General features: G+C 36.6%; 1 long non-coding RNA gene across 3 annotated transcripts; it reads right to left on the bottom strand.

Moving 5' to 3' along the window:
- Positions 1-25,528: 25,528 nt before the first annotated feature.
- Positions 25,529-54,704, bottom strand: LOC112653803 (uncharacterized). Of its 3 annotated transcripts, XR_004814687.2 has the most exons (4): positions 53,894-54,704; positions 40,323-40,387; positions 38,081-38,251; positions 25,529-30,457 (listed from the first exon to the last, which is right to left on the bottom strand). It is a non-coding gene; the product is annotated as an uncharacterized LOC112653803 (long non-coding RNA). The 3 variants fall into 3 exon arrangements; XR_004814686.2 differs by lacking the exon at positions 38,081-38,251 and having other exon boundaries at positions 54,045-54,704; XR_003132543.3 differs by lacking the exon at positions 38,081-38,251.
- Between the last annotated feature and the right edge of the window lie 7,860 nt (positions 54,705-62,564).

Here is a 62,564-nt window from a genome sequence, read left to right on the forward strand (position 1 = left end):
AAGTCACATAACTTTCTGCTTCCTTGGAGAACCCAGCTCCAAGCTTTGGTCCAAGTGAGGAGCATACATTATCTGTTTCTGGGCTCCATTCTTGGGCTCTTATTTTCTCCTGGCCCATTTTTCTTAAAAGAAGTTCAACTTCTTTCCATTCATACCCAAACCACACCACTATGGAAAGTCTCTCAAGTATAACACGTTTGGGACCCCTGGGTGGCTCAGTGGTTGAGTGTCTACCTTTTTGGCTCAGGGCATGATCCTGGAGTCTGGGGACTGAGTCCCACATCGGGCTCCCTGCATGGAGCCTGCTTCTCCCTCTGCCTATGTCTCTGCCTCTCTCTCTCTCTCTCTCTCTCTCTCTCTGTATCTCTCATGAATAAATAAATAAAATCTTTAATACATTTTTTTAAGTATAACATGCTTTACTGAAGGTCAAAAAAAATGACAGAGGAATATTTTGGCAGAATACAGACTGAAAAACAACTTCAATTTGCATATTAGATATCTTCAGGTTTTCCAAGGCATTTGCTGCTCAGGAATTGTGTATCAGTTGGTTATTTCCTCCCTAGATTTTTGCCTACAGTGCTTGGCCCTGTAGAAACTGTAGAAACTCCTCTTGCTCTACCTTCAAGTCACTACTATCATGCTCCAAATTTCTCTAGCCTTAATACAAGAGTAGTTTTAACTCAACTTTTAAACCAGGCTAGGCATATTTCAAAAGGCTAAATTCAGTAGTTTATATTTCTCATATTACATTTTTTACCTCCCATTAGAAAAGCTTTAATTTTTTTTTTTTTTTTTTTTTTTTTAGAAAAGCTTTCATTAATGGCAGTTCTCAGATGGGCTTATGCAGCTACATTAAGGGACAAATCAGATATTTATCCTTTAAAAGAATATAGATTATAGTCCATTTTCAATTGCCCAAGACAAGACCACAAATTATATTTGTTCCATAAATATCTATGCAACACTTATTTTAAGGTATTCTTCCATTTTTTTTCTTTCTCAAATGCAACTTGGTGAACTTAGTCCAGGAATTGTAATTTTTTTTTTTTAGATTTTTTAAAAAATTATTTATTCATGAGAGACACAGAGAGGGAGAGAGAGGCAGAGACACAGGCCAAGGGAGAAGCAGGCTCCATGCAGGGAGCCTGACATGGGACTTGATCTTGGGACTCCAGGATCACGCCTTGGGCTGAAGGCAGTGCCAAACCGCTGAGCCACTTGGGCTGCCCTAGGCCAGGAATTGTAAGTACATTTGTTAATAGGAGTCGGGCAGGTAACAGATCTGAATATGGTGAAATGAGTAGACATGTCTTTTTCAGACTGATTCAATTCTCTGTAGGTCCACTATGTGTTAGCTCTCATGCCAATTGTTGCCACAGATACTGAATTCCTTAAGAAAAAGCTGAAATCATTTTCATGTGAAATATTCTATTTTTTTAAATTATATTATACAAGGGAGGACAAAATAAATCAGTTTGGAGACTGGCTTCAGCCAAAGGCTGCCTCTTTGCAAGCCTTGGCTCAAGCACCCCACAGGTACCATTGTTTCATGAAATTCTGAGATCCTGATTGGTCGCCATTTGCGGAAGATCTCATGGGTCTCTCATGTCTGCAGTAGACTTAATTTGAGGTTAAATCCTATGGCAAGCTGGAGTTTGAAGATAAAGGAGATCTAATCTTTGAGCTTCTTCAAATATTTGGAGGATTGGATGAGTTGCTGAAGGTCCCAGAGAGCCTCCATTAAGCCTGAGGACCGTTGACAAACTTTCACATTTTGTCTGCTATGAGAAACAAGCCTTATCCAACCTTTCTTCCTGTGATGCCTTGTTCATTAGTATGTTTAAACTTCTATCTCCTATTGTTTCACACAGAGAAATGTTCTGCATTGTGGGGTTTTGTTCTTGCTGATCATACACATATCTTTAACTCTGAAATTGCTAAATATTAAACCTTATCTGTTGATTAAACATATCATACCACCTGTTAGGAGAGGACACTATCACAGTCTCTTTCCAGAATAAAAGTGTAAAGGTTTGAAGATTCTATGTATCTTTAATTAAGAATATAGATATTTATGCACTTCACACTTGACTTCATTGATACCAGTTATATGAGACAGAGCTCAAAATGTATTTCATATAAAATATACTATAATAGATATATTATATGTTTAAAATGTAGTTATCAGTTATCTAGTGCACAACACAGAACATATTAAATATGCCTGGTTAGATAATATTTATTTTGTTATACATTGATATTTATGTCAAAAGCATATGTAACACATATGTTAAATAAATAAGAGAAAACATGTTTTCTATCAGATCAAAGCTATGCCTGGTAATGAAACATGCTTTCATTTTAATAAGGATGTTTTATTAGATTTCAGAAATGAGTAAATGATTCATAATTCTTGAACCCTGAGACATTTCCTTGTGAACAGTGGCTTGATTTCACTTTTCCTTTTGTCTCTGCAAATTCCATGTGTGCGCTGCATGGTTTTATTTGAGATAAAATGCTTCGGAGAGTCTTTTCTCAACACGTTGCATTAATGAGACCATAAGATTTTTTTTTTTTTAACCAAGTTTTCAAATGACTGCTTACTAATTTTAAATTGCCTTTTGCATTGCCCATTTTTCTCATTTGTGGTTCTGCTGAAGATTTCACAGAATAAGAAGAGTAGTAAGAACTGCAAGAAGAATTTTAATGGCCCAGTGGTAGCTTCAGTCAATTCTATCAGGTATTCAGGCAATTTTAAATATAATCAACAGGCTAAAATGGGAGAAATCATTTATTCAGAAATCAAATTATTTGTATTCATTATTCAATCAACATGAACTGATGTTTCCAGGACAGTTTGCTATATTTTCAACAGTTAAATACCTTTTATGTGTTAACAGCAGACAGTTATTCCAATAAGTATATTAACCCTAACATCCATTTTCATGACACAAGTGACAAAGGTTAAGAAAGTATATTGATTTTATTACTGAAACACTTTATAAAGATACAATTTGTGAAATTTTTGAAAGCAAGTTTACCAATTGAAATATGGTTGAGACACCAGATAGTAATAAAAGATGAGCACAATTGTTTATAACAAATACTTGACTGTGGATTCTTTATTAGTAACTCTAGTGCTTCAAGTTGTTTTTCCTTTTGCCCTTTTAACTAACATTTTCTTTGGACAGAGACACTTTGCTCAAGTGTAAAGAATCACTTAGAATGACATTTCCTAAAATAAGTTCTCTAAAGAAGGAAAAGATTTTGAAATCCATTAAGTGACAGTAAATACATATACTCACACACTTGGAGTATCGCAGTGATTATTAGCATGTTAAGAGAAGGGGAGAAAGTGGTTTAATATCTCTTAACTCAGAGTATCCCAAATATTTGGTCAAGGAAATCCAATTTTAAGTAAGAATTGTTAGGCAGGAAAAGGTTATCAAATCCTGAATATTCCTGAGAAAGACTTTTCTTTAGGACTAGCCTTTGGCTGGTTCATGGGAGATAAGCTCAAGTCCTTGGAATATTCTATATGATAAAAGGATAGACCCAAGGACTTGGACCATACTGCACCAGTCTGATCACGTATATTTATCCTATCAATGTGATTTATGATGAAGGCCTATTTTGCCCTGATGAGGCTATAAATTGAGTACCAAGGATCTCAATAAAATCCCTGGACTTCAAGGCTTGAGTGACGCTCCCTGATTGGCAACACTTCACATGTGTTGTCATGCATCATTGCTGAAAGAATTAAGCATATCTGACTCTGTTGGGAGGGAACATCTGGAACTTTGCATTTGGTTTCTCCTGGACTCTGTCCTATGTGCCAGCTGTAGGCTGAATGTTTTGTATTCCTTACAAATTTACATGTTGAAATCCTAATGCCCAATGTGATGGGGGAAATGATAAAGTCATGAGGGAAGAGCCCTTATAAAGGAGGCCCTAGAGAGATTCCTTACTCTTTCTTCCATATGGGGATACAACAAGAGTTTGCACTTGGAAGAGGTCCCTTATTCCACCATGCTGGTTTCTAGATCTTGGACTTCTATTCTCCATAACCATGAGAAATAAATTTCTGTTTTTATAAGCCACCTAGTCTGTGATACTTTGCTATAGCAACCCAAATAGACTATGATAGTGTCTTTTCCCTTTGCTGATTTTAATCTTTATCCTTTTGCTGTAATACATTATAACCATAGGTATAATAACTTTTCTTAGTCCTTTGAGTTCTTTCAGAAATTTGTCAAGCCTCAGGCTGGTCTTCAGGATCTCTGACACACTTACTCATTCATACTGAGCAGAAAAGAATTTGGGCTGGGGGTGGGGGAATGCTGAAGCCATTTGCAACCGATGGAACTTATAAAACAATTTTTTTAAAGATTGATGATCACAGTAATATTGAGTTCCCTCTGAAGCAAATTAGGAGAAAAAAAGAAAATAAAAATAAAGAAAATAAAAAACTACCAGACAGCATTGATGAGCAAGCTGTTTTTGGTAACTTTGATGCTGGCCTGTGGATATTTTATTCATCAAATTAAAAGTTAGAGATACCTGACTTTGAACGGGCATTCATGCACATGCGACACAGACTCTCACTTACAGACAAATATTATTTTCACATGTTTTCCACCAGTTGGTGAAATACATAGACCCAAATTAAGCCTTTAATGATTGATATCTGAATTACTACTTACTACTCTGGTTTGTGCTGACTGGTAAGGTGGCAAATCATTCTTCTCCTTTAGAATCTGACCTGAAGACAAATTGAGTAAAAAACACAAGGCCAGAGATACGTCCTCTATGTTTGATATATACCAGTAAAACATAACTCAGGTATGTCAGATTTGTTACAAACCAAAAGGTAAGTCAATTTTTTTTTATTTTTTATTTTTTTACTGTTCATATAGTGGTTGAACAATCAGGAAAAATGTATATCCCTCAAATGTGGAACAGGGAGGCACCTCAACTGGATTAACTCTCTTATTGGCCATTCTCTGGGATAAAAAGAGCATTGGTGATGAAACCAGATAAGGACTAAGAGAGTTAAATACAATGGAATGTTAGACCATTATGGGGATTGAGCGAATTGCATAGAAGAATAAAAAATGGAAAAGGAAATTAGACTTTTCACTAGTGGAAAAAAATGACTAAGCAATTCTGAGATATGTTACAACAAGCTCCTGAATAAAATAAATAGGAAGTATTTTTCAGGCTGTGGGGGATTGAATGAATGCAATCAATCTTCCTTGTGTGGGAACTACATCACTCCTACCCATAAGCTCCCTCTAGTGAATTAAAATCTCACAGCAACTCAACCGATAAACAGTAGGCTTGAGCAATGGCCACTTAACTAGGACAATCTCCCCACACATAACCACTCAGCCACACAGTAACGCTGCATTTTGTTGCGAGCTTCTCCTGCAGTAAAGCATTTTATAGTCACATTTTCTCCCTTTCTTATACTAATTATATTAGACATATATATGCAGAACCACCCTTACTTTGACAATGAGATAATTGCATTATTTTCAATGTAAAAAACCTGACCTCATTTTGGGTTTGTTTAATATAATTCTGTGTCTTTGGAAAATTGTTCTTAGTTAAGAATGGTATAACTATTATGACATTTATTTAAAGACCCAATATAGCTAGTCAGCATTTTGGATACCTCTGCATCCTTTCCATTTAACAAACATCTATCAACCATCCAGTACATAAAAGGTCATCCACTAGGCCAGTAAAATGAGATATTAATTCCATTGGCTCCTGATAAATTAGTAATCCTGGCATGAAGGAATTAATGCATATTATTAGAATAAAAGGCAAAATGTATAAGGAAATCATAGGCAAAAAATTGTATTTCTGGAAACAATTGTATAAGCATTAAGAATAGCCCATGTTCCTGCTACTGAAAAGAACACCTCTTATATCTGAACTGATGGCCTATAGACTTTGAGCTGAGCAGTACACTGGAAACATTTGCTCAATGGGAGAAACCAGAGAGGTGAAGTTGATTAATGAGGAAGAGAAGAAGACATCTAGACAGAAAAGTAAAGAAGGAAGAGGAAGACAAGGGTAATTAGTTGACAGACACAGGAAGTAAGAATGCATGAAAAAATATGGAGAAAAAATGGAGAAGTGACAATAAGTTGAGTATTTGTTGTTAAATAAGGAATTAGAAAAAGTATTTTTAAAATGGTTTATTGTAAGACTATGCTATGAACTGTATCCATATCCCAAATAAATATTCGCTAAACATCTATATTACCCTTCAGTAGAGCTGCTGTGTATTTAAAAATTCTTTTTGTTGTATTTACTATGCCATAAATAATATGTACTCAACCATTTGCTGAATTGAAGCTAGGTATTCAACTTGGTGGAGAATAGTTCAATTTTTTAAAATATTTTATTTATTTATTTGACATAATGAAAGAGCACAAGCAGAGGGAGGAGGAGAGGGAGAGGGAGAAGCAGGATCCCCTCTGAACAGGGAGCCAGATATGGGGCTCAATCTCAGGACCCTGGGAACATGACCTGAGCAAAAGACAGATACTTAATCAACTGAACCACCTAGATGCCCCAGAATAGTTCAATATATTTAGCCCAGAAACAAAGATAGGAAAATATAATTAGATGGTATCCTTTGCTCAGTGGGGGCACTTAGTGAATATCCAGTCTAAATTAGGGGAGTGGTTAATCTGGTAGATTTGAAAATCTGTGTGATATTATCAGATAGCAGTCAGCTGGGGACTGTGTTCAGGCTCACATGGACTATTCACAATATGTCATAGCTGTATGCCAACCCAGGACTGGCCATTTGATCAAAGACATTTAAAGCTTAAGCAGAACACAGCATAATAATAATACCTTTTTATATCAGAGATAAACAACTATTTTTCTCATCCCTAGAATCTCAGGTATTTTCTTTGTAGTCCCAGGTATGGTACACTTGAAGCAGTGGGGTGTATGCTAGTAAGCCAGCTCTCTGGGAGAAAAAATAAAAAATAAAAAATTAAATAAATAAGGAAGTAAATAAATAAATGTCTTGATTTGTAGCACTTGTTAATTTCTGTGGTATAAATACTTACACCCTAGTTGATTTCAAGCTATCATTGATTTAACAACCAGCTCTCAGTCATAAACCAGCTCCAGCTGACTATAAAAGGTAAGGCCTAATGCTCTGAATTGGTGAGAAGTGCCCCAGCAGCCCATGATTATGGCCTAAGTCAAACTTAGGGCCCAGATCTGAGGCTTGGGGGAAAGTCTATGACTCCTTGTTATTGTGGCCATCTTCTGTGATCTGGCTCCTTCCTGGAGCAGGGGGACACTGTTATGGGCAAATGCATCTTGCTTTGACCAAGACAGACAAAGCAGTAAGCTAAAGGGATGATGATTTGTTTACCAATGTTTTTCTTCTTTCTTAACTTCTAACTTTTCTAGATGTAATGTCACTGTTTACAAAACTAAAATAATGCTACATGAAAATGATGAGGGTAGCACATTAAGCTAAACTTCTAGTAATAGCATCTAAAATTACAAGATGTATTATCGTCTGATATCTGTAAAATCAGACTGTGAATTAGCTAGAATGCCTCAAACAGGGGAACAGACTAGGCAGTTTTACTGTCTTCTCAGATACAAGGAAGTAGGTGAGGAACAGAAAAGTTGCTGAGGTGGTAGAGGGTAGAATTTGACCTGGAGGGAGCCCCTGGAGAGTTCAGGAACAGATTGTACCACTCAAGTGCAAGACATGACTGAAGGCCTCAATGGAGAGATCAGAAGTTCCTGGGGAAAGATGTCCTGGCTGGCTCCTTCCCTTCTTACCTTCTTTCCCTCTCAGCTGGAAACAGTGAGGAAATGTCTATAGACAATGTGCTAGTTTACAGCATTTTACACTGAAGCTCTTTCTTCTTTGCCTTTGACTTGTGAATGACTTGTCCTATTGTAAAAAAGTTTCTCAGAGAACAGGACTTCTATTTTACCTACTAATGCCAGGATGGACAGCTGGCAAACAGTCAGTGCCTTGTTTCCAGCTGCCACACTCAGATTCTAGAATTGTTAATGGAGTCCCCAGGCTGGACCAGCTCTGCCTCTCTGGCATTTCTGTCACTGGCTGCACAGGCATGAGGTAGAAACATTTCACAGATAAGCCACTCTTCTTCTCTTTAATTCCAACTTTCATTTGTCTGGTGAAATATCAGGGGATTTTAGCATCAAAATGAGAACCTCTCCAGAAAGCCTAGTTGTTGGTGGAGTTAGAACAGAGGTGAAAGGGAAGACTGCAGTTTGTCTCCTTACACAAAGCGCTGAGATGTTAAAAGGGGAAGAATGGAGAGCCACCAGGCATGCTCCATATTTAAAAAGTAGACACTGAAACTAGTTTGCTCCAATGTTGTAACTGCAGGTTCATACTTGTTCGTTAAATGTTTGCCATTTACAGCTTAATCAGGCCCTTTTAACCTTTCCTTATCAAAAGGGGCATTCGGATAAGTTACAGCAAGTTCTAAGGGAATTTAGAATGGGCAGTAGTGTGAGCCCTGTATGAAAATGTCAGGACCCTTAAGAGAAGAAAATGTAAAAATATTATGCCAAATGCTATAGTAACATTTGATGTCTTCAGCAATCAAGGATGAAGATTTTCCCTAGAGTTATCTTAGCTTAGATAACTAGAAAGAGTAAAGCTCCTTTAGGTTAATCTTAAGGGAATTCATTTGTTTTGAATAAGAAAAGAAGTTTGGTTCTCTTTGCTTATTTTAAGCTTATAGTGTCACTTAATGAGTCTCATGGACCCAAGATGTAGAAGTTCAAGAAATAAAATGTTATTAAAAGATAAAAATGTAAGATTTCTAGAATTTCATTTAAAACACTAAAATGACAGGTGAATGTTTTATAATATATAATTTAAAATAATAAAAAATAAAGTATATATCTGTAGACATAAAACATGAAATGAGTGATTTGATTTAATCTAAAAGTTGAATTAGGTAAATTGTGAACATTTTTGTTATTTATTGTGCATGCATGTATATGTTTAATTTACAACCAAGGCTTTTAATTCAACTTCAGAAGAAAACAATACAAAGATATAGATGTATGGTATGTATACATAAAATTGGAGGAAGGAAATAGAAATATTACCCAACTGTGTAGAATAGCATCCTATATTTAATACAAAATTTTGTTTTCTATAATAAGTTTCATCTTCTATAAGAGAAACTATATTCATGAAAGCAAATATAACATGCCTCTTTTTTCTTATGCACAGAAAATGCTTATTCTCCAAAATCAAGAATATATACATATAAGGAATACTCCCATAGATATAAGCCCCTCAACAGCATTCATAGTAGAGTAAATGTAGATTTTTTAGACTATTAAAATAGATATAAGCCCCTAAACAGCATTTATAGTAGATTAAATGTAGATTTCTAAGAGTTCACATCTTTCCCACAATGAAATAGCACCAGGGCAACAGATAGAGGAAAGGAAAGGAATGGGGTTAGATGTTGGGGATAGCAAAAAGAGGGGAACCCAGGTGAAATGGCACCGAGTTACAATTTTACCTAGAGGCAGTACTGGTGTATATTCAACTAGCCTTTTTTTATATCACCCCTTCCTTTTTTCTTTTTGACAGAAGGAGAAATGCCATCACTATGCTTATTGTATAAAGAGATCTTTTTGTAGTATAACCAACATATATAATTTTAAGAAAACCTTGAAATAACTACTCCTGAATGAGTCACATTAATATACATACTTAGTATGGGGATTCATTCTACTTTCATTAAAAAAAAACATTCATCAAACAAGTGTTTCATGCTAGGTCTGTCTCAGGTTCCAGGGGAAGAGAGTGAAAAATAAACAGTCATTGCTTATAGTCTCAGAGAGGAGACAGGAGTGTAAGGAAATATCATGCACCGAATTCTATAACAGACTCAATGGATGAAGTATTACGGGACATCAGAGGAGGGAAAAAAGTCCCTCCCTCATCCAGTCCCTCCCCCCAGAGGTCAGGGACTGGATGATCCTTTGTGTGCAGAAAAGGCAACATTAGTGGCTACCATGGTCTCCAGCTTTGGATGGCAGTGAGGAAAATGTTAAATGAAAATCACTACCGTTGTAATCCACTTCTAGTAATAGCAGAGTAAGTGACCACCAGATGGACTCATAGTCAGAAAATGAGAGTTAAACCTTCACATAAGGTAAAAAGCAGCAGACAGACCTAGTGGACAGTGCACAGTAGGAGGAAGGGGGAATGAAATGAAGTCAGTTCCCATTTTTTCAACTTTTGGGGCAATGAAGCAAAGGAGTAGCTATGTGGCAAGCCAGAAATTTGAAACCAGAGAATGAATGATTGCTGGAGAGACTGAGGGAATCATGGAATGGAAACGACCAGAATTAGGATCCCCAAATTCTGTCTACCCACATTTCTGACAGATCCTCCACCATACATCCATGGATGAGACTATAGCAAAGCAGATGAAGTCAAAAGATATGAGAAGAGACCAAATTTAATGCCCAAGAAAATATTTGTAGTTTAAGCCCAACCAAGATAATCCTTGCTAAAACAAAACAAAACAAAACATGCACCAGAGAAAACTAAAGAACTCAACATCTCCACATCTTATCACTCATAATGCCTAGAATACAATCTAAAATTATCTGACATATGAAGAACCAGGAAAATAAGAATCTGTCTCCAAGACCAAATAAAATCAGCTGAAATTGGCCTAGAGATGGTACACATGTTAGAACCACTAGGCAAGGATTTTAAACTAGCATGTGTCATCTTCTTCACTTAAGTGGAACTCTACATGCTCACTATGAATGAAATAAAAAATACAAAATAATAAGATACTTTAAAGAATATTAAGTAATATATAAGAACTAAGGTCAAAATAGAAGTTGTCTAGAAGAGATGCACTACAAGTATAAAGAAATATAGATAAACTGGAAGAAAATGAATAGGTATACCATGCAAATAGGGAAAAAATGGCTCTACTGATATCAGATATAATAGATTTCAAGACAAAAACTATTATCAGAGTTAAGAGGAAAACTTCATAATGATGAAAACATAATGACTCAAGAAGACATAACAATTATAAATATATGTATCAAATAATGTAGCTAAGAATAATTTAACAGAAACTAACAGAATCAAAAAAGAAAACTAAACAATTCCACCATCATAATTGAAGATGTTAGTATCATTCCCTTAGAAATCGGTGAGTCAACTATACAAAATCAACAAAAGATTGGGACAATGAATGCTATCAACCACTTTGCCTTGAATATTAATGAGACACCAAAAACATACAGAATGTCCTTTTTTGTCAAAGGCATCTGGTATGTTTACCAGGAAAGACAATTGGCACACCACAAAGCAAGTCTTTTTTATTTATTTTTAATTTTTAAGATTTTTTAAATTTATTCATGAAAGACACACAGAGAGAGAGGCAGAGACAGAGGCAGAGGGAGAAGCAGGCTCCATGCAGGGAGCTCGAAGCCATACTTGATCCTGGAACTCTAGAAACATGCCCTGGGCTAAAGGCGCTAAACTGCTGAGCCACCCAGGCTTCCTTATTTATTTATTTTTTATTTATTTATTTTTTTAAGAACAAGTCTTAATAAACAAGAAAAGATTGATATAATTCAGAGTATATTTTTGACCACACTGGATTCATGATAGAATAATAATAATAACAATAGTAATAAGAAAGCAAGACAAATGACAACATATATTAAAATTAAAGAACACAATTCCAAGAATGTATGAATAAAAAGAAAGTACATGATTATATATAATCTGGAGAAGAAATTATAAGAGGTGATAGAAAATATTTTGAATGAGTATACAGTGTGTCAAAATATTAGAGTTTACTGATATTCCCTACTTAAGGAAATGTTATAGCTTTGAATGTTTGTATTAGAAAGAAAAAAGACCTAAATCCAGTAATGTAAGTTTTCATCTTAAGAAATTAGTAAAGGGAGAACAAATTAAACTCAAACAAATGTTAAAAAAAATTATAAAAGCAGAAATCAATAAAAGAGAAAATGAGAAAATAATAGGTAAGATATAAAACCAAAAGTTGTTTCTTTGAAAAGATGTAAAAAATATATTTAAAAAAAACTGATCAAAGGGGGGAAAATAGGAGTAGAATAATCAAAATTAGAAATGAAATAAGGGACATCACTACAGATCATGTACATGTTACATGATAAAGGAATACCATGAAAAACTTGTCAGTAATTGTGACAATCCATGTGAAATAGGCAAATTTCTTTAAAAACAAAGACTATGACCTTTAACTAGGTGTGGAGGCTGAGAAAAATTAAGGCCATCCCACTTAAAGTTTAGCATTAGCACAAGTACAGCCATCTTAGGCCCCTGTGAATAAGAGCTGAACTTTACGGGAAAAACTACAGAATGTCCTCAATGTCCTCGGCAGGGAATCCCATATCAGAAAGACAACAGAGCCCACACCTGTGGTAGAAAGTCCCATATTAGAATGAGAACAGAGCTCAATGCTCTTGAAAGCCCCATATCAGGATGTAAACAGAACTTGAGAAATTCCTCCACCCCTTCTGAAAATCCCCTAGACCAGCCTATAAAAAACCCAGCTGTAACCCACTTTGGGGTCCAAGTCCCTGCTCCTCTGTGACGGGTATACTTGGACCCAAGCTCGAGCTTGCAAATAAACCCTTGTGCGCTTGCATTGGTGCCAGCTCCTTGGTGGTTTCTTGGATTCGCAATCTTGGGCATAACACTAGGTAGATACGAAACTTAAATAGCTCTAATCATAAAAAAATAAATACAATCTAAATAAAGAACCTTTCCCACTGCAGAGTTTAGAGAGGAAAAGGTGGGGATCCCTGGGTGGCGCAGCGGTTTGGCGCCTGCCTTTGGCCCAGGGCGCGATCCTGGAGACCCGGGATCAAATCCCACGTCGGGCTCCCGGTGCATGGAGCCTGCTTCTCCCTCTGCCTGTGTCTCTGCCTCTCTCTCTCTCACTGTGTGCCTATCATAAATAAATAAAAAAAATTTAAAAAAAAATGTTTAGAGAGGAAAAGGTCCCACAACAATCCTGACTCTGAAACCAATTGCAGATTTTGGGTTCTTTAATCCCATCCTCAGATTTGATAATTTGCTAGGACTCAGAATTTACTGAAGTTATTATATTTAAAGGTATAGTTTATTGCAATAAAAGGATACAGATTAAAAATCAGCCAAAGGGAGAGGCCTATGGTACATGGTACAGGAAATTTCCAAAAACAAAGATTCAAATTGTCCTCTGTCAGTGGAGTCATAAGCAATACTAATTCTTCCCAGTAACAATGTGTGCTGGTATACATGGAGCACTCTCAACCAAGGAAGCTCACCTGAGCCTTGTTAATCCAGTTTTATTGAACTCAATCTCTCCTGTAGATATGATTGACCACAGAAGCGGTCATGTGGCTGACCTTTAGTCTCTAGCACTTATGGAGGTGGAGATGTTATAATGTGACCCAAAGCCCCACCATAAATTACATTGTTAGACTATGTGGTGTGGCCCAAGGCTTCCAGGTAAACAATGGCACTCTTATCAGGCAGGACATTCCAAGGTTTAGAAATCACTTCCCAGGAGCTAAGATCAAAGGCCAGACCTTTGGATAGGCAAATTCTTTACTACACACCCATAAGGAAATCTCCAGATCCTGCTCTCCTCCTTAATAAATTCTATCAAACACCCAAGGAAGAAATAATATTAAGTCTACAAAAGCTCTTTCAGAAAATGGAGGAGAAGGAAATATTTACAATGCCATTTTATGAGGGCAGAAGAACTGTGATAGTAAAATCAGGTAAAAGCATCAGTTTGAATATAGATATGAAAGTACTTAATGAAGCATTAGTAAGTGAAATCTATCAAGATATAAAATGATAAACATCATACCCAAGCAATGTTTGTTCCAGGATTTCAATGTTGTTTCCACATTTGGAAAACCAATCAGTTTAACTACCAAAGTGAACAGAATAAAGGAGAAAGCCATATGATCATTGAAGTAGACAAAGAAAAAAATCATTTCATATTTGACACCCATTCATGAAGAAGAAAAATAAAACAAATTAAAAATAAAATGGAACTCTTTCAGTTTTTTAGCAAAGGAAACATAGACGGAAATTTCTTCAATCTGAGTAAAAAACGTGAGAAACCTCCAGTTAAATCACGCTCCACAGTGAGTGGATCAAGGCTTTCTGCCTAAAAAGCCTTTCTGTCAAGGCTAGGCAAGGACGTCTCTTCTCACTACTTATATTCCACATTATCCTGCATTCTTAGCCAAAGCACCAAGGTAAGGAAAAGAAAAAGGCATACAATTTGGAAAGAAAGAAATAAAAGTGTCTTTATTTGCAGATAACATAATAGCTTGCAGGGAAAATCCTAAGGAGTCAAGAAAAGACTTCTAAAAATGAAAGTAAACTTAGTTAGCTTGAAGGATACAAGGTCTATATTTAAAAAGGCTTAAAATAAAGTAAATTGTATGTCTGCCTGCTAATAATGGAAAATTAGAAAAAGAAATTATCTCCACTTACATTAGCATTGAAAAAGTACTTTGAAATAAAAAAAAAATATATGCAAGGTTTGTACACCGAAAACTGCATAATGTTGCAAAAGGAAATTTTAAAAGATCTAAAAAAGTGGAGAAATATACCATGTCCATGGGTTATAAGACTTGAATTAAAATATTTTTTTGAAAAAAGTGTTAATGCAATTCAATGGTGAGAAGAAAGGGGTTTTTTGTTGTTGTTGTTTTGTTTGTTTTTAAGAAATGGTGCTGGAACAAATGAATATACCTGTGGGGGAAAAAATCAGCATCAACAATTGCATAACATTATAAACAAAATGGATCAGATATGATAAAACTATTAAATATAAATCAGAACATAAAGGGGAAAATTGTGATATTGGGCTGGCCATATTCCTTAAATACGACACAAAAAAATCACAATTCCAAATAGTGAAAATAGTAAGGATGATAATAATAATAATAATAACTATACAATTAAAACCATTTGCTTTTTGAAAAATAAGAAACAAAAGGAAAACCCCAAATAGGGTGAAAATGTTTGTAAACCATATATCTAAAAAGGGCTTATGAAATCAAGAATTACTTAGAACCAAGTAATAAAGAAACCCAATTAAAAAGTGGGCAAATAATTGTTTCAAACATTCCACAACAGAAGATACATGAATGGCAAGAAATATGAAAATACATCCACATCACTAGTTATCAAGTGGTAACACACAATGGAGTATTATTGTCATAAAAAATGAATAAGCCTTACCTTTTGTAAAAACAAGGTATTATACTAAGTGAAATTGATTAGATAATGGATAATGGACAAATACTGTATGATTTTACTTATATGTGGAACCAAAAAACAACAATAACAACAACAAAAAACAAACAAAACTTAGGGGAAAATAGACCAGATTTGTGGTTATTAGAGTTGAGGCATGGGAGAGGCAACATAGGCGGAAGGTAGGCAAAAGATACAAACTTCCAGCTATAAGATAAAGAAGAACTGGGCATATAAAGTATGACAGGATACTACAGTCAACACTGCTGTAGGATATATAGGGAAGTTGTTAAGAGAGTAACCCTATGCATTCTTATCACAAGAGGAAAATTTTTTTCTTTTTTGTTTGCTTTTTTCTTTTTATTGCATCTCTATGAGATCATGAATGCTATCTAAAATTATTGTGGTAATTACTTCACAATATATGTAAGTCAAACCACGATTACCTTCAGCAGTAATGTATGTCAATTATGTCTCAATAAACTTGAAAGGATTTAAAACCATAATGAAATCCAATAGTACATTCACACGAATGGCTAAAAATAAAAACATCTGTCAACATAAAAAAGTTTGGAGCTCTCACATGTGTCCACATGTGGGATGGCCAAATTGAATAGCCACTCTGGAAAACAATACTGTAGTCTCTTATAAAGTTACACTTAAACTTATCATAGGACCCAGCAATCTAACTCCTGAGTATTTGCCCAAAGGAAGTGAAGGCATAATTTCACAGAATGACTTTTGTGTGTATGTTCAAAGCAGTATTATTCATGGACATATCTCAAATATATTATACTCAGTCAAAGAAATCAAACCCCAATGGCAAAATATTGAATGATTCTATCTATGAAATTGTAGGAAAGGCAAAACTGTTATGACAAGAAGGAGGTTGGTGGTTGGCCATTCCTCAGGGCAGGGAGGGCAATTCACTGCAGAAGGCATGAGGAAACTCTAGGGCTATAGAAATGTTCTATTTCTTGACAGTGGTGGTGGTCACCTGATAGTATACAATTACCAAAATTCATCAAATGTATACTTAAAAACTGCATGTTTTGTTGTATGCAAATTATACTTTAATAATGACAAAACATGATAAATTCTGACAACTGTTTGAAAGATTGTTAAAGCTCTTGATGTGTGTCAGGGTATATCTGCTGTCCTTTTGTTACTGTGGAAGATCTGCATAGTTGAGACTGGCTAGAAGCAACAGCAGTGAGACATTGCCATAATAGGAAGAGAAGGACATTTCTTCTGAGGCAGAGCCCCTTCGCTCCCTGGAATGTTAATTTCTTTTCTCCTAGATTTGAATGTGAAGGTGACTTCTATCACTACAGCCCATGGATCATTCATAACTTCTTGGACAGGCTTTGCTTCTGAGTTTTCTGTTAAATTTACATTTTCAGGTATTTTGTGGGCCCAGGTTATCCCCCATAATTGCTTTCTATACTAAAACAATAACTATGTTGAGACAAAAACAAACAAACAAACAAAAACAAACCAAACACTACTGATGAATTTGACCATTTCTTTCAGGTAAATATAATTCACTGAGCGCAGTGATTTCTCCAGACATTTATATCTGTGGATTCCCCTTCTATCCTTTCCACAGAGAGCTCTTAGTTAACTATTGCTGAAATTGGAATCTCAAAAGCAATTCTGACTGAAAGAGCAACACTTCAATTAAATGAATAATCAAATTCAAAATGTTATTTGAATAATTTGAGTTCTTAAATTAAGCACTGTGATTTTTTTTTTTTGCAAGTAGGCTATAAATTACATTTTCCGCTACATTGACAGTAAACGGGTAATTAATATCTCAACTTTTCTTTCTCAATGTTGATTTAAAAAATAAAATTAAATAAGCACAGAACATAAATCAGCATAGCTATCCCAGATTAGATGTGATTGCCTATCCCCTGTTTATCCTACTTTCACTCAAGTGTGTTCTTCCGTTTTGGAGTGCTGTGTGAGAGAATGGTACACACAAGACAAGAATTGAGGTCATTGTGGAGGTGGTAACTGAAACTTTAGGAACATAATAAAATCTATTAAATAATTATTAGCTCTTTTTCTACTCCAAATATATAAATAATAGTCCTACAAATAATGGTGCCTTTGATTTACTATGCTACTTCCACTGTAACTGTCTTCACCATTGGAAAAGATAATTAAGTAAGAAACTAAAATATTACCCTTTAGGCTGTATTTTCTACATGTTCGATGATTTTGATAAGAACAATAAAATGTTATTTTAAAAATATCATAAGAGGATTTTTCAAGTGTGCCACAGAGTGCTGTAAAGACTTTAGACAAACTAATTCATTTAAGTTTCACTATAACCTTAGAAGCATGTTATGTTTACCATTTCTCTTTAATGGATATTCAAACTATTAAGAGAAGGCAGCTGTTTGCCTGAGCTGGGAAATGGCAGAGCAGAGATTCAACATGCATGGTGCTTCACCAAAGCCTCGGAACCTAACTCCCATGCTAGAGTGCCCATCCTCACCAGAGTATGGACACACTCCTGCAGCTATCCATAAGAACAAGTATTTTACTTCTTGGTGCATTATAATTTTGAACACTAACTACTGGGAGTTAGGGTGAATGTCTCAGGTTAAGGGCGTGGTCCACCATAAGACTGCTTTCACTTCTGAGCGCCAGCCACAAACAGAGGGGTTTGCAGGTCACCAACTGGTTAAGAATTTGGGGGTCCCCACTACCTCCTCAAGTTTGGTAATTTCCTGGAATGACTTACAGAGGTCAGAAAAACATTACATTAAGATTATAATTTTATTAGAGTGAATACAAATCAAGACAAGCCAATGAAAAGATGCGTAATGTGAAGTCTGAAGGGTCTCAAATGTTATGTTTCCATGTCCTCAGGACTTGTAACTTTCCCAACACATTGATTTATAGTTACCAACCAGGGAAGTTCATTGAAGCTTTGGTGTCCAGAGTCTTTACTCTAGTGCCCAGAGGTTTTCGTATGTAGACATAACTAATTGTCACCTTAGGGAAGCAATATAAGAGTTATTATATCTAACTTCTCAGAAACCATGCAAGCAAGAAGAGTGCAATACTTAAAGTGTTAAGAAAAAACCCACTGTTCTGTACCTTGCCCTGGCTACATCATTGAACTCAATCTCCACACCCATTCCTCTCCCTGGATTTTGAGAGGTTGGACCAACATCACTTGGCTCAAAGTCAACCCACGAATCTTATGGTTGGTCTTTCTGGCATCACTAGTCCCCAACCTGAAATGTCAAGGGACCTACTATGTGTCAACTTGTTAACATAAACTCAGTAACAGTTTGAGGGCTCACTAAGAATAACAAAGACAATTCTATCACTTGAGGGCTTAGAGTCCTCCTCCCAGGAACAAAGACCATGCTTTATTATATAATGGACCATCTGATGAACATTCTTCTCCTCTTGCAGCACTGTCTCTCTCCAGCTTTTTGAAAGGCCATGCTGGAAAACCCTCCTAAAGACTCTAGCACTCTAGTAGAACATCTTGCTTGCTACCAAACCAACAGCATCTACGAAATCCAAGAGTTGGTGTTCAAACAATAGTAGGTAAAATCTGCCACACTTCATGTGACCCAAATGAAGAAGCAAGAATTAAAATCAGCCACTTCTCTGTCTCTTTCACCCTTTCTATCTTCAGTTTTGATGACTCTTTCAGATCTTAGTCTAACTCATCTCTGTCCCTTGGTATCAGCCTCCTAGCACAGTTGTTTCTTTTCACAGATACACAACACCAACCCCAACTATTTCTTCCTAATCACATATTTGGGAGCATCTTCATTTCCTCCAGTCACTGTTTGGCTCCATGTGCCTTTGAGTTCCTTTTAGCATTTACATGTCTTTCAAAATTAGGATGTGATACTGAACTTAAAGAAATGTGGTATGGCCTCTGGCATAACTGCCACCAAACTACTTTTCTAACTTTATTCTCTCAGGGAGTCTATTTTTACCACTCTGTGCTCTTTCTTAATGAAATAACACAGTACTGATTCTCTCTAGGGGGAAAAAATCCTAACAACTTGTGTTTCCTCTAAAAATCTCTCTTCATTTTATGTACGTATCTATTTATTTTTAAGATTTTATTTATTATATATAAGGAAAGCAGGACATGAGCAGTGGAGAGGGGCAGAAGGAGAAGAGAAGCGGGCTCCCCAATGAGATACTCAAACACATCACTTTACAATCAGACTCAAGAATTATATTTATGTGTCAAAATATCACTAAAATGTAAAGAAATAAAAACAACTCTATAAACATAACTGGTTCCATTTCATTCATTCAAGGTCTTGGTTATAAAGCTTTTTTAATATTCCTTTTTAAGCTAAAAGATAACTTTATCTTTGATTTTTTGGTCATTTACCTGCTGATTAATTTAATGTGCATCTACTGAGTTTAGAGCACGTAAAGATAGGGAGGTAAGAAACAAGTGTAATAAAACATGGTCCTTCTCTTTGACCCCTTGTCTCTGACACACGTGTAGTAAAAATCATGAATTATTAGTTTGGCAGGATCTTTAAACACCTTCTTCAATATCATGCTCAAGGTAGAAATAGAGTCTAAAACATCCTATTCATCAAGTTGCATTTTGAGTACTTCCAATCAATTTTAACCCTAATGCTTAAAAATTATTTAAAAAATGTTTTCCCTTTTTCTATCTCATTCCCATTCTACATAAAACAAAGGAGTATTCTTAGCTCTATTAAGTCAATCTCCCCTCTGGCTCCCAGTAAGTGATCCAGTATCCATGCTCATACACTACACAGAATAAATATAAATTCTTCTCAACATGATGAAGTACTCACTAGATTTTTTCTTTTACTATCTTAATGCTACTATTCATTTGACAAAACTTGCTCATTGTTTCAACTGTTCTTCATGTAGCATTGTTTCTTGATGATTTGTCATCCTAGAATCCTTCCTCTGAACCCACTTAAGTGTACTTCATGTTCCCTGTGAGACTCAACATAAATAGTTAAACCCAAAGAGGCATAATGAAAGGGATATGAGTTTGGGGGCCAGACAGATCTGGGAACAAATGCCAACTTGGCCACTAAAATAAGCTGAATGAACTTGTGTTAGATATTTACCTTTCCTCATCTGTAAATGAGAATGATTATCTTTCAAGGTAAAAATGTAAAGTAGTATATGCAAAATACCCAGTTCAATGCAATACATACATAGGCAAATATTCGGCATTTTTACGTTAGCTATCTCTTATACAATGAGGATGACATTGTATTCCATTATCTTTCTGATAACTACATTATATTGTTGATTTATTATCCATCTATTAATTTACTAAAGCCACAAGCCTTTGCTTGTTTGTTTTCTTGTTCTGTATTTTCTTACACAGGAAATCATTGCTATCCTGTAATTTATTAATTTCAGAAGAGGATTTAGTTTAGTATTTTCCAAAACTAACAAATTTGAAGACATGAAACTACAATTAATATAATCCTATTTCTACCTCCTCCACAGACACATAAAATCTATACACATAAAGGCTATTTATTGGCTTTCTTCTGGTGACTCTTTGCCACCAACATTCTCAAATATACTAAAGAAATAACATCACAAGTGAATGTCATCATTCATAACTTAAGATTGAATATTAAGAAGCCAATAATTAGGCTTGAGTTACTTGACTATGGAACCTCAGTGAACTATGGAACATTCAGGAAATGTGACTCCACTTGCAACCTTGCCATCTATTTGTATGACCTTGAAAAAGTTACAACTTCATCTATAAAATCAGAGTAAATGATTTCTGAGGTCCCTTCCAGAGGAGACCACTATTTATATTACTGATTTGTATGTTCACATTGCCAGCATCTTTATTCAGAAGAAAAGAAAAATTTGGAATTTCATATTTCGATCTATAGGTTCTCATATTTAACCTTCTGTTCTACACTTACTGTTATAATCATTAAACAAATGGCCAAAAGAAAAAAGAACTAAAATGAGAAGAGAAAGAAAAGAGGAAGAAAGAAAGAAAAGAAAGAAAGAAAAAAAAAGAAAAGAAAGAAAACAAAAGAAAAGAACACATCCATTTGCTTTTGAGTTTAATATTCAGGTTGTTACTTATAATAATTTTAGGCAGCTGATTCATTTTACATCTCAAAAATAATGCATTTACTATTTTGGCTTTTAAATGAATAATGCCATTATTCTTGAGAAATCAATTTCTTTGCATACATCTCTTTTATTCTCAGTGAGTCAAAAGGTATAGGAATCTGCCTGTGACCAAGAAGGAGGGAAAGGCTTGTAACAACAAGCACCCAGATCTTGGCACCAACTACATATCTGCAATGCCCAAGTAGTAATCCCAACCAGCAGCTTTGCTCATTGACAGAATCAGGTTGGGGATGTACTCTGAAAAGGGAATTCGAAGGGATGCAGATCTGCCTAATTCAGATCCTCAAATGAGTTTTGCTGGCCCTACCACCTGGTTTGCCCACAACCAGGTAAGGAGCTGACTTACAGCCCTAGTCATTTGAAGTATGTCTCCTAGTTCCATTTGACCAGAAAGGCTGGTGAAACCTCCTGGAAGCTGTTCTGGACCAGTGGTGCTCCAGCAGAAGGTTGGTGGGGCAGAGCTGATTGCCCCCTGGGCAAAGCCAGTATCAGGAGTTTATGAATTGGAAGAATTAATATTATTAAATGTCAATACTATCTAAAATCACCTATAAATTTAATGCAACCCTACCAAGATTTATGTGACATTCTTTACAGAAGTAGAAAAAAAAAACTACAAAATTTATATGGAACCCAATAGACCCTGACTAATTAATGAATCCTAAGAAAGAAGAATAAAGCAGGATATATCTCATTTCCTAATTTCAAGCTATACTATTAAGCTATAGTCATCAAAATAGTTTAGTACTGAAAGAAAAATAGACTATAAGATCAATGGAATAGAACCAAGAGCCCATACATGAACTCAAGCATATATAGTCAACTAATATTTATTTGACAAGGAAGCCAAGAACACTCAAGGGGGGAAACAGTCTTTTCAGTAAATATGCTAAGATAATTGGATATTCACATGTAAAAGAATGAAATAAGACTTACGTCTTACACCTGTCATGAAATTAATTCAGAATGGATGAAAGTCTTAGATACAAGACCTTAAGCCACAAAACTCCTAGAAGTTAGCATAGGAGTAAAGCAACTGGACACTGGTCTCGGTAGTAATTTTTTTAATATGACACTAAAAGCATAAACAACAAAATAAAAATAAATAAAAATAGAAATAAAAATAAAACAAGTGAGACTACATCAAACCACAAATCTTCTTCATAGCAAAAGAAACCTTCCAGCAAAAGAAAATGCAACCTATGTAAGGAATGCTGATGTGGATGTGAAGTAAAGAAAACATTTATACACTGTTGGTGGGATTGTAAATTGGTGCAGCCACTATGGAAAGCGGTGTGGAGGATCCACAAAAAATTAAAAATAGAACCACCATATGATCCACTTCTGGGAATACGCCCAAAGAAAACAAAAACACTAACTCAAAAAGTATCAGTATCCCTATGTTCATAGCAGCATTATTTGCAATAGCCACGACATTAGGAAATAACCTAAGTAGCCAAGGTTGGATAAGTGGATAAAGGGATTTGGGCCATAAAATAAAAATAAGAAAATCTGACCATTTATAACAACATGGGTGGACCTCAAGGGTAATATGCTAAGTGAAATAAGTCAGACAGAGAAAGACAAATACTGTATGATTTCACTTATATGTGAAACTTAAATCAAACAAAGAAAAACATTATAGAAGAAGAGATTAGACTTGTTACCAGAGGTGGAAGGTTTGCTGGGGGGAGGTGGGTGGAGAGAAGTGTATGAAAGTAGTCAAAAGTAACAAACTTCCAGTCATAAAATAAATGAGTACTAAGGATAAAATGTACATCATGACTATAGTTAACACTGCTATATAATATGTAGGAATATTGTTACTTTCAAGTAAATCCTATGAGTTCTTATCACGGAAGAATTTTTTCCTTTTTTGTCTTTCTGTTTTATTGAATTTATATGAGGAGATGAATATTAGCTGAAACTATTGTGGTAATCTTTTCTCAATATATGTAAATCAAACTATCATGCTGTATGTCAAACTTATACATGATGTATGTCAATTATAACTCAATGAAACTGTAAAAAATAAGGTACTTCCTTATTTAAAAGTTCAGGAAGTTCTCAGACTATATAAAACTTTCTTTCCTTCCATATAAAACAATATGAATTGTATTCTGTTGATTACTGGACATTTTAAATAGTGTGTTTGCCAATTCAAGAAAAATAAAACAAAAATTCGCAACTTTGATTCTCAATGTCTGAGAATATTCCTGATTTTGTGTCATTTCTTATCAATGGTTATATTCCCTGACATGGATAATTAGAATGATCTGTGTATTTAGCTCATTAACCTGCTTAGATAGAAGTTGTCAAATGTGAAAAAAGAAAAGTTGATATCTCATAACTCATAAATAGAAAATCTTGGTATTGATGCTGCTTCCATAAAAGGAAGCTTTAATCATTTTGATACATAACTGTATTTGAATAAACAATTATCAAACGTTTACATTCATTGAGTATTAAGTAAATTCAGAAGAAACATTCATAATGCAAAGCCTCCTACATCACCATAGTAGTCATATTGTAAGCCTGATACTACATAAGGTCATGTCATATCCAGTTTTGAAATAAATGTGTTTCTATTATCTGCATCTTCAACGTGAAAAAAATGGGGCTTTGTCTACATACTAGAGCATAAAATAAGGAATAGGTATTACTTATGTAATTTAACACATCAATGATTATGTTTACTTATTGTTATTATTATTATTATTTATTGCAGGAGGTACTAGAAAAGACACCATGCCACCCTACAGAGGTGAGAATTTATAAAAATCACCCTTCCTATGTCAAAGATTTTGATGTTACCAGTCCTCCTGGCATATCTTTGAGAAACACTTGGAATACTTCAGTGAGCTACTATTGCCAATGGAAATAGATTGGCCCCATTTGGGAAGGGAAAATTAATGAAAGAGAAAGAGTCTGAAGATCTTTCGGTATAGAACTCAGGAGTGCAAACTCCAATTTCTACAATGGTCAGATGGGCAACATAAAAGTGTCACTCTTTCAGGGGCAGGAGTATAATACTAAGTAGAAGGCAGAGACTGGAAATCTATAGAGTGCATATCCTATTTAAGAAGATGCAATTGTTTTTGTTTGTTTGTTTTTAAATATGGAGCTAGCCAAATAAAACACATATGAATGGCACTGGATTTTGATCTTTAACAAATAGTCAAAGGGGGAAAAAATGAGAGGGTGCCCATTTTACTTGGAATGGCTTATAATATTGATCAAAATAACTGAATGTCTCAAAGGTCTGTAGGAGTATTTCTCAACCTCAGCACAATTGAAATTTTGGTCTGGCTAATTATTTGTTGTCTGGAACATTTGTGTGCGTTGCAGGCTATTTAACAGCATCTCTGGCCTCTACAAACTAGATGGCCACAGTAGCCTCTTCCCCTCTGGTGCAAGTCATAATATTTCGATGTGTCTTCAGGCATTGCCAAATGTCCCTTGGAGGGTGAAATTGCCCCCAGTTGAGAACCATGGGTGTCACATACAATTCAGAGTTTATAAATGCTTATGAAGATATTTTCATTAGTAAATAAAGGAGAACAAAGATAAAACATTTACATTAATGTAAATATTTAATAAAATAAATACCCAAACAAACCTAAGATAAAAAGAAAGAAGAAACTAATAAAGAAAAAGATAAAAATACTGATGAAACAAATAGAGTGAATATTGATTCCCCCAGAAAATCTAGAGTTGTTTTTTTATACTTGAAAATTATTGACAAATATAACTTCAAAACTAGAACAAAAAAGCCTAGCAAATACATAAAGAATATGAAATATATAAAAAATAGTGTTAAAAGAAAATATGCATAAATTTATGTCAAAATACTTAAAATTATCAGTGAAAGAAAATTCCTTATAAGAAAATAGATACCAAACTAAGAGAAAGCTAAACATATAAGATTTAAAAATCACTAAAAATAACCTCATAAAAAGAGACTAGGCTACAAAATATTCTAAGTGAATTTTTGAAACTTAAAAAAAAGCTGAGTCATACACCACACAATCTCTTAAAGTAGAGAAGAATATGAAAAATTAATTTATTTTTCAGAGTTCTTAACTATTTGCATTTTAGGAAAACCTCCCTCTCAAAAAAGGAAGAAAATTTATATCTCTATCCCAACCAACAGCCATCATCACTATTAAAATATTAGAGAAATTCCCAGTGTTACCACTACTAATAATTATTATTTTGTCAGTACAATACTATAAGCAATATAAACCAGAGGTAAAATGACTGAAGAAGGTGAAGATATATACATAGTAGAGTACTTCCATAGCTGGAAAAGTGAGAAACATCTGCTACTAGAGAAATATTGAAGACAGCTTCTAAAATAGGAGAAAAGAAAATAATCCTCCATATCACCATTTTAACACAACATTGTTTTGAGATATGATTAGCCAGCACAATAAGAAAGGATAAAGGGATTAAGATTGGAAAGAAAAACAAGAATCTGATTGTTTTGCAGTTGATATGGTCTATATAGAATCTTAAAATTTCAACAAATTATTAGAAGTAATTTGAATTTAGTAAAATGGCTAGATATCCAGAACTAATTTCAATTCTCTTCACTAACAAGTAACTAGAAAGTAGTTTTTAAAAATACAGCATTTGATATAGAAGCCAAAATTATAAAATACCAAGTCATAAATCTAACAAAAATGGGTAAGATTATACAAAGAACATTTTAAAACTTCAGTGAAGAGACGCCTGGGTGGCTCAGCGGTTAAGTGTCTGTCTTCCGCTCAGGGCGTGATTCCTGGAGTCCTGGGATCGCGTCCCACATTGGGCTCCTTGCATGGATATGTCTCTGCCCCTCTCACTGCGTCTCTCATGAATAAATAAATACAATCTTAAAAAAAAATTCAGTGAAATTCATTAAATAAATGGAGAAGTTGCACATATTCATGAAAAGAAAAAATATCTTTCAGAGATCAAATCTCCTCAAATTGATCAATTTTTTTGATGCAATCCCAATCAAATTTCCAATAGACTTCTTCAGGAAATTTGACAAGTTCCTTCAAAATTTTATATGAAAAACAAGGGATTGTTTACCACCAATATTTTCTGAGGGAGAAAAGGTGAGAGAGTTGTCCCCTATCAGATATTAAAACATATGAAAAATATATTCTATAGCTATGTTAGAGCTATAAAACATATTGTAGAGCTATAGCAATTAAGAGAAATTGACCAGTGGAGTAAATATTAAACCAGAATAGCCCATGCATACAAAGAATTTTAATATGTAATAGAAATATATGTCAGATCATTGAGAATAGAGGCTGTTAGTCAAGAAAAATGAAAATAAAAATAGAAGATGCTTTCAATACTATATTTTAAGAGGTTAAAACTCTTATAAATTGTTAAGAAAAAGGAAGTTCAGTAGAAAAATAGGCAGAAGACATGAGGGACATTTCACAGAAAAGAAAATCTGTATGTCCAGCAAACACATGACAAAACCCTCTACATCACAGCATCAACATCATTAATCAGGGAGGTATAAACACCAATTATGATAGTTGTTGACAATTATTCATATCGTAATAATTAAGAATTCTTAATAATACCAAGAGTTGGAGAGGATGTGACTCAATGTAATCTTGGACTTTGCTCTTGGTAGTGTAAACTGCTATGACAAACTCGGGAAATAATTTGGCATTATCTTATAAAGTTGAATACTTACATACCCCAGATTTTCCTCACTAAGGTACAGACAAAACAGAAACTTTTGCATATATGTACAAGAATGCTTACTGCATCACTTTAGTCATCCAGAAACAATGTAAGGGTTCATCAACAAGCAAATGGATAAAAACATTGAGGTATAGTTACACAAAGAATTGCAGAGAGGATAAATGAAGTGAAATAAAATGCAATGGAACACAGCCACACTTAATATTATGAATGACTCTTGGTATAATTTAAGTGAAAATTCCATAAGACTACTTACAGACTGATACATTCCTTTTATAAAGTTTAAACCCAGCAAAATCCCACAATATGTTATTCATTGACATGTACATATGTCAGTGTGTGTGTGGTGGCTGCCTTGCTCTCTCTGGGAAGAGCTGTATCTCTTCAGCAGTGTCTCTCATTTCTTCTGATCAGCAGAGATCACTTTCAGCTCCCCTCGGATGTCACCAGCTTTCAGTGAAGCACCTGTAAGTAGTCAGTGAAGATGCAACAAGAATTGGGGGATGGGGGCAAACCTGTTATGAGGCTAATGCACTGTGGAATTCTAATCTGTCATGCCAGCCCACTTAGAGCCATTAAAAGACCATTAAACTTAAACTGGTTTCTCCTTACTCTTTTCTATGGCCTGTCCTCATTCTCCTGAGCTCCACCAGGGATGACAGCAGCTGTTGGTCTATTGTAATCCATCAAGGGATCTTTGCCTTAGAATTAATTTAACTTTCTTTGTGTTCTTGTTTCTCTGATGTTTTTAAAATAAACTATGATTTTGTAGTCTATCCAGTTTATTTTGCTTGTTGTGGTGAGAGTAATGAACTCTTTCAATTCTCTACAACCTCAGCCTTGATGGCACAACATTTTAAAGCTACAAATCATTGAAAACTATCAACTGTTGTCATGTGTTATTCTTATTTTTGTAACTTTGTCATTCATTTTTTATTTTTTTCAATATATATTGATTTATTAATTTATACATCTTTAGAATCATTCCTTGAGGTTTTCTATTATGCTTAGAAAGACCTTTCTTAGTTTGGGATTACTTACAAAAAACATCTTCTCATGTTTTCTAATAGTACTTTAATGCATTTATTTTTAGTGTAAAATCTTTGGTCCATCTGGAGTTTATTTTGGTGTTGGAAATAAAGTAGGAATACAATTTTATTTTTTTTTCCAGATGGCTACTAAGTTGTCCTAACTCCATTTATGGACAAAGAATATGAACAGAGTTTTACATATAAGTAATTTTTAAACATACGAAAATATATTCAACTACAGTCACAATTTAACAAACTGAAAATAATAACTGTAGTTAAATGTTATTTGGCACTCTACACCTAAATTAAGTGTGCAGATATCTCCCAATCCAACAATATTATTTCTGGGAGATTAGGTTATCACATTTATTTATAAATACTCAACTACATGGATATTCATTGGTACTTTGTAAGAAAATAAGACAAAAAAAGTACAACCATGTAAATGCCCTTTAAGATGAATTGGTATAAAAATTTTTGTACATCCACAGTAAAGACTGTGAAGCATTTACAAAGATATAGATTACACGTTAATGTTAAAGTATGATATTTAAGACATATTATTAAACTTAAATCAAAATGCTTTTATGTATGTACCATACACTATCACTTCACCAAAAAGGAACACATATACACATACACATACACGCAAACATATGAGCACTTGCAAGTTTATATGCATAGACTTCTCAGAAAGGTTTGTCACAAGATTCGGTGTGGAACAAGGTGAGTCTGGAAGTAGGAAGAAATCTCCTCTAGTTATTTGAAAGTAAGGAGTATTTTTCCAAATGTGATTTCAAGAATATTGTTGGGGCACCACCAAATTGAGAAAAGTGACTAGTCAACTTTGTGAATACAAAGGCCCACTTGTAAAGTCTTGTGATACTCACAAGTTCTGCTGGTGGTTTTGTAAACTGAAGCCAAACGAAGAGCAGAACATTGGACTTAAAGCTTAACTTGAAACTGAAATGCATTGTTTACTTAGTACAAATTTGCTGAATGCAAAAAGAGAAAAATTCAGTTTCCAATACTTCTTTCCTCCATCACTGCCATTACAAACAGAACACCCCCACAGGCTCATTTTCTCAGCCACTGATTTTCACACTGGGATTGGTGGAGAGCCAGGCTTTCCTCATACAGGTTTCAGATGCTGCCCTGAGAAGTGTGTGTGTGTCTGGGGGTGGGTAGGGGCCAAGGGTGCTTCCCACTTCCCTCCCCTGCTTAACCAGCACAGTTTCGCTATTGTCTTCTGTTACTAATAGGGATGAGGGGGATTCTAAATAATTTTTCTTTTTAAGAAATAAATCTTCAGTCAACTAAAGAAAGGTATCAAAGCATATTCTTCTCTGTTACTGCTTCAATAGACATGATGCAATTAACAATGAAACAGCTTCATAAACTTCATGAACTTAAAACCCTGGAAGTTTAGGGCTAGGAAAGACCATACAGAAAATGTAGTCCTGTCCTCTCATTTCATAAAATAGAAGGACAGTGAAGTCACAGAGATGAAAGGATATGTCCAAGGTCACACTGTAATTACTGGTGGCAGATTCAGGACTAGGGAGCCAGCCTCTCAAATTGGTAAATGATTAACCAGCCTCTCAATATTGACATTTGACAAGGGATTTGAATCAACATTTTGCTGTTGTGGCTGTAAGTTACTCATGTGACCAAGCTCCCCAATTCCTCTCTTTGGTAAATATTTACTTTTCAGTTCAAATTTTTTTAAGATTTCCACCAATCAAATTCTGCCCAAGAAAGACAACTGCTCCCACGGGTTGTCACCTTTGACAGTCATGTATAAACCTAAACCTAGTCAAAGACAAAGCAACTCATCCAAACGGGAAAATGCATCTTTAGAATAGGTCTGAAGGTAAAAGCCTTGTGATCATTGTATCTATCTATGCATTTGTATTATCATTTCATAAGGCAAAACAGAAGGTGGCAAAAGCCTACTGCCATCCCCTAGTTTTTGATGGAACATATTCATCAAAAAAGCATCCAGTCCCCTGAGCTTGCAGCCATATGCTACAGGAAAATGTCACCAGTTAAAGATGTATTCATTTGCTGTTTTGAAAACTCTGTTTGATATTCATGCATTCCAAGTGTTTTGACCTAGATTTCTGTAGAGGCATTAGATCCAGTCTTGTGCAGGCAGCTAGACAGCTGTTGCTTATGTAGTCAAAGGAAGAATCTAAAGTTAAAAAAAGAGAGAGAATGAAAAAATGAAAACATTTATTAATGGGTGCCAACATTTTGCACAGCCAATATGTTTAATACTAGATGAACTAATATAAGCATATGGGGATGCATTTGTTGCAAAGCTTTAAAGAAAAGAACAAAGAAAAAAGTTGGAAGTAGCTAAAGTTCAAGGGGAATGGAATTTGCACTTTCTTCTGTAAATGAAAGCTTGGTGAAATGGCAACATACTTTAATTATAAGCAAGTGGCTAATGTCATAGCATTTAAGATATTTTAAGAGGAGATATATGATGTTTCATGCTCTGTGCACATCTTAGATAAACCTAAATTCTACATATCACAGCATATTCTTGAAATCTTTTTGGATATCAATCTTGTTCTTAGCCAGAGTTGTCTTTTTTTTTTTTTTTTTTTTTTGATGCTTATAAGGTCTAGTGAGTTCAGTTGTGAATTCATGTTAAATAATTTAATAATAATGGTAGTAATAAATACGAATACTGATTCATCCTCAGTTCTATATTCTTCCAGCAAGGAGAGCAAAAAGGTTATGTTACTCATCTAAATATTTCCATATCGCATGTCTACAAGTTATACTGAAGTTATTCATCAACATCTTCTCCCCATCTCAGTAGGATAATAGTAGTCAGTTGAGTTATAATGCAGAATCATTTAGTGACACACTCCCAGACTCTGTTCCTCTACCTCTTAGTGACAGTGTTGTCAAATACATATTTATGTAGCAACTAGAAGTGTGAATCCATTTATCTGCCCAACTGCAAATGGCTATTGAAGAGCCAGTAAGAACAGACACTGTGTTAGATTCCAGGACCATAGAGATGAAAGGCAAAGTCTTTGTCTTTTAGCGGGCTAGAGATTAATAGGTAATTACTTCTCAGATGTACAAAATGATTTTGTCCAATCAAGTCCCTAAAAGAGTTTCATTCAGCTGAAGTGTAGATTTATTGGAAGCACAGTGAGAGATCTGGAAAATCAGTACGCCATGCAGAATTACTCTGAGTACCTAGGTTCTAACAGAGGAACACAGCATTTAGACTGACCACAAACCATGTTTTCCTAATCACTATTTATTGCTGGCTTCCCAATTTCCAGTAGGGGAAATGGACTGAAACTCTCCCTTTCACACACAGGTATGTGTTAATTCAGTAAACACTTATGTGAGTGTGTACACTGTAGTAGACATTGGAAAACTAAGATGGTCACCTAAAGTCCTTGCCATTAAGATGCTTGGAGTTCAAAAGTAATGATAAGTACTTACACACCTGATTATAATACAAAGTAATAAACAATGCTTGAGATTTATGCAATGCCATTGAGTTGCAGAGTCGAGAATGATTTATGGCTGGGGAGGTAATTTATGGAATGGGTCATAAAGGATGTTTATAACAACCATTTAGAAACTTGGGAATTGACATTTCAGGCAGGAATAATGAAATGTGTGTGGAGATACAGGCCAGAATATGTTAGGTAAATGCTGGAATTGAGAAACCCGAAAATAATACAACCATGTCTTTGAAGCCTCTGTAGATGTAATAGCTTCCTTACTTCTTCATAGGGGCAATCTTACTTTCCAGAAGAATCTTCTTAGTAACTTAAATAAATACTTTGGTAAACTTATTGGGTAACTGGCAAAATCCTCAGGATATGGATACTTAAGAAAAAACTTGTGCAAATCAGTATCCTAGAATAATGAAAATCAAATGTCTGATTGTGGGGGATGATGAAACAAGAGAATGGAAGGAAGAGAGAGAGAGAACCATGAGATAATAAAAAGTGACTGACATTGAGAACTTATTTGAGATTGGGAATGTTCCATATGCCTCATACACAATAATTATAATGAATAATTAATTCATTTTTCACAACAACTCTGAGATGAAAATTACTGTGCTCCCACTTTAAGAGAGAAAACCGAGGCACAGAGAGATTAAGTAATTTGTCCAAGGTCACATAGGAAGTGGGAATGCAAGAATTCTGGCCCCATGGGTGCCTGGGTGGCTCAGAGAGCTTAAGTGTCTGACTTTTTCGGCTCAGGTCATGATCTAAGGGTTATGGGATCGAGCCCTGCATCAGGCTCTGTGCACAGCATGGAAACTGCTTGTCTTTCTCCTTCTGTTCCTCTTCCTGTCTCTCTCTCTCATAAATAAATAAATAAATAAATAAATAAATAAATAAATAAATAAAATCTTTTAAAAAAAATTATGAATTCTGGTTCCAGAGTCAGTACTTTTAACGTTTCTGCTCCACTGCCTAAGAAAGCTATGAGGTACATGGTGGACCTCTGCCCAGGTCAAAACTTCAGTAAGTCCTGGTGAAGTAGGTGTTTAGTGGAACAATCTGAGGAGCTAAGGTTATCAGCTAGATTGGCTGAGAGGCAAATAAGTAGAGTCAAACAAGGAAACATAGCAACATGTCCATGGTGGTCTTCATTTGGGATACCCTATACTCATGGGACTGAGAGAAGGAGACAATTTGGACTTTCCATTCTAAACAACTCTATCTCCACTTTGCAAAATACACACTATCAAGCAGAGGTAAAATAGACCATTTTCAAAAGTGGATCCTCCAGATTTTTTAATAATTGGGAAGCCACATAAATCCCTCTGTGAAGTAGTCAATGTTATTTATAAGGTGCAAACTAATCAGTGAATGCATTTCAATTCAACAGACTGATTAGTATATTTGAGATACACAGTATCATAGCTAAGAAGACTCATGGTGCATTGATCAGCCCTGCTGTGTACTGACACATGTTGTATGTACTGTATCTAATGGGACCAGAAAGGGCTCCTGCTATACTAGGCCCCATGGGGATCCACAGGGGAAGTTTTCATCAAATAGAAGCAAAACTGTCATTTGAGCTCTTGCCTGACATAGGTATAAGGACATTTGATGCTGACCCACAGAGATAACATAATGAATGGGTATAACTTCCTTTGAATCTGAAGAAAAGATAAAGAATCTACTTTTTCTTCACCATAACTTGGAGTTCAGCAGTAAGGCAGAGCAGAAACTGAGCCCCAGATTGGGTTGGTTAGCAAAGGACATTGGGAAATGGAATCGTAACCCAGTGATTATCACAGAGTTGATTTGTGGTGAGCCCCTTGCAGATGAGAAGCTAGAATCAGGCAAAGTTCAAGGTTTTAAAATTGGCATATATTGATTACTCTGCCAAAGTGTATTAAAATCCACCAAATAATCGTGACAATCAACTTCCTTCAGTTGGAAGGAGGGGGTTCATATAAAAAAATACACACAAGTAATAAAGTTGAATTTAAAAGACATAAGAATTACATGATTAAAATCATACATAAGACTTGATATAAATTTTGTTTTTATGGTAAGATGCATAAAGGACATCCCCACACCCTCCTTACCTCCCTGCTTCCTAGAGAACAAGGTCGGTTTCCTCTGCTGTTAGAAGAATTAGTAGAAAAGATTTAGATGATCCTGTGAAGAATATTTGCTTTCTGCAAGGACTGAGTATGTAAATACTGAGAGAGGATCTGGGGAAGTAAATGGTAGAAATGATGAGGGAAGAGCTGCTTCTCTAACAGATATTTTAAATTTTATTTTTAATTTTTTAAAAAGACTATTTGAGGAGAGAGAGAGCAAGCATGACAAAGAGGAGGGGTAGAGGGAAAGGGAGAAGCAGATTCCCCGCTGTGCAGGGAGCCTGGCTCTGGCTCAATCCCAGGACCCCAAGATCATTACCTGAGCCTAAGGCAGACACTTAACCAGCTGAGCCATCCAGGTGGCCCTCCATCTGATTTTAAATACTTCCAGAGCTGGTGGCCTTCTTAGTACTTCACCATGTTATGAAGGAGACCTGCTAAGTTTATTATTGCCAGTAAAGGATCAGCTTTTGATTAGAAAATGAAAGGTCCCTGTCCTCCAAATCACAATTTTTCAAGGATATAATTAACAAAGTCCAAATCCTTCTGCAATAAATGTTAAAATCCTTACCTATTACCAATACTATAGATTAAAAGGTTTTCTTCCTTAGTGCGAGTGACTGTGTTAATTTTATTAAAATCCCTCCACCAATTATAATTAGAGTAAAATGAGAATATATTTGTTTTAGCAGGTCAATTATATGTGGTATTATTTTCAGTTCAGCAAGTGTTGATTGATGACTTGCCATCTGCCCACCGTGATTTAGTAGCAGTACCTGTGGTGTGTGTATGTATATGTGCACATGTGTCTGTATGTGTATACACCTGTAACACACACAACACCATATGGATTTTTTAAGGTAAGAATAGAAGAGTATACTTGATTATCATTGGACCAATTTTTAATGAAAACATTCCTTGGTTGTTTTTTCTTCCTTAAGAAGTCAACAGAGTTTTTTGGAGCAATGTATATCCTGAGGTCCCTTGCTTTTGGGTTTCACAGTCTCAATAAATGTGGCCATGAGGAAGCAACATTCAACTAAACTCATGCCACCCCATGTTTTACAAAATATTTTAATGCCATAGATTCATGCTTGTCTCAACACTCATTAGGGACATTCTCAGAATAGACTAGTTTCTACTCTGGCAACAACTACTTAGGCATCCATATGTAGCCTACTGGAAAGTCACAGAGATAAAACCCTGTACACAGTAAGGATGTTTGGAGCCATGCAACAGAGAAGATGAGTTGTCGATGTATATTCACTCTTCACGGTTACATGTGTACACATGGGAGGCAACTTTGCGTAATTAGGATTGCAGATCCGACAGTTTCCCTATGAGCTGCCACATTAGGTTAAGAACTGAGGATTACAGAAGACCAAATGTTTCTGTTTCAGCTCCAGAGGATTAATTTATATTTTCCTCTTTTTTAAACTTGGCAAAGGAAGACATATAAATGTGAAAACAGAGAGTAACTAAAGAATTGCAACCAATGCATCTTGGTTAGTCATCATAAAAGTAACAACCTCTATATAGCCTGTTTAAGACATTTGAGAAATGGACCTGGTTGGGTGTTGTTCCATTTCTAACCGGAAGTGATTTCCCAAGGAGCTTTTAGATTGTGACTCTCTTACCCCATGAGCCCAGATTACTGTATCAGAGGGGCTATGGGAAACAGTGAATATATTTTTTCATTAGTATCATCCCTATCTCTAGCCATAAAGCTGCATTTCCTAATGTGCTCCAATTTAAAACTACATGCAGCTAGCTGTATTACAGCCAGTTTGAACAGATGGATTTAAGACAGTCAGAGTCAAATATATTTCTTTTTGGAATTTGGCTGCTTCAGTCACTCATGTTACTGTTACAGAGGGAGTTGCATTACTGAAGCTGTCAGATGTTTACTCTTTTGCAAAGCTTTGTCGTAGGGTTCCCTTATTCCACTTGTAAGTAGAATTATTGAAAGGATGAACCTACAAGAGAATTAAAACATTCTCAGGTATGTATCTTTTTCTCTTGAGTAACTGGTACAGAGGTGTGTCTCTTGGCCAGGCAGGAGGTTGGCATAACCTCAGAGACATTCCAGCAGATCTAATGGGATCAATGGGGAATCCAGAAATAAGAATATGCAGAGTTCTGGAAGGTCTGACAGTTGAGATGGAGGTAAGTCCAGTCAGAGAGGAACTGGGCTACAGAGATAGTAAGTGGAGGGCATGGTCCCTGGACCAGTAAGTAACTGCAATATCAAGACAAGTCTCCAGAAAACTGTAAAGGGTATTAAGATAAAGAATTAAATATGAGGAGAAAAGAAGAGGAAGCCTTTGCTAGAGCTGAGAAGAAAAGGTAAACAGGATTGAGGAATGAGTTAATACCAGATAGAGTCAACTTGGCCGAATGGAAAAAGTTACAGGGACCTGAACTCCAAAAGGACTTATGTTAACTGAATCTGGTGCCAATGAGACTCTTTAACAAATGCTAAATATTTATTCACATAGCATTAGAGCTAATTTACTTGGAATTATTTGCTATCATTATTTGGATGTAATGGTACATCTTATAAAAGCATTAAATTCTGAAATCTATATAAAGGGTGAAAACCATCTCTTATAAGGAACACAGTTCAGAGAGTCTCACAAATCTCCCATAATCAATTTACAGAGGAGTTCTTATGCATATGATGCTTGAGAATACTGGTTAGACTATAGAAAGGAATAAAAGGAAAAGTCTATATGCAATACTAAGATGTTCAAGTCATCCTTCTTATACTAGAAAATACTAGCAAATCTCTCTTGACAATTAGGTGATGCGGGAAGAGTTCCAGTGTGGTGTCTGGCCTGCCTGCAAGATTATGTTATTCATATTTTACTATCAAGTTTCTATGACTTGAACATGTGTACAGAGATTGACATTTTGTTGTACAAGTTAAATAAGAAAATAAAGTAGTGTCTTACAAGGATTCAAAAGACAGAAGTCTACAGGAAACCAAAATACTAGGTTATAGTTCCAATACAATGTAATATATAGTTGTAGCAGTTTCTTTCTTTTAAAAAATAAGGTAGAAATAGTCCAGGAACCTTCAGCTGAATACATTGTGTACATTAGTTAGCTTAATCCTATGTGTAACCCTGAATGTTAGACATTTTTATGTATATTTTAGACATGAAAGAAGCAAAACTCAGAAATATGAAGTAACTTCCAAGTCCATACAAATAAACCCATGATTTTTGAAATGTCCTGTCTGCCTCTGTAGACATTTCATTTAATTTGCAAATGTAATTCGATGTTAATAATTTACATTTTTAGAAGAGCTTCCATAATGACCTCAGAAAATATCCCCCAAACTCTTCTATCCAATTTATGCAGGAAAGGTCAAGTTGGATGAGTAACAACCATACCCTTTTTGGATTTTATCCCCCAACTTGCAAGGTCTAAATCAGCAGAGAAGTCATGAATTGCTGGGGACCCACGAGATCAAATAGTCTAAACATCCATCTGTCTTTCTCAAATAATAATAATGATTAAAAATTAAATGAGGCAAGGTTATTTCTCAAGGACATGACTTACAAACCCTCTTAATTTCATTTAGCTAATTAATGTAAGAAGGAATGAAACTTCCCATTTTTAGCTGCTCACCATGTCAAACTGCTTCCAGACAAAATCATTGAAAACCAAATTCAGTGACCAAAAAAATAATCAATACTGTGGTAAGTGAAATTCTTCTCTTCCTTGTAAAAAACAAACAGGAAATTGGGAACAATTTAGTGATTTTATTTGAATATTGGAGGATTAGATTCAACTTTCTGACTGCTGTTGAGTTCGCAGTGTGTATGGTGTGTGTGTGTGTGTGTGTGTGTGTGTGTGTGTGATTTTATTTTGTTTTTTGTTTGCTTGGTTGCTTGTTAAGTTTTTTTGCGTCTACTTTTCAGCTAAGCCCTGCCCATATGGATAAATCTATCTTATTTTCAAGAATATGGTTGTCCAAGTTAGACCCACTGCTGTCTGAATTCATTAATCTAGCAAAGCACATGGCTAACCAATCAGGCTCTGAGGTCTCAGGACCCTCTTTTGTGAGCTTTTCAAGATAAAGGCAGATTTATGAACTCAGCCTCAGTTGGGGAGCAGACATCATGTTACATGTTTCCCATGAACTAGAACAGGGGTATGCTTTTGTGCTGGGTCATCAAGGAAGGTCTCTCCAACCTGTGATCCAAAGGAAATGCTTCACAGCAACTCTGCACTGCATTTTCTCACATTTGATAGACGAACAAGCTGAGGTCCAGAGAGATCAAGCAATTTTCTCAAGGTCTCAGAAGTATGGAGTGAAATAGGTGAAATTCAAATCCAAGTCCATCCAACTTCAAAGCCAATAACCTTGTCACCACATAAAGAAGGTAAGTTTGAACTGATTCTTGGAGAAATAGACATGTAGAGAAGAAGCTCACACATAAACCCAACTTGAGACACTTAGAAAATAGGCCATCTTTTTTTTTTGTTATTTCTTAATGTGCTGAGGCTGCTTTTCACTCAGAAAAATTTGTCTCATATAAGCCAAGTACAAGAGGGACTATACAGAGAGACCCAAGTCATCAACAGCCAAAGAAAACTGGAAAAGTTGTTCTTCCCTAGCAAATTGGCTCTGCTTCTTCTAATATACACAAAAACAGAATGATAAAAAAGGAAGAATTTAGACAAATATTTATACATATGGTGGGTGAGGACACCTGGCAGAGCAGGTGAATCAGCTACAGAACGATATGCTGCCTGCAGATACAACTATGAAGAGAAGTGACACATTTTACAGTTAAATTTAATGCAAACCAGATCTCCAAATTATCCCCCCAAACTCAATAGAAATGAAGGATCTCTTTGTTTTCTTTTACATCCACAAGATTTTAAAACTAGGTGCTTGTGTGAGCTGACCCTCTATTCTGCACAGACCAACTTATGAGGACAGAATTGAACATCTCTGCATATTACCCAAATTTGGGATGGCACCTACATCATCCCAGAATAAAATCTGGCCTGTGCAAGTATAGTTCTTACCATTAGTGTAATGCACAGACAGGCAACTGTAATGATTATTTAATTGAATATAGATGTTGGCTGAATACCAGTACAAAACACCATGCATTTTAAATCAATTATGTATTAATTCAGCACTCATAATAGACTATTTCCTATAACAAACGTAAAAGGGAAGAATCTCAGCCTTGAGATTTTATAACTTACACAAACACATATTCTACATTTAAATCTTTCATATTTGCTTGGAAAATAAGGGGAGAATTTGACAAAAGTTTTAATTTGGCATCAATGAGCAATTTATTTTTGCATAATGACGGTAATGCTTTTGAGAAAGCAATTTAAGGTTTTGCAGCCTTATTAATTATATAAATAGTCATTTTGCACAAATATTTATCGAGACATCTACTATGTACTAGGCATTATTTTTGATGCTGAGTGTAAAGCAGTGAACAAAAGAAAAAGGAGGGGAGTTGTACTGATAAACATATATGAGAGGGTAAAGATACACAACAAAACAAACAAATAAATGGACACATAAAACTACAGACAATAACCACAGCTATGACGAAGACAAAAAAATAAATTCAAGAAAATAGAAAGTAGAAGTAAGGTAGGGAAATGGTTTTATATAAGATGTTCAGAGAAAACTCTTAAATTACAAATTGTTTATTTAAAAGGGCTCTTTAACTAGTTATGTTAATGTCTACAGATGGAATATTCCAGAAGGAAGAAATGCTAAGGCTGTATTGGCATGTACATGAATGTAGAGTAGGAAAGGCAGTGTCAGGAAAGCAGAATGACCTTGGAGGGCAGTGGTTGAAGGGGAGGACAGAAATTGGGTGTCAACCAAATAAATCACAGAGCCTCTGAGGTCATTGTTATGACCCTCTTTTCCTCCCTGTGATATGGGGTACCCTTTGAGGATTGTGAGCAGAGAGTGATGATGGTTTTAGATGAATATAGACTGGAATCCCTAGAAAGCAAATGTTCATCATTCAGAACTTGCAGAATCTCCAAATTGATCTTTCTCTCCTAAGAGGCTGATGTTTTAGTCTTAGAAGCAATAAAGTTGAATAAAGCATAACTACTGAACTGATATAGACATTCTTCTTCATTTACATCTTTCTCACCTGAATTTGAATACTCTTATAATTACATGATTGTGTTTTAGTGGATGTGGACTTCTAATGAAGAGTTGGATAGGGAGGAAGGTGTTCAAGAGATTGCAGAACGTTCTAGCACACCTTATAGAATTGACTCTCCTCATGTTTTGGTAAGTGTTGAATGCCAGATTGCCCAAGTACTTTATTTACATTATAACATTTAATCTTTCTAACACCTTTTGAAGTAAACATTACACTAATGTGTCCAGATTAGAGGGTGAGGGAACTGAGCCTTAGGGAACTATGTGACTTACCCAAGTTCATGATTAGTAGGAGGTAGTCCTGATGCACGAGTTATGTGTTCTCTCTCCCTGTAATGCTTAGCAAGAGCAATGTTACTTAGGTAAGGAGAAGAGAAGTGGAAAAGAAAATATGAAAGATTAAAAATGAGTAACATGCTGTAGAAAGGAGCTTGGTGATTTCTCAAAAGTTGAACATATAATTACTATATGAACCCACAAATGCACTCTTTAGTATATACCAAAAGGAGCTGAAAGTAGAGATTCAGGGGCTCCTGGTGGCTCAGTCAGTTAATCATCTACCTTCTTCTCAGGTCATGATCCTGGCCGGGGTCCTGGGACCAAGCCAGGGTTGGGATTCCTTGATTAGCAGGGAGTCTCCTTCTTCCTCTCCCTCTCCAACCCTCAGTCTTTCTCTTGCTCACTCTGTCTCTCAAATTAATTAATTAAAAAATAGATATTCAAACAAATACTTGTACATTAATTTTTTATAGGGCACTATTCACAATAGCCAAAAGGTAGAATCAATAAAACAAATTGTGGTATATCCATACAATGAAATATAGCTTCACCATAAAAAGAATGAAGTACTGATACATGTTATAACATACATGAACCTTGGGAACATCATGTTAAGTGAAAGAAGCCAGAGAGACAAAAGGCCACATATAGAGTAATTTGATTTGTAGAAAATTTCTGCAAAAGGGCAATCCATAAAGGCAGGAAGCAGATTGGTGTTTTCCAAGGGCAGAGGAGAAGGAGGAATGGGGTATAACTGTTTATTTGATACAGGGTTTACTTTTAAGGTGATGAAAATATTTTGAAACTTGTAGAGGCGGTGGCAGTTGCACGCCCTTGTGAGTGTACTAAATGGCATTGAACTGTTCGTTTTAAAATGATTAATTCTGTTTTGTGGATTCACCATAGTAAATAAAAGGAGTAACAAAGGAAAGAAAGGCAAATAAGGGGGCAGCCCGGATGGCTCAGCAGTTTAGCGCTGCCTTCAGCCCAGGGCCTGATCCTAGAAACCCGGGATCGAGTCCCACATGGGGCTCCCTGCATGGAGTCTGCTTCTCCCTCTGCTTGTGTCTCTGTCTGTCTGTCTCTCTCTCTCTCTCTCTGTGTTTATGAATAAATAAATAAAATATTTTTTAAAAAGGCAAATAAATAAAAGGCAGGAAATGAATGGTTCAGAGTTGCTCACAACTTTTAAAAAATGGTGGAATATGATAGAAGCTATATGTAGTGATCCTTTCATTTCCACTGTCACCTGCTCTGGCTTCATGTTTATTGCACAGAATCACCATAAAGCCATATCTGTCCTGAACTATCTTTTCTGTTTTATTTATTTTTAAATATTTTATTTATTTATTTATTTATTTGAGTATTCTCACAGAGTGAGAACATGCACTAACATGGGGAGGGGCAGAAAAAGATGCAGGGAGCAGGACCTGGGACTCGATCCCAGGACCCTGAGATCGTGACCTGTGCCCAAGATAGATGTTTAACTGACTGAGCCACCCAGGGACTTTTCTTTTTTATTTTATAACTCAAATGTAGTAAGTTTCATCATTTAAAAGTTCAAATAAGGGATCCCTGGGTGGCGCAGCGGTTTAGCGCCTGCCTTTGGCCCAGGGCATGATCCTGGAGACCCGGGATCGAATCCCACATCGGGCTCCCGGTGCATGGAGCCTGCTTCTCCCTCTGCCTATGTTTCTGCCTCTCTCTCTCTCTCTCTCTGTGACTATCATAAATAAATAAAAATTAAAAAAAGTTTAAAAAAAATAAAAGTTCAAATAATATAGTAGGGCATAAAATAGTAAAATACAGTATTCTCCCATTTCCCCTCCTCAGTATTAACTGCTGTAACAATTAACCATGATTTTTTTTTCTTTTATCTCATTTAGTGAAAAGTGGTTGCCTGGAGGATCAAAGGTCTTACTTAGGAAAACATCATCATAGTTTAATACTAATGATCCTTCCAAAAACCTACTAAATCATCTGAATCGTACCAAGGATTTATAAAGAATACTTTTTATGAGACATATTTACTCCTTACTAGTTGACCAGTTGTATCTCAGTGAACATTTTTTAAAAAACAAACAGAAAAATAAATAAATAAAATTTTTCATAACCAACCATTGACCTAGTTGAATGAAGTGAGGAGTGCAGGTTAAATTAGCTAGGCTGCCATTCCATAGCACTAAAGATGACAAACCAACTGAAACAGATAGAGGCAATGAAAGTAAATGGGACCAAAGAGCTTGCAAATAAACCTTGCTTCACCTCATCATAGAATACATGGCCTTCCAATATATTGTTGCCTTATTGTGTACGGCTAGTCTTGACCTACTATATCACAAATAAGGACTTACCATTGGAACAACTACTGCTTTTTTAAAAAATAATCTTAAATATAGAAGACTTTTCTGTTCTAAGAAGAAAAGTCAAGTTGTCATAAAGCCAAATATCTCCCATTACTATTACTATTAGCTAAATAAAAAACAAGTGAGATAAATATTCACACACTACTTTAAGTATTACATTGAAGATTTTACAAGCTGTTAAATTTAATATGAAGAGTATTCTTTGCTACATGAGCTCTTATAGTTGTCTAGCTCACAATCTACTAAGATAAAACTTTGGTATATCTCTCCCTACAGACACACACTTTAAAAAAAAATATTCTTGAATCTAGCTTTCACTGCAATAGCTGTATTGGCACAACACAGCTAATCATATTATTAGTAGTAGTTGTTTGTAATGCTTGTTTATTTTTAAGTACATATTTGCTGTACAAGATTTTTCTAGCAATGATTTGCATAGCCAATCTACACTCATTATGAAATGCAACTGCAATTATGATGACACAGATAAGAGTATCATATGGACACATTTATTTTCTTCCTGGGATAAAGCTACTGAGGATTATTTTATGCCATTAATAAAGTGGCACAAATGCCTAAAATTTGTTGTTGTAAAATTTATCTTTGGCTGCACTGAATACTTGGTCAATATCCATGTATATATATCTTCTGGTAGTCCATGATGTACTATCTGTGAAGAAAACTGTATGACCTTTGTTCCTTAAGAATCCCAAGAAACTGAACATTTATTCTCTCTCGTATATGTTAGAGTGTGAAATTTTTGTATAAATTAGATAATTTAAGAGGTCAGCTGATTTTTTTTCTTTTTGAGAGAGAGAGAGCACATGAGTGAAGAAGGAGGAGCAAAGGGAGAGGGGGAGAGACAGACTCTTTTTTAAAATTTTAGATTAATTAATTAATTAATTAATTAATTAATTTATGAGAGAGAATGAGCAGAGGGAGGGGCAGAGGGAGAGGGAGATAAATCCTCAAGAAGATTCCCCACTGATCATGGAGCCTGGTGCAAGACTCAATCCCAGGACCCTGAGATCATGACCTGAGCCAAAACCAAAAGTTGGGCACTCAACCACCTGAGCCATCAGGCACCTTGGGAGACAGAGAATTTTAAGCAGGCTCCATGCCCAGTGTGTAGCCTGACATGGGGCTCAATCTCACAAACCTGAGGTCATGACCTGAGATGCTTAACAACTGAGCCACCCAGGTACTCTCTCATATAATATTTTTGATAATGTACTAAAAAGATGAAGTAAAACACTCTCTTAATGACATAAATCTGATATAGTTAAGTGCTTCAGAAAGTTCTGTACTGAAATTTAGTTGATTTGTTAAAAAAATTTTTTCTGCACCCTTGGGAACTACCTCCCAACAGGGAAATAGAGTATATCTCAGAAAACCCAGCAAGAATGATAATGTTTGGCAGGTAATTTGCCAACTTAGGCAAGAATGCCTTACATAGAAATTTGAAAAAGTGAATGCCATTATATGAAATCGAAGAATCTAATATTAGCAAAGATAATAAGTAAGACATGAAAAGAACCATAACTGTGGTTCTCAACTGGTCAGAAATTTACCTAGGGAGTTTTTAAGAATCTGCATTATCTAGACAGAATATTTGAGAGTGGGGCTCCGGAAAGTATTGTGGTTTTTTTAATTTCCTTTTTTTCTTTTTTCTTTTAAATATTTTCTGGTTATTATAATGAGAAGCCAGGTTGAGAACCATTGAATTATAGTTAAGGATAAAAACAATCTCAGATGTTTATGTATTGATACTTAGCATATAAGCAATAGCAAAGTAAACAGGTGTTATTGAAACTTGACAAAATCAGATTTTCCCCAGCAATATTAATATCTTCTTCCATTGTGTTTTCATAGAACTTTGCAAATAACAATAGCAATTGTGTATTTATCTGTCTGTCTTCCAATAGGTGGCAAACTTTCTAGGAGTAAGGAGTGGATCACATCTTCATTATCCCTTTGTCTCCACATCGTAAAAGACTGCCCAACACATAAGAATTCTTGATAAAAACCTGTAAATATGGCAACTGATATTTAACCAAATGGCTCTTAAAGTTTTTGGTTCCCTTCTGGAAAATCAATCCGAGGAAGAATGGAGACAAGACAGCACAATGAAAGCTATGCAAAAACCACAGGAGAAAGAGAATTCTCTTTAACTTTTCACATATAGAGGATGGCACATGAGGCACATGGAAAGCTGTGGTAGGATAATACAGGAAAAAAAAACTTTTTAGAGTCAGCTTCTGCTTCATCCCCACCATTGCTAGAGACAACCAATGCCTGTCCCCCAAACCTGAAAGTATCTTCAAAAGTAAAATCTGACAGCCCATAACGTGGTTAAGAGAGCAACAAAGTAAGAAAGTTCTGGGTTAAATAGCCTTGGAAAGCCTCCCTTACCCTCCCCTACTCTTTCAAAACCATATAAAATAGATTGACTATAGTACAGGTAGTTTCTACTGTTGGGAAGGGACTGAGAGTAAGACTTCATTTGAGTTGTTCAGTTGGGGACAGAGGGATTAGCTGCATTTTTCTGTGTAGAGAGCTCTCCATGCTAGGGTTTATTTACTCTAGTGTCTTTGTCCTTGAACTCAAGAGAGCTGACAGTAATTAATATCTCAAGAGTGTTTGAGTTGACTGGATAAAATAAAGGTTGAGTGCAGACAAGTGTGAAAGGGAGAAGCTCCTGGGGTCACAGTCACAGGTAGAACCTCAACCTTTTGTGGATTACCTCTCCAGGGACCCCACCAAGTTTTCATGGTGAACACAAGTAAAAGCTCCTCAAGCTGCCCAGGCAATAAACAGGATGAGAAGTCATAGTGAAAGCCTCCCAGACTGTTCTACCTAAAAAATCCTGGTCTCCATGGATTAGGAATTTTCCAAAGGGCACTTCTGAAACTTTATCCAACTGGGGGAAGAGAGCTCTGTCCTATGCCAGCCCACACGAGCCTTTCTGTCATATCTAAGGAATAATAAATAAATAAGAACCATGGTTAACAGAGGAGAATGCTTTGAGGAAATAGATTAGGGTTGGGGTAGCTAGGGAATGGACAAGAGGCAAAACGTTAAGAAATAGCTATACTCCCAGAGGAGGGACAAAATACCTCTGAAGTCTACACTTCTAAGAAATGAGTCCACTAGGGGTACCTGGGTGGTATAATTGGTTAAGCAGCCAACTCTTGGTTTCAGCTCAGGTCATGAGATCAAGACCAGCATTGGGCTCTGCACACTTAGCCTGGAATCTACTTAAGATCCCCTCTCTCTCTCTCTCTCCCTTTCCCCTCCCCCACCTGGGTGTACATCCATGCATACATATTCTCTCTCTAAAGTGTATAAATAAATCATTAACAAAAAGAAAATAAGTGAGCCCACTAAAAGACTGAGACTTGATAAAAATGTTAACTCCCTCCACTATACCTTATCACCACATTAGTAGACCACCGGTGATAATAGCAGTAGATTATGACAGAAAGTTCTTCAAGACACAGACTGTTTCTGAGAAACATTGTATAGGCAAGCAGAAAGCAAGAGCAGACAAAAACAAAGACACTGAAGGTAGTAGAAGCCTCTGGTGCCTGTAGCTACTACCATTAAATATAATCTACATCCTAGCTAAATTAATATAAATCCTCACCCTAAAAGCTTTTTTTTTCTTTACCGCAGCTCTTGTTACCCCCAAATTTCAACAACAGCTGCAAAAAATCACAAAAGGAAAGAAAAAAAAAACAGTCTGAAGAGACAGAGTAATCATCAGAACAAGGCTCAGGTATGACACAGATACTGGCATTGCCTGACAAGGAATTGAAAGTAAGCACAATTAACATATTAAAGGATTTAATGCAAATTATTAGGCAAAATGTAAGACTAAACTGGTAATGAATGTAGCGAGATGACAAATCTAAGAAAGAATAAAAAGAAATGCTAGAAACTAAAAAAAAAACAAAAAACAAAACAAAACAAAAAAAAAAACAAGACAAAACACAGTTCTGTTTCACAGCAACAGAAATGAAGATAACTTCAAGAGGCTCATCAATACAATTGACACAGCCACAGAAAGAATCAGCTAACTTGCGATAGGTTGATAGAAACTCCCCAAGTGAAACATAAAAAGAAAATTAAATAATGAAACAAGCATTACAGAACATGTAAGAATTATCGAATAATATTAAAAGTATAACATATACACAAAAGAAATGAAACAGTAGGGCAGAAAAAAAAATCTCTAAATAAGCAATAGCCAAGAACTTTAAAAGATAAATGACAAACACCAAACCACAGATCTAAGATGCTCAGAGAATACCAAGAAGGATAACAAAAAATTCACATCTAGACATGTGGTATTAAACTCAGAAAACCAAAGACAAAGTGAAAATCTTCAAGGAAGTCAGTGTGCGGGGAAGGAAACCTTACCTACAGAGGAATAAGGATACAAATTAGAGCCAGTGCTCATCAGAACCCATGCCAGCAAGGAAAAAAATGTCAGTAAAATCTATCAAAGGGGGGGGGGGGTGGAGAAAAGGAAAGGAAAAACCCTACCAATCTAGAATTCTATACCCAACAAAAGTATACTTCAAAAAAAAAATTAAAGACTTTCTTAGGCAACAAAAACTGAGGGAACTCCTTATCAATAAAGCTGTCCCCTCCAAAAAAAATGTAAAAAAAAAAAAATCCAAAACAAAAAAGAAAGCTTTTTCGGTAGAAAAACCTATTATTGGGATCCCTGGGTGGCGCAGCGGTTTGGCGCCTGCCTTTGGCCCAGGGCGTGATCCTGGAGACCTGGGATCGAATCCCACGTCGGGCTCCCGGTGCATGGAGCCTGCTTCTCCCTCTGCCTGTGTCTCTGCCTCTCTCTCTCTCTCTCTGTGACTATCACAAATAAATAAAAATTAAAAAAAAAAAAAAAGAAAAACCTATTATTCCTTTTGTCCTTTTTCTTAACTGATCTAAAAGGTAACTGCTGTTTAAGATGATAGCAGTAACAACATATTTGGGTATTCACATCATATGAAAATGTAAAATAAATCACAGCAATGTCATATGGGATAGAGGAATTTCAGAGTCCTTCATAAGTTACCTGTACTCCCTGTGGAGTGAAATAGTGTTATTTGAAGGTAGCTTAGATTAATTAAAAGTATATCTTACAACTAGAGGGAAATTCCTTTAAAAATCTGGACACAAAAGATATGTAAAAAAAACAAATGATATGTAAAAGAGAAGATAAACTGGAATAATATAAGCTGCTTAAGTAAAATCAGAATATGCAGGAAAAGACAGAAGCATAGGAGAAAGGAAGACACAAAATTAACAAAGGCAACAGATAGAAAAAGATCATAACAATGGTAAACTTTATCTGACTATATCAATAAACACCTTAAATTTAAATTGTATAAACACAGCAATTAAAAGAAAAGAGATTGTTCAATTGGATGGGAAAAAAAAAATCCGAATAAATGCTATCTACAAGAATTCAACTTTAGGGGCACCTGAGTGGCTCAGTCGTTGAGTGCCTGGGCTCAGGGCATGATCCTGGGGTCCTGGGATTGAGTCCCACATCTTTTAAAAAAATAAAAGAACCCAACTTTAAATATAATGGCACAGATAGGTTAAATGTAAAGGGACAGAAAGAGAAATGTCATGCTAACAGTAATCAAAAGAAAGTAGGAGGAGCTATATTAATTCTAAATAAAGAGGACTCTAACACAAGTATGATGATCAGGAATAAAGGAGGGATATTATGTAATGATAAGGCCATCATTTCTCCAAGAAAAAAGATCTAAAACCAATAATATAAACTTCCTTCTTTTTTAAAAATATTTTATTTATTCATTCATAAGAGACACACACAGAGAGAGAAACAGAGACATAGGCAGAGGAGGAAGGCAGGCTCCATGCAGGGAGCCTGATGTGGGACTGGATCCAGGATCTGGGGATCATGCCCTGAGCCAAAGGCAGTTGCTCAACTGCGGAGGCACCCAGGTGTCCCTATAAGCTTCCTTCTTAAGAAATTAGAGAAAGAAGAGCAAACCAAACCTAAAGCAAGAAAAAAGAAAATACTCATTTGGAAATAAATCAAAGAAATAGAAAATAAGAAAACAAAATGGAAATCAACAAAATTCAAAGCTATTTCCTTGAAAGTAGTCATAAATGCATCACTTTCTAGCCAAGCTAACCACACAAAGAGAGAGAAAATATAAATTACTCCATCATCAGAATAAAGAGGGTCATAACTATTGATCCCATGGACATTGGAAAGATAATAAATATGTGGAATATCTTTCCTTATGTTATTGGTATGAATGAAAAATGATATTGTCACTTTGGAAACAAGTTTAGCAGTTTCTTAATCAGTTACACATATATTTACCCTATGATCCATCAACCCCTCTATAGTATTTACCAGAGGGACATGGAGACTTAGGTTCACAAAAACCATGTACACAATGTTTATAGCAGCTTTATCCATAATTGCTAAGACCTAGACATGATTCCATTTGCATAACATTTTGGAAAAGAACAGTTACAGGAAAAATAATACACCAGTGGTTGCTGGAAGATGTGGAGGTAAAGGGTGGAATGTTCACTACCAAGTGGCACAGGGGAATGCTTTTGGTGATAGATGGTTTGGTATCTTCTTGTGTTGATGGTTACTTGACTGTATACATTTATGAAAACTCATGGAACTGTGTACCAAAAAGTGACGTTTTCTGTAATTAATTTTTTTAAAGTGAATTTAAAGAAATCCAAGGTCTGTCCGTGTTGTTGCAAAGGGCAAGTTTTCGTTCTTTTTTTTCTGTATAAACTTTGGTAAAAACACAAGTTGATGAGCAGAAAGGCAGCTCTGGAAATGTTCTAAATTGCTAGTATAGTGTTTGTATCTATATATCTATAATTCATGTCTATATCTATATCTCCATAAATCTCAGAGAGAGAGAGAGAGAGAGAGAGGATATATGTGGTTGTTTAAATCATGTGGGGAGGGATTTTTGATAAATTCAGTTCTCAAGAAAATTACCTAAAACCAAACTAAATTTAAAAATTACAAAAGAAAAAACCTCGAAGACATTATGCTAAGTGAAATAAATAAGAGAGAAAACAATAAGTACTGTATGATCTCCTGTATATGTGAAATCTGAAACAAACACAACCAGAAATCCCAGGTTCATACAAGGTCATAGATATAGAGAACAGATTGGTAGTTGCCACAGGCTGGGGTGGCAGTGGGTGAAATGGGTGAAGAGGATCAAGAATTATAAACCTCCAGTTATAAGATAAGCATGAGATAGAATGCACTGTATGACAACTATAGTTAAAAATAATGTATCGCATATTTAAAAGTTGCTAAGAGAGTAGATCTTAAAAGTTCTCATCACAAGAAAAGTCTGTAACTATGTATGATGACAGATGTTAGCCAGAATTATTATAGTGGTCATTTCTCAATATATACAATATATATGTTATACACTATGTTGTATACTTGAAACTATAATATAATGTATATCGATTATACCTCAATAAAAAAAAAAAATCCAAGACTTTCAGTTGACCAGAAATATGTATGTCTACAGTTTCAACGGAACAGAGCAAAAACAAAGACAAAATAGAAACAGTCAAACAAATTAATCACACATCTTTTGTCTATGTTTTAAAAACTTGAGTATCCAGATTAGCAAATTTAGTAGTAATATTCTAGATTATTTTTTAGCTTAATTTGGTCCCAGTAAATAGTTCATCTAATTCCCAAGGAATGATCTGCACTTGAAAGTAGCTAAGCAATGCTTTCAAAGATGTACAGTTGGTAAGTAGATGAGCCCTGACTCCCCGTTCAGTGTCCTTATTTGTTATTTGTCAGCCACCCCTGATATTGTATCCTTTTTTAATCCTGTGTCTTACATGAATCATCCAGAAAAGGGCAATTTTGATAGTAAGAGATCTTGAAATATTAACACATGTGTAACACAATGAAATTGGTTACCCATGGTCTACAAATAAGTGATATTTTAGGTATGGGTGGATGTCCAAAAACAGTTTTCAGTGATCTGAGGGACATAAAACAAACACACAAACAAAAATTTGGACTTATCTCACATGTTTGAAGGTGTTCAAAGAGAATACATGACAAGTATCAGAGATCTTATAAAAAGTGTAAATAATAATATTGATAACTATCATAATCCCTTCAAATTCCTCACACTCTTGATTTGAATTGGAGTTCTACTGATGAGATGCATGTCCTGAAAAATATTATACCCTTCTTCACATGGATTTTTAAGAACCTCAGTTGGAAGTTTTGCCAGATGACTTTACATTTCCCATCAACCCAGAACTTTATGAGATGTATCTGCCATGTTATAAAAAGGAAACTCTTCACTAGGTGATGAATTAATGTTGGTGACTATGTTTTAACTCTAATACTCTGCAGATCTTAAGAGGTAATTAGAAGTAGATTGCTTCAAAACTAGTGAGTTTGCATTTGGGTTATAAACAGGAAATTATGAATTCTGATTTTTTCCCTCTTTATCTTCCTATTGATATTACTCAGAAAGCATAAAAAGATATACAGAATTCAAAGAATATTTGTTGCTATGTGCCAGTCTATATGTGAGTTCTACTGTTGAGACACAACAGCAATGACACACAGAAATAAAGAGAAGACTCTAATTTTATTTGACCAGTGTATCCTCACCTGAGAGAGGAAATTTCCTAAGTAGAGGTATCATCTCCAACCCCATCAACAAACCACATACACACACACACACACACACACACACACACACACACATCACACATCACACTCCTATTGCACAGAAGCAATTTAAAGTGAATTGACTTTCTCTTCTGTATTAGCATTCTGGGTCTGTATTTCTTAACTTCAATGGGCTATTGCAAATATGGGGATGGGTTAGAAAAATTAAAAATGTCATGTCCAATAGTAAAATCAGTGATAGTTATAATGATTACCACACCTTCTCCATCTGTGTTGCTCTCTTTACCTCTGTTTGCTTCTTATCCTTTTATTTATTTTGAAATATATATATAAAATTTTTTTTTTTGAGAGAGAGAGAGAAAGAGAGAGAGAGCAGGGAGTGGGAGCGGACAGATGGAGAGAAAGAATTTGAAGCAGACTCCATACCCACCACAGAGCCCAACGAGGGGCTGAATGTCACAACCCTGGGATCATGACCTGAGCCGAAATCAAGAGTTGGATGCTTAACCGAATGAGCCACCCAGCCACACTTTGAAATATATTTTAATCTATATTATTCAGCTATCAAGTACCTAAAATATCCACCAGGAATATGAAAAATGTTCCATGAAAAACAACATTTGGCACAGAGTGGGTTCTTTATTACGTTCAGGTTCTTCTGTAACACATAAGAAACAATAATAAAAGATAAACAGCAGCAGTGAGTAGGGAGTGTCCTGCATGTATTCAGAGAAAGGCAAGATTTTTGAGATTCAAAAGATCTGGTGAGGTGGAATTTTAGTTGAACCTTGAAGAACTGGTATACTTGGAGAAGAAGGAAGTCATATTCCAAGCAAAAATAGCCCTGCCACATCTACTTGATATTTTGATGACTCAAAGGCACTTGAAACTCCACATACCTAACACTGAACTTGTTACTATAACTCCCTCAACAAATCTGATTTTTTTCCACATTGTCTATGCTCAGGAATGGTTCCACCCTCCATCTAGTTTCATAAACTGAACATTTGGGGGTCCTCTTTATCACATCTCTTTCCTTTCTATTTCTCATTATGTTCTCATCTTAACTTCCTGAATACATATGGCTCCAAGCTTTCTCTTCCTTCCATTGCCACTTTCAGGGCTCTAACCGAATCAGTTCTCCTCCAGGACCTGAACTAATACAATAGCTTTCTATCAATAGAGCATCTTGCAAATCTGTTCTGCATATACCAAAATCACCTAATGGGGAGGGGATATATATATATATATATATATATTTATATTTCAATCCTTTTCTAAATCTTTAAGTGGCATTCATTCATCATGAGATAAAAACTCAAAGGTCTAGGGGCACCTGAGTGCCTCAGTCGGTTAAGCAGCCAACTCTTGATTTTGGCTCAGGTAATGATCTCAGGGTTGTGAGATTGAACCCCCGTTGGGCTCTGTGCTGAGCATGGAGACTGCTTAAGATTTTCTCTCTCCCTCTCCCCTCTGCCAACCTACCACCTCCAGCATGCATATTTTCTCTAGAAAAAAATTCCAAATGTCTAATAGGGTCTATAGGGTATCCATAGCATAGCCCTGCCCACATCCCAGCCTCATCTCCAACCACACTGTCCCCCTCAGTCCAGGAGCTGCATCCACACTGACCTCCTTCCATTTTCCCATAAGACGCACCATTCTTGGGCTACCACAGTTGGGGACTTTGCAAAGGCGCTTTCCTCTGCCTAGAATATTCTCCTCTCCTATACTTGCCTGCCCTGATCAGTTCAAATTCTATTTTATACCTGAAAACATCATGTACCTCCTATCATACAACACAGTTACTATACTATTCCTATAGCCATGTCATTATTTAAATCATCTCTCTTCCTCCACTAGATTACAAATTTCATGAAATCACGACCTGTCGGTGTTTTGTTGTTTCATTTAAACACAGTACCGTAAGATTCAATAGAGATTTGTTGAATGAATGATTTTTTAAAGTCATTTATAGAAGATGAGTGTTTTGAAACATTTGAACTCTGCAGCATTCTGACTCCAAGGTAGACGTATTGATCCCTCATCTGTGTTCTTCTTTCCTATAATATAACACTTATCACATCAATTTTTAGTTACTGGTTATTATCTTTTCTGGCAACCCAGTGACTTATTGCTTTGGATATGAGAGTGTCTTACTCATTTGTGCATCCTCTGTCCCCAAAGAACACTGGCCCTTAGTGAGACCCCAGCACAAGGTAATTGGAGTGACCTCCACAGCCGCCAGAGGCTAGCTCAAACAATGTACAAAACTGGGTTGCCGTTTCTTGGTAACAATACAACTGAGGCCAGCTTTATACAAGACAGGCTCAGTCACTCATTGGAGGGGAATTTAGACCACATTCACCCAACGTGGATAAATCAGAAAACTGAAACTCCAGCCTTATTATTCCAGGTTGATTAATAAATTGTTTCAAATTTATTGGTGCTCACTTTGCTTTGATTTCCGTTTGAACACTTACCCTAGAAATGGCACGTGCTTTTCATAGAAGGGACATAGCCCATTTCAATTGAACAACCCTTCATTAAAACCCGGGGGGAGAGCCTGCGTCCTACAAAGTGTAGGAAATCATTAATAAGGAAGAACTTAATGAAGTTCCTTGTTCCTCTGACCTGTGAATTTTTGCTTTGTTACAAGATTTCCTAGAGAGCCAGCTCCCGGTTGGAGAAGAGCATGGGCTTGAGAAATGTTCTTTATTTCAGGGATCAAAATAAAATCAAAATCAAAACCATGGCAATGCATAGGTGGACCCAAAACAAAACAAAACAAAACAAAACAAAAAAAAGTTGCAAGACCTCCTTCCAGAAGTTATTGAGTATTGACTCTGGAGCTAGCCGTCTGGATTGTGATCCCAGCCACCCCAGCCAGTCGTTCCGTGTCCCCTTGGATTCTCTGTGTCTTCCTCTCCTCATCTAGACTAAGAAGGTAAAAATGCCACAGCACACACCGAGCTTGGGATGCAGAGTAAAGAATTAGTACATCCGAAGTGCTTAGAATAGCGTCTGGCGCTTTTTAAAACCAAATGAATGTCAGGGTCAAAATCGTCGTCGTCGGCATCGCCGAAGGACTCCGCGGACCATCGGGGGCTGCCTCTTAACGGAATTTGGAGGCCCTTCTCTCCGAGGCCGAGAGGCCGTTTTTAAAAAGCTCGGTCATGGCGTGAGAGCGAGCAGCGCCATCAAAGGCTCCGCCGACACAAAGGCGCTGCTCCTGGGACGCGAGCGAAGGCCGGGCCGGGCCGTCCCGCAGCCCCTCCCCGCAGGAGCGCGCGCCGCGAGCCGTTGGCCGGGGGAGCGGCTGCAGGAGGTGCGGCGGCCCCGGGGCGCGTGCGGCTGCGCGCTCGGCGAACAATGGGCTGCCCGAGCGAGCCCCGCGCCCGCCCGCCCCCCCCGGCGCCCCGGTTCCGGACTTTCGGCCGCACACATCCCCCCTTTGTTTGCCCGGCCCGGCCGCGCGTGTCGCCGCCGCGGCCACCCCACCAAGCTTTTCCGCCCGCCGCGCCGCGCCCCGGGGCCGCGGGGTCGCGGGGAGGAAGCGCCGGAGGAAGCGGAGGGCGGCGGCGGCGGCGGGCGGCGGGCGGCCGGGGGCGGCGGGCGGGCGGCCGGGGGCCCGCGGAAGTGCGGCCGCCGCCCGCCGCGCTCGGGGAAGGCCTGCGCGCCGCGATAAGGCCCTGCCCGGCCCATTGTCTGCGCGCCGCGGCCGCCGGTGAAAGTTCCCGGCCCCGCGGGATGCGCCGCGCAGCGCCGCCTGCACCTGCACCTGCGCGCCGCGCCCTGCGGGGAGGGGGAGGGGGCGGGGGCGGGGGCGGGGGGCGCGGCCCAGGGGGACCCCGCACCCTGCCGAGGCGAAGCCCCGCGTCCGGGTGTCGCAGGCCCGGTGCGCCCCGGCGCACTTTTATTTTTTATTTTTTATTTTTATTATTTTTATAATAAATTCATTTTTTATTGGTGTTCGATTTGCCAACATACAGCATAACACCCAGTGCTCATCCCGTCAAGTGCCCCCCCCAGTGCCCGTCACCCAGTCACCCCCACCCCCCGCCCTCCTCCCTCCCACCACCCCTAGTTCGTTTCCCAGAGTTAGGAGTCTTTACGTTCCGTCTCCCTTTCTGATACATTCCTACCCCGCGCACTTTTAAAGGATCCTTCAGGCTCCTTGCCTGGCCCGCAGTTTGCCAAAAGAAAATGCCCTTGGCCTGGGGCCAGCGTAGGACCTACCAGTTCTCAATTCTGGGAGAGCTGAGGCCACTTCTTGCTCACTAAAAAAAAAAAAAAATGGGGGGGGGGGAGGAAAAAGGAAAAATATAACGCTGAAAGGAAAAGTGTTAATTTCTATAAATTAACGTGTTTAATATACAGACACACATCCGCAAAGGGGCACACATCGATATAAGGTTGTTATTTACAAGATTATTACAGCATTTCCAAAATATATATATATATATATATATAATCTCATTCTCAATATATAATATATATTCCCAATTATATATATAAAATATATGTAATATATATTCTCATTCTCAATATATAATATATATTCTCAATTATATATATATTATATATATATATATATATATTTTTTTTTTTTTACTCTCAGAGATTGTGGTTGGAAATGATACAGTTGTATGATGAAATGTTTCTTTCTTCAGTCTGGTGTATAGCTGTGACTGCCAACCTCGCTTGGAGACAACTTGGATTTCAAAAATGTAAATAGGAGACTCTTCATAGAAGGCAGGACGAAGCCCTCCTACTCTGCGCTCTCTCCCGGGCCAAAGAACAGGCAATTGAACTAGTGGATCTAGGAGCCAGGATGGTGTGATACCCTTGTTTGAAAGCATTTCAAACCCACTTGCTCTACTTGGTAGGCTCTGTCTTTGCCTTCTTGCCAAACCTATGGGGATGTTAATTACAGACGCCACCGCCCAGAATCAGAGAATACCATAGAAAAGAACATGCCAGGGCAGCCCGGGTGGCTCAGCAGTTTAACGCCGCCTTCAGCCCAGGGTGTGATCCTGGAGACCCCGGATCGAGTCCCACATCGGGCCCCCTGCATGAGCCTGCTTCTCCCTCTGCCTGTGTCTCTGCCTCTCTCTCTCTCTCTGTCTCTCTGTGTCTCTCATGAATAAATAAATAAAATCTTAAAAAAAAAATAACATGCCATCCATTCTTAAACTATTGTATATGAGACTATCGCATTGTTTCTTTCAAACTGCCTGCTTATCTTTGGTTACATATAATGCTCTAAATGAGCTAGTCAGTACTACACCAAGGGCCTGTTGAAAAACAAAATGTATTTTAATATGCATCATGTATGTATAGCCCACTCTTCCAGCCCTGTTCGTTTCCTTTGAGCTATCTGGCAACTCTTTGTGAATTGTGGGTTATAGATAGTAATGTAAATTCTGTCCTATCCAATAAAGAAAGATTTTCATTGGACAGTACCACCTCCTTTGTGGAAACACCATTTTTGTTTCTTTTTGCGACCCAACTCAACATTCTTTTAGGTATCTGTGAATTGTGTGTATAATATGCCATATACATTTGTGGTCTTTTGACTTTTCCTTTGAACCAGTTATAAAATCTGCCTGGTTCCTTCATATCATAGAAAAATAAATTCTTTCATGTTTTCCTATTTGTATCTGTATGAGGATCACGATCTTAGCTATTTTCAAAAACGACCTTTCATCAAGCCTCCCAATGAAGAGTAACACAACTCAAAAGGAATGCATGAAGGACAAACAGCCAGAATAAATAAATAAATAAATAAATAAATAAATAAATAAATAAATAAATAATAAACAGTGACAGCTAGTTCCCCATTCGATGCAGAAGCTAAATTCATTAACTTGTTCACCTTATATATGGAGCACTTTGTGAGAACCTTTTGCAGTGGGAGGCAAGTGTGAAGCAATTATTATCTCTTTGAATTGCTTTTATTAATCAGTGAAAAAACTGAGCGGACGTAGAAAGGGTGCAAGAATTGAGGCCAAAACATCTGTATTCAAATTGTGGATGCTGCCACTTAAAGCAAGTTACTTAAACCTTTGGACCTCAGTTTTCTATTCTATAGAAATTTATTTACCACCCCAGGGTTGTTGAAGAAATAAATGAAGTAGTCTTTCGTGACAGTGCTGCTACTGTGTCTGATGCTCTTGAAATGTTGGTTGACTCCATACTGTGTTGCATTCTGCTAGTTATTTTGGGTACAGATACAGGAAGGAGCAACATAGTACAAGATCCTGAAATTGAGGAGCTATCAACATAAGGTAGAAATAAGATTTCAAGGCAGAAGTACTTTTTTAAAGACTTTTCTTTTATTTTTACATTTTATTTGTTTATTTATTTAGGTATTTAGTTAGTTAGTTAGTTAGAGAGGGTGGTGAGGAGGGGCAGAGGGAGAGGGAGAGAGAAAATCTCAAGCACACTCCCTGCTGGGTGCAGAGCCCAAAGCAGGGGCTCAGGAGTTCAATCCCGACCCTGGGATCATGACCTGAGTCAAAATCAAGAATCAGACGCTCAACAGACTGAGCCACCCAAGTGCCCCAGATTCAAAGCTAAAATTCACATTGAGATCCTGTGTTTAGCAGTGGACCTTGAATGAGTAAAATAATCTCTCTGAGCTACCACTTCTTCATCTGAACAGAGATTAAAATGTCTAACTGGGATAGTTGTTGGAAGTGAGACAAGGAGTGCAAAATTTGGGTTGGGACAGTGCCGGGCAGAAAGAACACTCAGTGATAGATACCTCTCAATAAGGCATATCTAAATAATTAAACTCAACATCTCTCTAATTATGACCATAATTCTTGATTTGCAGCAACATATTTCATAAACAAGCCAAACACTGTGATTCCTTCTTTTCAGAGAGACCACTAATGAATCAAAATTTTTCGTTCCAACTTGTGCATATTCTATTCCCTGAAGCGACTGCCAACTGAAGAAGGGAAGTATACTTTGAAAAGTTAAAATAGCAAATCCGTTTCTACACAGAGAAAGGGATGTTTATTTGTCATCTGTAACCAGGACCGCCACTGGAGTATAAGGAAGCAGGAGCTTCAGGAACCAACCAGATCTTTAGGATAAAGGAGGAACTCTTCTCTCTTTCTTCTATTATACTGGCTAGATGCAGAAGACCTCAAAGTCTGAAGGTAGTGAAGATACACAAGACAGAAGGAGCCTGGATCCCTTAATCCTGTTGAGAAGACAGCTGCTCACTGGCCTGAATTCCTGCATGGGACTTGTGTGGGTTTCTTGTGCGAGTTAGCACACCTCTGCTGCCTTAAGTCACCTTCGAGTACACGGCCGTGAGGGTTCACTGCCACAAATTCTAGGCCATGTGTATCCCTAAAACACATCTTCACTTATTTTTTTAAAATATTTTATTTATCCATTCATGAGAGACACACACAGACATACACACACACACACACACACACACACACACACACAGAGGCACAGAGACACAGGCAGAGGGAGAAGCAGGCTCCATGCAGGGAGCCTGATGTGGGACTCAACCCCGGGTCTCCAGGACCACGCCCTGGGCTGAAGGTGGCACTAAACTGCTGAGCCACCCAGGCTGCCCACATCTTCAATTATTTGAGGTAACTTGAGCCAAACATCTCTGAGCCTTATATTTATAGATAGATAGATGAATGGATAGATAGTCCTATCAGTACACACACACACACACACACACACACACATGCAGTTAGAAGAGACTTATAATTTTTGTTTTTTTACATACATTTCAAATTTTCTAACATGAGCATATGTTTTCTGTAAAACAAATATGGGCATGCACCCATACATACAAATACAAACAGTCACTCTATATCTGGCATAATGAATATTTTCCTACTCATTGAGGTCCTAAAATTTCTGATAAATAACATACAATATCTTGATCCTCCTTGATAAAATATTTGCTATATGAAAAGTGAAGCAAATAAGCAATAGAAGAATCCCTGAACTTGCTGAAACAAAATATTTTTTCCTATAAAATAAATAACTAGGATTAGGGTTCTTGTTTTCCCTGGAGGTAGTCATGTCACTGATATGCTGAGAAGCTAATTACTGTTACTTATTATTGAAACCTGACTGGAAATGAGTCTTTTGTTGAGCTAGCATTATTCCTTAATGATCTCAACAGGTCACTTTTACACTGAAATGATTCTAGAATAAACCTGATATTAAAAGATGGGGGCATTGCCAATTGAAACTTCCAAACCCAGGAAAGAGAAAATATTCTCTCCAAGTTAGGTTCTCCAGTAACTAATTAAGTGTGAGGAGGTATCTGGATCTCTCCTATGACTAAAGAATATTTCTAGAAACTTAAAAAGAGAGAAAGAGAAAGAGAAGAAGGGGGGGGCAAAAGAAAAGAGAAAGAAGAGGGAAATTAAAGGAACAAAAAATGCAGAGCTATATTTTCCCTTGACATGCAAGGCCACAGTGTACGGAAATGGGATAAGTGTGTGTCAATTTCTGTTGCAGATACAAGATATAATAGTGTGACAACCCTAATGCAAATAAATGAACATCACAGCCAACTTTGAACGTCCTTTGAAAGTTAGTGGGAAAATGTGGCATTATATAATTTTTTGTGTGTGCAAAGAAAAGCAATAGGCAACATATATTTCAATAAACATATTTGTTGTAGCCAATATTCATTGGCTCTCGATTCTAAATATTCATTCAAACTTCTGGCACAAAGACACGAAACATATGAATTATAGAATCCTGACTGATTATTCTATCTTTATGTTTTGCCTTTGAAATGTGAATTTCTGCCTACCAGAATTAACAAACTCAATCCTAATCACATGCCCCTTAGGGAAGCCCTGTACTTATGGTCTTTTCGGAGGTACTGAATCATCTCTTTTGTAATACTATGCTCCTGGAACTTTTTGAGACTTCCCAAATATCGACTGGGAAGAAGCATATCTGTATAACATAGAAAGCATAAGGTACTTAATTTTAATGGAAAACTCTTTTTTCTTTCTTTCTTTTCTTTTTGACAGAGGCAGATCCTGCTGTGTTTGACAAATATGTTCTAGAAGAAAGCTCAATCTAGATGTTATGTGTAACTTTATCTTATTCCCCTTTGAGCACTACTGTTCTTACAAAATGATCTCTCCACTGCCCAAAGTCATTACATTCTTTCCCTTTCACATTGTCCCTCTGTAAATGTCAGGCATAACTACATTTTTATTTGCAGAGATACCACTGCTATGAATGAGTAAAAATTTTCTGCTCCCCCGCCTCTCTCTCTTTACCCTCTGCGCATTCTACTAATATGATTTGTTGGACAAATTGTTCCATTAATCTGGGGCTGTTTGACAGAGTGAGAAAATAAGTGCCAAAGTGAGAAGATTCACAAGAATCGGAAATCTCCGTGCCTCTTTCTCAAGGTAAATAGTTATTATATCAGGGTGTCAGACTGGTGAAATGGATGTGCTTTCATTCTCAGTTTGTAAATGTCACTTTTCCTCAGCCCATCAGGGTGACAAATGAGGTGTGGGTTACAGTAAGAGTTCATTCTTTGACAAAGTTCTTAACAGTCTATTTCAACAGAAAGCATCCAGCCTTCCTCACTTTTATAATCTAAACCCTGCACCACTGCCAGAAACTTCCCAGGGCTTGTCTTACTGCTGCATCACTGTCCTCAAAGAGAAACATGTCTATAACACAATTTAAAATCTCAAGTGAAAGTAAAAGTAAATAGATTAGAAGCTAGTTTATAAGCCGTAACCCTGATTTCCCAGGGAAATTCCATTAACTGGTTCTCAAGATTTTATGATCCCAGGGAAATTTATTATATTTTGGTTTTCTTTAAATGTTCTTTCACATTTTTTTACATCTAATCTTGAAAGAGATTTTTTACACCTTTTCTTTATGACTTAATTAATGATTATATTATATATAAATAATCCAGGTAAACCCGTTGCTACAACAACAAATGAATGAAGGTCTGAGTGGAAGATAATACTGCATCTGACTTAAATCCTTGCCCATAAAACATGCTCCCTTGATTACCATGAGAATATAATATTTGAACAGGAATGAGATAGGTTGGTTTTATATGTAAAAGAAGCTTAAGATAATACGTGCAAGTATACAGAAAACAATGTCATCAATGGCCACAAATACTATGATGGAAAGATCAATGCTAAAATATGGTGTGTAAATTGATGTCATTGCTCCAGGAATCACATTCATTTTTCTCTTGTGTGCAACTAGACATAGTTTGTTGGTGAGGCTCATCATCACTGTGATCTATCATATGCCAATTTGCCACATCAATACTTCTGCAATTAGCAATGGAACCACAGGTTCGATTATTGATGCATCATGGTCTACCTTGAACCATACCATTTGCCAACTCAGTTTTCATCTCTGTGACATTTAAGGTCCCTGAGCCTTGATCACATCTATAGAATGAATATGATGTAGTGTTTAAAAAGACGATTGTGAGGATCAGTGAAATAATGGAAGCATACCCTATATAAAGTGTATTTATTGGCACATATGTGTTTTTCTTGAGATGTAGATCAGTAGATTTCTAAAATCCAGGAATCCCCAAATGGTAAAGTACCACTGATTTTAAAATTGTTAGATATAGAGGAAAAAAGGGAAAGAATGAAAAGGAAGAGAGGAGAGAAACCTGGCATACTATAAGCCAAGAGAGAAGAAAAATGTATATTGCTCAACAATGTCATCCTCAAAGAGAGACAAGTCCTTGGGGTTGAAGAACCAGGATGTAAAAAAGGAAAGAGAAGATGAAAACTTCCTGCCAGTCCAAAGGCTGCAAGTGAAAATCTTTAAGGTATGACATGATGACTAGAAGATCACTATGAGCAAGCTCTAAGATGGAAGAAAGATAGAAGCAAAGCACCTCAAGAGGCCTTAGCTGAGGAGGGTGATGATTCTGCCATGGATCATCAGGCCTTGGACTCCATGAATGTTACTATGGTGAACAAGAGGTAAGTTCATGGCTACAAAGACACTGAGGATGAAAACACAGAGAAGGTAGCTTTCCTGCTTCTTTTACGTGGGGCATGTAACCAATCTTCTTAACTGTACATACTTTCAAAACTCATCTTTCCTTAATTTAAAAAAATACAGAGAATGGTA

This window comes from Canis lupus, chromosome 3 (assembly GCF_003254725.2).
Source record: "Canis lupus dingo isolate Sandy chromosome 3, ASM325472v2, whole genome shotgun sequence".
Taxonomy (NCBI): domain Eukaryota; kingdom Metazoa; phylum Chordata; class Mammalia; order Carnivora; family Canidae; genus Canis; species Canis lupus.